Here is a 71775-nt window from a genome sequence, read left to right on the forward strand (position 1 = left end):
ATTAAAAAAATTTTTTTTTTTTTTTTTTTTTTTTTTTTAAGAGACAAGGTCTTGCTCTGTCACTCAGGCTCCAGGCTGGAGTTCAGTGGTGAAATCACAGCTCATTGCAACCTCAACCTTTCAGACTTAAGCAATCCTCCTGCCTCAGCCTTCCGAGGAGCTGGGATTTCAGGGACATGCACCACTATGCCTTGCTTTTTTTTTTTTTTTTTTTTGGTAGAGATGGGGTCTCACTATATTACCCAGGCTGGTCTCAAACTCTGGGCTCAAGCAATTCTCCCGCCATGCCCTCCCAAAGTGCTATGATTATGGGTGTGAGCCATCATGCCCGGCCTAAGTTGCCTTATAAAAAAATCTTATTTTTTATATACTTTAAGTTCTGGGATACATGTGCAGAATGTGCAGGTTTGTTACATAGTTATACACATGTCATGGTGGTTTGCTGCATCTAAGTTGCCTTTTTGAAGGGTCATTATATCAGCAAATGCTGTGGCCCCTTCCTGTGTGTTGACCCTTTCACACAGCCTACGACCATCTTTCAACAATGTCATAAAGAGAGGCAGACATGGCCAAGAGCTATGGCTCCTGCTCGTAATTCCGATACTTAGGGAAGCCAAGGCAAGAAGACAGCTTGAGCCCAGGAATTTGAGAACATCCTGGGCAATAGAGTGAGACCCCATTGCCCCTACAAAAAAAAATTTTTTTTTTGAGACAGAGTATCACACTGTTGCCCAGGCTGGAGTGTGGTGGCATGATCTCGGCTCACTGCAACCTCTGCCTCCCAGGTTCAAGAGATTCTCCTGCCTTGGCTTCCTGAGTAGCTGGGATTTTAGGCGTCTGCCACCACGTCCAGCTACTTTTTGTATTTTTAGTAGAGACGGGGTTTCACCATGTTGTCCAGGCTGGCCTCGAACTCCTGACCTCAGATGATCCACCCGCCTCAGCCTCCCAAAGTGTTGTGATTACAGGCGTGAGCTGCTGCACCCGGGCTACAAAAAATTTTTGTTGCCAGGCATAGTGATGCACTGTGGTCCCAGCTACAGAGAAGGCTGAGGCGGGAGGATTGCTTGAGCCCAGGAGGCAGAGGTTGCAGTGCACCATGATCATGCCATCACTGCACTCCAGCCTGGACAAAGCCCTGCCCCAAAAACAGAAACAAAAAGACTGTGGACAGAGCAGAGAGTATACTTGTGTGCATGTGAGCATGTGAGCTCAGCCGTGCCAGCATATGTGAGCAACAGGTCCCAAGCCACATCATCGTGAACCGGCAGTGAAGCTGGAGTTTTCAACGGGCCAAACTGCGTTCCTCATTTCTCTTCACATACCGAGCATGAATGGACTTCTTCAGGCCCCAACATTACCTGGTTAAAGAGGAGCCCCTTCTGAGCCTGGCTGAGGGCCGGGCTGGGGAGCCAAGGATTGTGGCTGCTCTGCTGCCATTCATGATCCACCCAGAATCTGGCTGGGGGAGGGAAGAAAAATGGCCCCAGTCAGACTGTCTAGAGGCCTGAGGCATCCTGGTGGCTCCTCTGAGCTAAAGTAGAGGCTTGGGGTAGGGACAAGAATCCCTCCCAAGATGCTGCTGTGCTCACCGTGTCTGCGTGAGGAACCCTTTCTTCCCGGAGACGCTCTGCCGTTTCCCTACCTTTACCTTCAAATATAGACCTCCCGACCACACCTTCCACGTGCCTCACAATTTCCCAACTTCTCACGTGGGATCTCCAGCCTCGTGGCTCGAAACGGACCCCAACCGCTCCTGCGCCACTGGTGGCTCCTGCAAGTGCAGAGAGTGCAGATGCCCCTCCTGCAAGAAGAGCTGCTGCTCCTGCTGCCCCGTGGACGGTGCCAGGTGTGCCCAGGGCTGCATCTGCAAAGGGGCGTTGGAGAAGTGCAGCTGCTGCGCCTGATGTGGGGACAGCCCTGCTCCCAGATGTAAATAGACCCACCTGCACAAACCCGGATTCTTTTTTAAATACAAACCTGAGACATTTGTGCATTTCCTTTTCTATTAAATATGTGAATGACGATAAAACAATTTTCTTAAAAACAAACACAAATATAGACCTCCCATGTGTGCCCAGCTCTTGAGGGACATTATGTTATTTACACAGGATAATGATTTGGAAAGGATAACTCTTTTTCTCCACGTTTTATAGATGGGTAAAGGGAGGCTCAGAAAGGTTAAGTAACCTGCACAAGATTACACAGTGACAAGCAGGGTCATGATTTGGTCCTAGGTCTGTCTGATTCCAGAGCTCTAGATCTTTCCAGAAAAGAATACACATCCAACAATGCATTTATTTTAACTCCAGAAGAAATGCTCAGGCTCATGGAATCACTTAGAGGCAGAAGTCAGTTGCTACAGGGAGGACTGGGAAAGCAGGAGACCTAAAAATGCTCATTTCATGCCAATCACTGAAATCACTTTCCTTGTTTGAAAAGGAGGTCCTGCCTTCGGGGCTGTGGTTTGGCTCTCCTGACGGCTGCAACTGGTGGAGTCTGTTCTTATAGGTCAGTTCCTTTGCCCCGTGGAGGTTAATTTTTTTTCCGAGATGAAGTTTTGCTTTGTGACCCAGGCTGGAATGCAGTGGCGTGATCTCACTGCAGCCTCTGCCTCCAGGATTCAAGTGATTCTCATGTCTCAGCCTCCTGAGTAGCTGTGATTACAGGCATGTGCCACCACGCCTGAATAATTTTTGTATTTTTAGTAGAGACAGGGATTCACCATGTTTGTCAGGCTGGTCATGAACTCCAGATCTCAGGTGATCCTCCTGCCTCAGCCTCCTAAAGTGCTGGGATTACAGGCGTGAGCCAGAGTGCCTGGCCTAAATATTTTATATATTGCTGCTAGTCTCACACCTACTCCTCTGGGATGTGGAGGTCAACTGAGACCCCAGCAAATGCTGAGGGAAACTCTATGCCAAGAGTAAGGAGAATCAGTATAGGCACCCAGGGTCAGCTTTGTGTACCTGCAACCAGTGCAATCACAGGGGGCTTGAGCTTGGTTTAGTTCTCTGCTGTCTCATCTTGTGATTCTTAATAATTGTTGGACAAGGAACCTCACGTTTTCATTTTGCACCAGGCTCCACAAATTATGTAGCATGTCCTGCAGGCTTAAAGGCAAATGCTTGACATAATTCAGAAAAATACCCTAATTCAATCAAATTCCAGGGGACTAAGAATGCACGACATATAATTTCTTTCTGTCTGAAGTCACTGGAGTGTTGACTCTCCTGTCTCCTGGTTATGGAAGGGAAGGCACAGTTCCTGAGGAGTGGCTCTATCCCGTGTAAGGCCAGTATGATGTATGAAGTACTCTGAGTGAAAAGGGCTAAGAAAGCCATCATTATCCTCAGCAAGAACATTTTCCCAGCATCTGCTCTAGTTGCTATGGGGAACACTTGAGGCCAGGAGTTTGAGACCAGCCTGGCCAACATGTTGAAACCCCATCTCTACTACTAAAAAAAAAAAAATTGCAAAAGGTATACAGGAGTGGTGGCACATACCTGTAACCCTCAGGAGGCTGAGGCATGAGAATCGCTTGAACATGGGAGACAGAGGCTACTGTGTACCGAGATTGTGCCACTGCACTCCAGGCTTAGTGATAGACCGAGACCCTGTCAAAAAAAAAAAAAAAAGAGAAACATCAAACTGTGAGGCAGGCTCAACAGTCTTGATCAGCTTGGTGGGAGTTCTGGAAGGAGAACTGCCTGTTAGAGTTGTTGCTCAATGGGCCAAAATGGCTGGGCCTTCACACTTCTCCATGCCTAGTCACTGGGTATAGATATGCCCTAGGAAGGGTGTGACCTCAAGTGAAACCACTCTGTGTGGTGAGGCAGAGCCTGAAGGGGCTGATGGCTTACTACTGCATGCCAACCATGCTTCCATGCTGGGAAGAGCATTGTTTCTTGAAGGGAGAGCTGGGTGGCTCATCTCTGTGTCCACCACAGGGTGGGTGGGGGAGGGTTAGCAGGTGGCAGTAGTAGGAAGTAGTCATAGTAGCAGTAGTAGTAGTAGTAGTAGTAGTAAGAAGTAGCAGTATTAGTAGGAAAGTAGTAATCACAGTAGTAGAAAGTAGTAGTAGGAAGAAATGTAGTAGGAAAGTAGCAGTAGTAGGAAGTAGTAGTACTAGTAATAGGAAGTAGTCGTAGGAAAGTAGTAGTAGCAGTAGGAAAATAGGAAAATAGTAGTAGGAAGTAGTAATGGCAGTAATAGGAAGTAGTAGTAGTAGGAAAGCAGTAATAGGAAGTAGTAGTAGTAATATATAGTAGTAGTAGTAGAAGGAAAGTAGAAGTAGTAGTAGGAAGTAGTAATGGTAGCAACAGGAAGTAGTAGTAGTAGTAGAAAGTAGTTGTAATAGGAAGTAGTAGTGGTAGTAATATATAGTAGTAGTAATAGGAAGTAGTAGTAGGAGGAGGAAAGTAGTATAAGTAGTAGTAGTAGGAAAATAGTAGGAAGTAGTAATGGTAGCAACAGGAAGTAGTAGTAGTAGTAGAAAGTAGTTGTAGTAATAGGAAGTAGTAGTGGTAGTAATATATAGTAGTAGTAATAGGAAGTAGTAGTAGTAGGAGGAAAGTAGTATAAGTAGTAGTAGTAGGAAAATAGTAGTAGGAAGTAGTAATGGTAGTAATAGGAAGTAGTAGTAGTAGTAGAAAGTAGTTGTAGAAGCAAAATAATAGTAGTGGTAATAGGAAGTAGTAGTAATAGGAAGTAGAAGTAGGAAAGTAGCAGTAGTAATATGAAGTAGTAGTAGTAGTAGGAAAAGAGTAGTAGTAGGAAAGGAATAGTAATTAGTAGTAGTAGTAGGAAGTAGTAGTAGTAGGAAAGTAGTAGTAGTAGTAGGAAAGTAGTAGTAGGAAGTAGTAGTAGGAGGAGGAGGAGGAAAGTAGTAGTAGGAAGGTAGTAGTAAGGAAATAGTAGTTTAGGAAGTAGTAGTAGTAGTAGTAGGAAAGTAGTAATAGGAAGAAGTAGTAGTAGCAATAGGAAGTAGTAGTATTAGTAGGAAAGTAGTAGTAGTAATAGGAAATAGTACTAGTAGGGAAATAGTAATAGTAGGAAAGTAGTAGCAGAAAGTCTTAGTAGTAGTAGCAGTATTCGCAGTAGGAAGGCAGCTGAGTGAGGCCTGTGGTCTTCAGGCATGTTGACAAGAACATCTGCTCTGTAGTGAAGGTGTATGAGAAAAGGGACTCTGTGACCTGCTGAAGCTAGGAAGAGCCACTCCTACGCATATGGAGGCCCTGCCTAACATCTGCCCTGCTTTCCTTAGCACGCAGCTTGTAGTAGGCCGTTTTGGTATTACTATAAAGGGATACCAGAGGCTGGGTAGTTGGTAGAAAAGAGCTTTATTTTGGCTTATGTTTCTGCAGGCAGTACAGGACGTGTGGGGCTGGCATCTGCTCCTGGTAAGGGCCTCAGGAAGCTTCCTACCATGGTGGAAGGCAAAGGGGGAGCCAGCTGTCACATGGTGAGAGCGGGAGTGAGAGAGAGAGGTGGGGGAGGGAGGTGCCACACTTTCATACAACCGGATCTTAAGTGAGCTCAGAGAGCACTCACTTATCACCTCGGGGAGGGCGCGGACCATTCAGGAGGCAACTGCTCCCATCACCCAGTCACCTCCCACCAGGTCCCACCTCCAATGTTGGGGATCACAGTTCAACATGAGATTTGGAGGGGACAAACATCCAAACTATATCACAGGTTACACTGTGGATGTGAACACAGCTGTACACATACACAGAATATTATTGTAATTTATACTAAAAACAAATCTCCCAACAGCTCCCCAGAAGAGAGCTCGCTGGTCTTCTTATTGGCTCCATCCTGGGACTCAGACGAGTGGGGCGCAAAGTCTCTTTCTGCTGATAGAGGTAGGTGCCAAGTCTGCATTTCCTGCCTGGACCCAGCATCGCCAGCGGCTTCAGGATGGTTTAGAAGGAACATTGCTCCGCGTCTCAGGCAACTAGTCTGGAGGAGAGAAGGGGGCAGGGCCAGTGCTCATCACCACAGGTAGACAGACGTGTGGTGGAGGTAGTTGAGGGTTACCTGGGACCACACGCTGGCCCATACGGGGCCAAAGTCACTCATTGTGTGGCGGCATTTTGCGGTGGAAACACACCCGGACGTAGGGAGAAGCGCTGGGACCTGGCTCAGGCATCAGAGAGTCTCTCTGGTAAGCCTTCTTCCTCCGGTGGACTGGAGGCTCTGGAGGCTGTGGCCTCTCCTGGTCTGTCGTCAGGGGGCCAGCTGTAGTCAGGCCAGCAGGAGAGGGACTGTGACCAGAAAGCAGCCATTTCAGAGTGTCTCAGGCAGCCCGAGCTTGCTGGCCAGTCCACAAGCTTGGCCAGTCACCTTCCCAATCGTGGTCGCCCTGGGACAGTGCCTGTAGCAGTCAAGAGAAAATCCAAAAGGCAACCAGGTACACCTCAAATTGAGGCTTTTCTGGGGTCCATTTTTGAGTGGGAGTGAAGGGACCAGAATTGGGTCGCACAGGTGAGAGTCAGAGGCTGAAGGTGGGGGTAACAGAAGCCTCCTAATAGCAGGGGTTCTGGAAATATCCCTGCAGATCACTTTTCCTTTCCGGGCCTCAGTTTCCTCATCTGGATAGTGAGGCCTGTTAAGCCAGGTATTCTGACTTTATTTTTATCTATCTATTTATTTATTTTGAGACTGAGTCTCACTCTGTTGCCCAGGCTGGAGTGCAGTGGCATGATCTTGGCTCACTGCAACCTTCGTCTTCCGGGTTCAAGTGATTCTCCTGCCTCAGCCTCCCGAGTAGCTGGGACTACAGATGCATGCCACCATACGTGGCTAATTTTAGTATTTTTTGTAGAGATGGGGTTTCACTATGTTGGCCAGGCTGGTCTCAAACTCCTGACGTCAAGTGATCTGCCTACCTAGGCCTCCCAAAGTGCTGGGATTACAGGTGTGAGCCACCGTGCCTGGCCTGTTCTGACTTTAAAGGTGGGGATTCAGAGGTAGAAAAGAGGAGGTACACTGAGAGGTTTCTGGGGTTAAGGGATGGCAGGGAGGCTGGGCAAAGGTGCAGAAGAGCCCCCGCTTACGTTTCAGGGGCCAAGGCAAGAGTGTACATGGAAGCCGACATGCCATGTAGCTAAATATTTAAAACACCAACGAACGAACTGTTGAATAAAAGTATGTTCTATTGGTTGACCTTGAAAAAAATGTATTTCTGCTGAGTGACCTGTAAGGCCAAAATTGAATGAAAATTCCCAGACTCAGAGTCCCAACTTGAAGCCTGTGGTGTGGACGGAGCTGGTTCAGGGCCTCAGCTGTGGCTACAAGAAGAATGTTCTTTCACTCAAGATCTCCTGCTCTAGGGAGCAGGGCTGACCAGGGGCCCCCACTGCTCTGCTCTGAAATCTATCTTTGTGGTGGGGCGGAGGCCACGCTTCCCACAGGCTGTATCCACCAACCACTTCGTGCAGCAGGGATGCTAAAGGGGTCTATTTGTGGGAGACATGGGGATCCTCTGATGGCCTTTGCCTTGAGAACACCCCTTGAGCGCCTTGCTGGATCTTTCTTCGATTTTGAGCTCAGCAAGCTTCTGCCGGACCTTCTCTCCTTTGCTGGGGCTCAGCTTGCAGCTCGACTTCATGCTCCTCCCAGTTTTCTCCGGCTCCCTCCTTTCCTTTCACACAAGCATTTCCCCTAACACATCTCCGTCCCGTTCAGTCTGTCTTGACACCTCTCTTGGAGGACTTGGGCTAACACATTGGCCCCCCGCTGGCTCCCCTTTCTCTTCTTACCTCGGGCTTCTTCCCACACCCGGAGAAGCTCCATGCGCAGGGGGATGAAGCCCCAGGTACCAGGCTCTAGGCAGTGGCAGGCGTGTCCCTTTGGCCCGCAGTCTCCTCATCCTGCAGTGGCGTTGGGAGTGTGGCAGGGCCATAGGGAGCAGGAAGGGGGCCCCTTTTGTCCGAGTCTAACGTGGTAGCAGCGGGAAGCCTGTCTTCCCCCGCCTTCCCTCCACTCCAGCCTCCTGACCTGCGCGGCTCTTCCCCGTGCTCCCTGCCTCTGTGCTTTTCCAGAACACACTTCATAACCGCTGGGATGGAGGTGGTGAGCACACGTCCCAAGCCCCACGCTTGGGACATACGCTCAATGGTGGCTCCATCTCTGTCTTCTTTCACCCTCCTGAGAGTCTGGTGGAGAAGAGAGGAAACTGATGCTCAAAGACACTGAGTGAGCGTCCATACCCAGGTCTTCTGATGCCCTCCCCCCACCCCTGGGATTTGCCAGGACGTACCAGCCAGCAGAGACAGACACATGGTATCTCACAACTTCCCTCTCAGTCCCTGAGAAATGCATGTGCCTTTGTCCTCATATTTTAAAAAGAGCGGCTTTTTTCAACCTTGCAGCAACCCGACTGGGGGAATGGAGAGCCCAGTGTGTCATCCCCGAGGCTAGTTAGACACCAGCCTTTCAGAACTTATCGTTATATTTGCAGTCTGGGTAACGGTAGGCAAATCTGGAGTCACAGGTTCTCAGGGGCCTCAAGATGTCTTTCAGTTGGCTGGCAGCCCCAAGGGCTTCTGGGTCTGGGCGGGTGGCGTCCCCACACTGAGCAAGAGCGGAGTTTATGTCGTCTTGCACGGGGGAGGGGAACCTCCCCTGGAGAAGTCGAGGCAGCAACTTCTGACACACCAGCACCAGGCTCTGCTTCTCAGAGATGCTGTCGCAGGAGGGCAGCTGGGCCTGGCAGCCGGAAACCAGGCAGCTAAAAATGTCTTTATTCTCTCCGGCCCCGGTGGCTTCTTGGCTGCCTAAAAGACAAATGGGAAGTATTAAACACCCTGACACCTGTGCTCACTGAGGAAGGGCACCGCTAATTAGAATTAATGGGTGAGGCTGGGGCGGTGGCTCACACCTGTAATCCCAGCTACTTGGGAGGCTGATGCAGGAGAATCGCTTAAACCTGGGAGGTGGAGGCTGCAGTTAGCTGAGATCGCGCCACTGCACTCCAGCCTGGGCGGCAGAGTAAGACAAGACTCCATCTCAAAAAAAAAAAAAAAAAAAAAAAAAAAAGAATTGCTGGGTGACACATAGGATAGTCTCCTAGCATTTCCCTGTCACCAGGAGATTTAGGACTCAGAGACACAGTGGTTCCTTTTGAGAACCACATGGAAGGAGTCCTCTGCTACAATAAGGTGAGGCCTGGGCATGGAAAACCCACTTACCTCACCAGAAGTTAGGCTGATAATTGCAGAGATCACATCCATATTGTTAGACTCTCATTATTACTAAATTAGGAAACTCAGAAAATTACTGAGACTGGTTTCATTTGTGCCTATAAAATGCAAAGTTAGGGCCAGGCCCGGTGGCTCATGCCTGTAATTCCAGCACTTCAGGAAGCTGAGGCGGGTGGATCACCTGAGGTCAGGAGTTTGAGACCAGCCTGGCCAACATGGTGAAACTCGGTCTCTACTAAAAATACAAAAATTAGCCAGGTGTGGTGGCACACATTTGTAATCCCAGCTAATTAGGAGGCTGAGGCAGGAGAATTGTTTGAACTCAGGAGGCGGAGGTTGCAGTGAACCGACATTGCACCACTGCACTCCAGCCTGGGCAACAGAGTGAGACTTTGTCTAAAAAAATAATAATAAAATAAAATAAAACAAAACAAAAATAATATGCAAAGTTAGGAGAAAAAACAAGTAATCCCAAATATGTATTCGATGAGTTGTACTATGTCTGACGTTTCATGATTTATATATCCAGAATATTCTGGAATCAGCCTCATTTCTTCTAATTTGATTCTTCTTAAAGGCAAATCAGGAAATAAATAAGTGTGGTTTAATTTGTCTATTTTTGTAGGCTTTTGCATACAAACAAAATCAGAAATTAGAAAATAAAACCCTTTGTCCTCTTATTGGGCTCAGCAAATTTGGTCAGCATTAGAGATTAGGGTGTTTGAAGGGTTCTAGAACCCTGAATGAGCCTTTACACATAGTGAGAAACACAATTCAGTCACCCACCTTGTTTGGTTCCATGTTTTTTCACTTTGAAAACTTTATAAAGAGCAATTGTGCCAAAACAGATTGCAAAATGTACCAGTGAATCAGCCTGATACTTAAGTTTCAGATAAAGGGTAAAGGCATCTGATGAGAAAGACTCTGAGCAGGAGATGGACCCAAAGGTGGGGTGTGTGTGTGTGTGTGTGAGAGAGAGAGAGAGAGAGAGAGAGAGAGAGAAAGAGAGAGCGAGAGCGCGAGGAGGGGCAAGGCAGAAATTCAAATAGGAGTATGGGACATTTTAGATGAAATCAAACATTCTTCAAACTTGAGTGGGTCTCACTGTGACATGCAGAGATGGAAAAGGCCCAGTAGTGTGACCCCTAGCCACCCCTCCCTAGCTCCAGTCACCCTGACTTCCCCTCCGACAGCTGCTCAGCCAGGCCCATGCTGAGTACCTTCCTGCTTGTCGATGACGCCCACTGCACTGGCATCTCGGATGAACAGATGCCCGTTGTTAAAGACACCGAACATGTCTGCATCAATATGGGTGAAGTAGAAGAAATAGTTCAAATCATTGCTCCTCAGAGACTCCAGGACACCCAGGAGCTGGTAGGCAAGGTCAGCCACCTGATCTGGGGGTGCATCATAGAATTCCTGCAGCGGTCTGGTGCTGGTGCTGACGATGAATCTGCCACAGGAGCCCAGGTACTTGGGCAGCGGCCATCCCTCGGCCCCAGGGAAGATCTGCCAAGCCAGAAGGAGGAGGATTAGAGAGAAAAATCTGGTGACAGTTATCATCTATCATCTATCTGTCTGTCTGCCTATCTCTGTCCCTCACGGCAAGCACAGAAAGACCAACATCTCAAAACACATCAGCGACGTGTCTTGCAACCTTTTTTATACGTCTTGGAACGTGCAATGCCTCTGTCCCTCCCCTTCCCCATTTTTAAATTCTATTACTGATGGGAAGATTCGGAAAAGGAGGCTGCTCTCATTTCTTTGTAGTAGACTGCACTTCAACAGAGTTCCTCCAAACAGGGTATGAGAATGTTAATGGACTTGCCACAATTTTAGATAGTATCCGGGATTCAGGGAAATATGTGTAAGAGTTGTATAGCTGAAAAAAATAGGACTATTTGAGATTTCACAGATATCACTGCTTAGGAAGAGGCTATGGGAAAAATAATGGAAGATCGACTTAAGGCTGATTTAAAGAAAAACTTTTTTTTTTTTCTTTCTTTCTTTCTTTTTTTTTTTTTAGAGATGAGGTTTTGCTTTGTTCTCCAAGCTGGAGTGCAGTGGTACAATCACAGTTCACTGCAGCCTCAAACTCCTAGGCTCAGGCAATTCTCTCACTCCAGTCTCCTGAGCAGCTAGGACTACAGGCAGGTGCCACCATGCCTGGCTACTAAAGAAAAACATTTTTAAAAATAACAGCAGCCAGGTGCTGTGGCTCATTCCTGTAATCCCAGCACTTTGGGAGGCCGAGGCAGGTGGATCGCTCGAGGACAAGAGTTTGAAGTCAGCTTGGCCAACACAGTGGAACCCTGTCTTCACTAGAAATTTTAAAATCAACCAGGAGTGGTGGCGCATGCCTGTAATCCCAGCTACTCTGGAGCCTGAGACAGGAGAATTGCTTGAACCCAAGAGGCAGAGGCTGCAGTGAGCCAAGATTGTACCACTGCACTCCAGACTGGGTGACAGAGCGAGACTCTGTAGGGACATGGATGAACCTGGAAACCATCATTCTCAGCAAACTGACACAAGAACAGAAAATCCAACACCACATGTTCTCACTCATAGGCGGGTGTTGAACAATGAGAACACACGGACACAGGGAGGGGAGCATCACACACTGGGGTTTGTTAGGGGGAAATACGGAAGGGACAGTGGAGGGTGGGGAGTTGGGGAGATATAGCATGGGGAGAAACGCCAGATATAGGTGAAGGGGAGGAAGGCAGCAAATCACACTGCCACGTGTGTACCTATGCAACAATCTTGCATGTTCTTCACATGTACCCCAAAACCTAAAATGTAATAAAAATTTTTTAAAAAGTATATATATATACACACACACATTATATTTATACGTATATATACATACACATACCATAATGTAAATATATGGAATTATGTAATTTAGATATAAACATAATTATATATGTTTATATATTATATTAATATGTTATACTATATATGTATATATACACACAAATATATATAAAATGCATATTTGTACACACACACACACACACACACACACACACACACATACACCAGTACAGGTACCTTGTTCTGGGACAGGGCTAAAATGAAGGTGTTCTGTGGGTGGCTGAAGTTTTGGGAACTACTATACTAGCTTTAAGCCCCTCTCCTGCCAGCCCTGGGTGAACGTGTCTGGCTGGGGTAGCTACATACACGGAACAGATGTTCCCCAACTAACTGGAACCTTCCAGACAGCCTAACAGTAGCCTATGGAAGCACGAAGCCCTCACCTGTCTCCTCTGCCTCCTTGTGAGAGTTCCGAACCTGTGGATTTGTGAGATGAAAAGTGGAGAGGTACCCTGGCTAACCTTTTATTGACTATTTCTTTGAAGCAGCTATATCTAGAATGGTAACCATCTAGATATATACTAGAGATATTTTTTGTATCTCTAGTAGAGATGAGGTTTCACCATGTTGGCCAGGCTGGTCTCAAACTCCTGACCTTGTGATCCACCCGCCTCAGCCTCCCAAAGTGCTGAGATTATAGGTGTGAGCCACTGCACCTGGCCTTTTTTTTTTTTTTTATTTTTATTTTTGTCTTGCATTAGAATAAATTTTTTTTTTTTTTTTTTTTTTTTTTTTTTATGAGACGGAGTTTCGCTCTTGTTACCCAGGCTGGAGTGCAATGGCGCAATCTCGGCTCACCGCAACCTCTGCCTCCTGGGTTCAAGCAATTCTCCTGCCTCAGCCTCCTGAGTAGCTGGGATTACAGGCACGTGCCACCATGCCCAGCTAATTTTTTGTATCTTTAGTAGAGACGGGGTTTCACCATGTTGACCAGGATGGTCTCGATCTCTTGACCTTGTGATCCACCCGCCTCAGCCTCCCAAAGTGCTGGGATTACAGGCTTGAGCCACCGCGCCCGGCAGAATAAATTTTTTTATTTTTTAGTAGAGACTGGGTTTCACCATGCTGGCCAGGCTGGTCTCGAACTCTTGACCTCAGTTGATGGGCCAGTTTTGGCCTCCCAAAGTGCTGGGATTAAACTATGGGGTAAATAACAGCAACTCAGCATTTTCTTCCTTGTTTTCCTTCTTTGAAAAACAAAGGCATCCCATCTCTGATGGTTTTCTGCAGTCCTCTGCCCATTTTATCCCACATACTGCATTGCAAAGAACCCATGCCCATTTGAGTTTCCCCTGCTCACAGGGACCTCTTTTTTTTTGAGACGGAGTTTCGCTCTTGTTACCCAGGCTAGAGTGCAGTGGCGCGATCTCGGCTCACCGCAACCTCCGCCTCCCAGGTTCAGGCAATTCTCCTGCCTCAGCCTCCTGAGTAGCTGGAATTACAGGCATGCCCCTCTGCGCCTGCCTATTTTTGTTTTGTTTTGTTTTTTTTGAGATGCAGTGTCGCCCTGTTGCCCAGGCTGGAGTGCAATGGCGCGATCTCAGCTCACTGCAACCTCCGGCTCCTGGGTTCAAGCGATTCTCCTGCCGTGCCTCCTGCACTGGGATTACAAGCGTGCGCCACTGCAGCCGGCTAATTTTTTGTATCTCTAGTAGAGATGGGGTTTCACCATGTTGGCCAGGCTGGTCTCGAACTCCTGACCTTGTGATTCACCCGCCTCAGCCTCCCAAAGTTCTGAGATTATAGGTGTGAGCCACTGCAGCTGGCCTTTTTTTTTTTTTTTAATTAAACTTATTTTTATTTTTATTTTTGTCTTGCATCAGAATAAAATTTTTTTATTTTTTAGTAGAGACTGGGTTTCACCATGCTGGCCAGGCTGGTCCTGAACTCTTGGCCTCAGTTGACGAGCCCGTTTTAGCGTCCCAAAGTTCTGGGATTACAGGCATGAGCCACCACGCCTGGCCCAGAGGGGACCTTTCTTACTAAGGTACCACGGAGGGAATTCCTGGGCCTACTGTGCTTGCCTGCACGGGTTCCATGCCATGCCTCTCCTGGGCAGGGCCCAGAGCTGAGTGGAGGGTCCCAGCCCCATGCTCTTAGCCCATGCCTCTCAGGAGCCAGGCCTGGAAGCAGCCAAGGTTTGGGAGAAAAGACCTGTGAGAGCACAGGACAACCTGCAATTCCTTTTCCTCCACCACTATTTCAAAGGCCAATGTCAGCAGGCAGGTTTTAGTGGGACGGCTCTGCGTTTGGGTTCTATTACTGACGCTGGCCAAAAGTGACTTGGGCTAAGTCATTTCACATCTCAGAACTCCACTGAACCTCATCTGGAAAGGGGACAATAATAATATTCTCGGGCGGAGGTTGTCAGCATTAAATGAGATAATGTCCCTGTAATCCCAGCACTTTGGGAGGCCGAGGCGGGCGGATCAAGAGGTCAAGAAATCGAGACCATCCTGGCCAACATGGTGAAACCCGATCTCTACTACAAATACAAAAATTAGCTGGGCATGGTGGCGCACGCCTGTAGTCCCAGGGAGGCTGAGGCAGGAGAAGTGCTTGAACCCGGGAGGCGGAGGTTGCAGTGAGCCAAGATCACGCCACTGCACTCCAGCCTGGCACCTGGCGATGGAGCAAGACTCTGTCTCAAAATAAGTAAATAAATAAATGAGATAATGTCAAACTTTCAGCCCAATGCCTGGCACATAGCAGGTACTCAGTAAATGATAGTTGTTACTATGTATTCCATCATCATCCCTTTGGCCAGTGTTTATTAACTGTCTTTGCTATGGCTTCCTTCTCCTCTACCTGTATCTTTTCCCCCTGTTCTTCCTTCTCTTCTCCTCCTACCTTTCCCTCTCCTCCCCTCCCTCCTTCCTTCCTCTTCCTTTTCTTAGTCCTCTTCCTCCTCCTCGTCTTCTGCTTCCTCTTCCGCCCTCTTTCTCTCTCTACCCCTCCTGCTTTTCCAATTCCTCTCTCCCACTTTCTAGTTCCCTTTGTCTCCATTATGCGACCCCTGTGTCCTTATCTTTGAGGTCAGGGGTCAGTCAGTGATTGGGCTCCACATATTTTATGGGTGTTTGTTTCCATGTTAAGTGTCTGTCTCTACCACTGGACTGGAAGCTGCGTGAAGGCAGGAGAGACCCTACTTGTCTTGTTGACCAGTTTATCACCAGGCCCTTAATGCATCTTCATTTATTCGACCATTTCCCTGTGTATGGACATTTAGGAGTTACTTTTTTTTTCTCTCTCTCTCCTTTCCAAGCATAACTGCAAGGTACATCTCTGGGTGGTTCATTCTTTGGCTATTTCTCCGCTTCTGAGCTCACTCTCATCTGACTGATCTTTGAGGCACAGGTCAAAGTTGGCCTCCTTTACACAGCCCTTCAGGGCTGCTCAGGCAGTGAAGGTGGCTACTCTTCCCTCCTATCCCCATCCTCCTCCCAGCTCTGGGCTCCCACCCCTGTTTCCTCTACAGCAGCCACAGCACTTTCACACTGTAGAAACTAGCAAATGCCAGAAAGGTCCTAACACGGGCGAGTGGCCCCAAGACATGCAATAAAAAGAGGGAGAGGGCTCAATCCAGGGCGGCTTCTGGGAGTCCAAGGCTGACCTCTAACCTAGAGGGCTTGCTCCCTGAGTACCTGTAGGAGGATGGGGTGTGAGTTGACAGCCAGCGTGTAGAGCAGGCGCAGCTTGTCCCGATCGGTGAAGTGGTCCATGAAGATGCTGCCAGCGTCGGCCACCTCTGCGTAGCGCCTGACCACACGATCCAGGAGTCGCTGCGAAGGGCAGCGCAGGAGGGGGCTGGCCAGGCCCTAGGAGCAGGTGGGAAAAAGGCGAGAGAAGACAGGGTGGGTGCCCAGCTCTTGTGAGGGGCTGGTGGGGGCCGGGGGGGAATGGGCAGATTCTGCTGTTAGAGGTGTGGGAGAGTTTGAGGTTATGGAGGCCAGGTAGGGGGGTTGGGGGGTGGAAGGTGCTGGGTGGCTCTGCCCAGGCGGAGGAGGGGGCAGACCCTTGTGGCTGGGAAGAGGGGCCAGAGCACTTTTGGGGGTGCGGGGTGGGAGGCCCTGTCGCCCACCGCAGGCTACACTGGGGGCGGGGCCACAGAGACCCAGGGAACAGAGAAGGGAATGAGCTCTCTTGGGGAGCACGGCAGGAGGGCACCGGGCAGGCGAGGGGAGGGCTGGGGAGAGGAGGAAGGGGAGGGAAGGTGGACCCTTCCTTCCCTTTCCCTACCCCTCAGCTGGCCATCTGAGTTTTGCATTTGCTGTGTCTCTACCCACCGTTGCACCCCGACCCTGCCCTTGGAAAGAAGGCTGATACCACGCTGAATTCATTCCCTGCCATGGGCTCTTTTGATTCCTTCTGCCATTTGACTTCGATATCACAACTATGAGGCGACAATGAGCGTCTTTATATGCACCACTGTGTTCTTGGGATAAAACTTGGAGATACAAACCTAGGCATTTTTTTTTTTTTCATGACTTACTAGCCATACCCTACACCTTTCTCCCCATGCCGAACAAAGACGAGGACGAACCTCCTGATGAAAAGAAATAGAGTTAAGAAAAAGGTCCTGGGGCCAGTTTGCCAGCATTTTACCCGCTTCCACAACTAACAGCTGTGTGACCTCAGGCAAGTTACTTAGGCTCTCCATACCTCCTGTTCCAGCTTAAATTGACGAGGGTCCTAACAGGTCATGAGGATCAGGTAAATTAATAGACGGTGGTAATTCACAATCGGTGCCTCGGAACCCTCCCAGACCCTCCAAGAGGTAGGTGCTATTACGAACCTCATTTTTCAGGAAGGAATTGAAATGCAGAGTGTAGGTAACGGTTGGAAAAGTTGGATTCAGGATTTGAACCCAGTGGGTTAGACCCTAATATTTGTGCCTTTTCCCAGTAATAGGCCCTGCCCTGCCCCCATCCCCATAAACCACCCAAGTGGAGGCCATAGAAAACGATTTGAGGCTATGGGATTGCCTCTTTGTCTCTGGTCATCTCCTACACAGCCTGAAATTCCACCATTAGAGGTGATCATTGGGGAGCAGGGGGTGGGGGTGGGGATGAGTAATTTCTTCTCTTCTCCAGGACCCAGTTCTTAAATGAACGGATTTCTGGGAGACATAGGACACTAATTGGCCATAGCAACAACAACAATAATACGTAATAATTATTGAGTGCTTACTACGCAACAGGAACTGCTCTAAGCCCTTCACAGGTGGTGTATTCTTTTATCTACCATACAAGAACTTACTATTGCTCCATTTTTCGGATGGCAATACTGAGATTTAGAGAGATGAAGTCAGCTGCTCCAAGCCACATATACCTAGCATTGAAACTAAGACAGTATGGGTGAGAGGTAGGTAAGGATAGATAAAGGTAGATAAAGGTAGATAATGGTAGGTAAAGATAAGGGAGCCAGGCAGGACCTGCACCCTTATCAAGGATCACATCATATAACCCTGCAGTTAGCTCCAGGCTGTATTCAGATTGCATTTGTGGAAACAAAGGGAGAAAAACAGGCCCCGCCCTCCAAGGTGCCTCTCAGCTGGGAGAGACCTTCAGGTGCCCGGCAGTTAAGATGTGGTGTAGGAAGAGCTAACACTGAAATGAGCTATTGGAGCCACAGGACAAGGGCCGCATTACAACTTTCACGGGCCCTTGGGACCCTTGCTTTCGCAGGCTCCTTCCTCCGTGAAAAATACTAAAAATTATATTGTACAGCTGCACTGGTACAAAGACATTAAAATTATACATTCAAACATGTTCTTGGACTGGAAAGTTTGCTTTTTTTCTTCTGATTTTAAAAGAAAGCAAAACATTTTTGTGGGACCCTGATACACTTTGGATCTGTGTCCCCGCCCGAATCTCATGTGGAATTGTAATCCCCGGTGTTGGAGGACGGGCCTGGTGGGAGGTGATTGGCATGGGGGTGGATTCCCCCTTGCGCTTCTCGTGATAAGGAGTAAGTTTTCATCCTTCCTCTTTGCCTTCTGCCATGATTGTAAGTTTCCTGAGGTCTCTCCAGCCATGATTCCTATACAGCCTGAAGAACTGTGAGCCAATTAAACCTCTGTTCTTTATAATTATCCAGTCCCAGGTAGTTTGTTTGTTTGTTTGTTTGTTTTGAGACAGAGTTTCACTCTTGTTGCCCAGGCTGGAGTGTAATGGTGTGATCTCAGCTCACTGCAACCTCAAGCTTCCAGGTTCAAGCATTTCTCTTGCCTCGGCCCCTCAAGTAGCTGGGTTTACAGACATCCACCACCACACCCGGCTAACTTTGTATTGTTAGTAGAGACTGGGTTTCAGCATGTTGGCCAGACTGGTTTTGAACTCCTGACCTCAGGTGAACCACCAGTCTCAGCCTCCCAAAGTGCTGGGATTACAGGTGTGTACCATGGTGCCCAGCCTCAGGTAGTTCTTTACAGCAGTGTGAGACTAGACTAACACAGATCCTAAAAGACTTCCTGAAAGATGGTGAAGTCTAAGCTGAAGCCTTAACTTGCAAAGAGGGTGGAAGAGGGAACAGTATATGCAAACATCTTGAGAGGAGAGAGAATGTGCTAGAAACTACAGCTTGGTTAGGGCTTTTTGAAGCTACAGTATCACTAGTGAGAGTGAACAGAGAGGAATCCCAGAATGGAAGAAAGATGAAATCATTTGAAGGAATTCTGGTTTTATGTAGAAGGGATAGGGGGCCACTGAAGGCTTTAGGCAGATACACATTTTATGCTCAGCTATATGTTTTAGGAAAGTGGTTCTGGGTTGTTACGTGGACAATAGATTCAGAGGAGTGTGGCCCAGATTGCTAGTCACTGGCCCCTACATTTTAGCTAGACATATGGCTACCCCAAATAAAGATTTCATTCCCAACTTCCTTTGCAGCTAGGGGTGATAACGTGACTAGGTGCCAGTCAATGAGTTATAAGTAAAAATTTCTGGGAAGAGTCCTTAAAGGGAGAGGATGTATCTTTCTTCACTCTTTTCTTTCTTTCTTTTTTTCTTTCTTTCTTTCTAGAGGATGTATCTTTCTTCACTATTTTCTTTTTTCTTTCTTTCTTTCTGCCTGCCTTCCCCCTCCCTCCCTCCCTCCTTCCTTCCTTCGTTTCTTCTTTCCTTCTTTCCTTTCTTTTGAGACGAAGTCTCACTTTGTTGCCCAGGCTGTAATGCAGTGGTGCAATCTTGGCTCACTGCAAACTTCGCCTCCCGGGTTCAAGCAATTCTCTTGCCTCAGCCTCCTGAGTAGCTGAGATTACAAGCACACACCACCACACCTGGTAAATTTTTGTATTTTTAGTGGAGACGGAGTTTCACCATGCTGGTCAAGCAGGTCTCAAACTCCTGACCTCGTGATCTGCCCACCTCAGCCTCCCAAAGGGGATTATAGGCATGAGCCACTGTGCCCAGCCTCTTCACTCTTTTCTTCCTGGCTGCAATGTGGAAGTGATGGGTGGTGCTCAAGCAGCCATTTTGGATCACGGCACACTAAGGGCTGTGTAGCAGCAGAATAAAGTAGCCTGGATGCCTGACAATCATGGAACCACTGCATTGGCCTTGGACAACTATGTATCAGTTTCTTTTACGTTTTTTAAAAAGTATATTTTGGCCAGGCATGGTTGCTCTTGCATGTAATACTAGCACTTTAGGAGATCAAGGTAGGCAGATCCCTTGAGTCTAGGAGTTTGAGACCAGCCTGGGTGAGATGGCAAAAGTCCGCCTCTACAAAAAATCCAAAAACTAGCCAGACATGGTGATGCATGCCTGTAGTCCCAGCTACTTAGGAGGCTGAGGCAGGAGAATCACTTGAGAACAGAAGGTGGAGGTTGCAGTGAGCTGTGATCGTGCCACTGTGGTCCATCCTGTGCAACAGAGTGAGACCCTATTGCTAAGAATAAAAGTGTATTTCGATTTTGTTTAAGCCACTGTCACTTGGATTTGTTGTCACATGCAACGGAACCTAATCTAAAATATCACAGGAGGAAAGCATGGAAGCAGGAAGGTCAGTTAGGAAGATGCATTGGTTGAGGTGTGACATGAGAGAATGCAAAGATTTGAAGATATTTGTTGGTACAGAATATACAAGTCTTGGTGATAAGCTGAATGGTTGGGGGCTGTTGGTGAGAAGAAAGGAGGTGTCAGAGATAGTACTCAATGGGAGAGTGGACAACAGGAATATTGTTTGCTGAGGTGACTTTAAAACATTGTTTGCAAACTCTTTGCCACTCCTCCAATCAAGGGATAGAGTCTCATTTCCCTCCCTGGAATATGGACTGGCTTTGATGACTCACTTTTGGTGGATAGGATGGTGTAGGAGTGATGACGCAAAACTTTGAGCCTCGGTCTTAAAAGGTGATACAGCTTCTACTTGGTTCTCTCTTTGGATGCTTCCTTTTGTACATAGCCATGCTGTAAGGAAGCCCAGGCCACATGGAGAGCCCTACGTGGAGAGAAAACCGAGATCCCCACTTCACCCCAGCTGGGCTCCTGACTGACAGCCAGCCCCAGCTTGCCAGCCATGTGATTGAACCATCTTGGAAGTAGAACCTCTATGCCCTATAGAACCACCCGAGCTGATGCCACATGGAGCTTCGTGAGCCTTTCCCACCATGCCCTGCTCAAGTTGCATATTCATGAGCAAAATAAATGATTATTGTTTTAAGCCACTATGTTTTGAAATGCACAACGATAAATAACTGCTATATTTGCTGAGAAGGTTCCGAGCCACCTCTAGAACTATAGCAGGAACAGGCTTACAAGACCATTTGTACTACCCTCTCCCTTTCTGGTGGAGGCAGCTCCTACCCAAGCTTCCACTTACAGAGTGAGAGCTTTGTCTACTTCTGTTTGGCATGTGCCGGCCGTGTGCAAACCCACAATTATATCGGCCAATGGCAAAACAGAATTGGGACACCAACCATTTCGAATAAAATAATGCTTCGTTTCAAACCAGATACACCCTTTTTGGGGATCACCAATTGCTCTGAAGTTTCTAAATCGCTTCTCCCATCTGCATACATGGGCAACAGGGCTAACTCACCACCTCCCAGTGAAAGATAAAAAGAGAACCAAACCCTAGACCTCTGTTGCCCCTCTGCCTCTGGTGCCTGCTTTCCTCATTTTTGCATTTTCTGTCTGGTGCTATTCCTTGGGAAGCCAGCCAACCAGTGAATGTTTCCATTGACTGGAATTTTGCTTGGCTATGTGGTTATTTGATAGGGGCCTTTGGTTCAGGGTGAAACTGAGAGCGGCCGTCACAGTTCTCTACCACAGTCTCTAACAGTCTGTAAGACAGTCGATAAAATTTAGCAGGCATGTTGCTGTGATGGTTAATTTTATGTGTCAACTTGGCTAGGCTGTATTTCCCAGTTATTCAGTCGAATGCTAATCTACGTGTTGCCGTGAAGGCATTTCGTAGATGTGATTAACACCTACAATCAGTTTACTTTAAGTAAAAGAGATTATCTAGATAATCTGGGTGGGCCTGATCCAATCATTCAAAGCCCTTAAGAACAAAACAGATTTTTTTTTTTTTTTTTTTTTTAAGGAACAAGGAATTCCATGTGCAAACTACAGCATCTGCCCAGGTTTCTAGATTGCTGGCCTACCATGTGGATTTTGGACTTGCCAATCCCTACAATCATGTAAATCAATTCTTTGAAGTAAATCTGGACATGTATGTGTATCTCCTACCGATTATGTTTCTCTGGTAGAACCCTGCCTGATACACTAGCTAAGGGAAAAACACTTGTTCATTACAAAAACGGACAGCAATTAAGACCAACATCTGGGTTTGCTTTCATCTTTGAACCTTTTAGTGAAATCTGAATACAGGAGAAGTAACTTCCCCAAAGAGTCATTTGACCTGCCACTGGCTTTCATCCATACCCACGAGTGTTTGCTCAAAAAACATCACCGCCAGGCGCGGTGGCTCCCGCCTGTAATCCCAGCACTTTGGGAGGCCAAGGCGGGTGGATCACGAGGTCAAGAGATCGAGACCATCCTGGTCAACATGGTGAAACCCTATCTCTACTAAAAATACAAAAAATTAGCTGGGCATGGTGGTGCGTGCCTATAATCCCAGCTACTCAGGAGGCTGAGGCAGGAGAATTGCTTGAACCCAGGAGGTGGAGGTTGCGGTGAGCCGAGATCGCGCCATTGCACTCCAGCCTGAGTAATAAGAGCGAAACTCCGTCTCAAAAAAAAAAAAAACAAACATCACCAGCAATCAGCAGTGTCCTCATTTAAAGGGTTCTTACCAGAATGGAAACATAAAAGGTAAATAGTCTTGACAGATGATTTCATGACCCTGATGGAGGTACTTAAAAAGTAAAAGAGGGATTCTTTTGTTTCCCTTTAGAAGCTAGAGATAAAAGAGTTCCTTCATCACTAGGGAAAGAGCAGGTTTTCCTTTAGACCAGGCCAAAACTTAGAAGTTATGTGGACCTTTGGTAATCTGGTTAGAATCGCCCTAGCTCTTTATCAGGTTCTATCTCATGGGGAAGACCTGTCCAGACTGAGAATCTCGCCAGAAGCAGATCACAGGGTGATCACATCTGGATTAGGGTGGGCTGAGCGATGGCCCCACCTAGCGGACCACAGTGTGGTGGAAAGAGCCCGGGCTTTGGAGTTGCCATTAGAGAATATTGTGCAAAGGTAGCCTACTGCTGGTGGGCCTGTGTGTTGGTGAATTCTGGAGGGTGGCATGGGAGCTGCATGTGAAGATTTGATGCAGAAGCCTCTTGAGTGATTACTGTTTGAAAACGTGGTTGGCATAACACAGTTGAAAGAAAACTAACTTTCTGGAAGTTCTAAGTGCTGGGCCCTATGCCAGGGTTTTTCACTGGTGTCATCTCAGCACACACAGGAACTTTAGTTCTCTCTGGCCCTGGTGACAGTCCTGGAAATTTCAAATCATTGATTGAAAAAAGGCTTCAAAAGATTTGTGGGAAATGTGTCTTAAAAGCTTCTGTGCCAAGTTCTGGGCCAAGGATGGCCTTACCACAAACACCTTTTCAAGACAGCGGGCTCCTGGAGTCTTTGCGCTTGGTCTCCAGGAGAGCCAGGCAACCCACCAACCCATAGAAATGGGGCTTTATTGAGGCACGAGGGAAGGGCAGGGGGTTAGGATTGGAAGTCCTGGACCTACTGAGACTCAATTTCTGTCTCTGTAAGAGGGACGATGACGGTGTCTTTTCACATATCTCATGGGAATGGCAGGGAAGGTAATGTGTGTGAATCTTGTTAAAGCATTCACCAGCCTGTGCTCTGGTTATCCTCAAGCCCATCTTCTATCTTTTGTTTTTTCTTTTTTATTCTTTCACTATTTCCAGTAATGGCTATAAGCAACCATCTTCCATCTTAATCGACAATTTCCAAAAGCAAATGTTTCTCAAAAGACAAAGATGCACCACTACTGAACGTATCTGAATATTTGCTTCAATAGAAATAAGTGTGTGAAAAAAAGGAACATAAACTGCTCTTAGAAAGAAAATCTAAGACCAGAAGTGTGGCTTTTCCAAGATGAAAAGTCAGCTTGTCTCAGTAAGGTTGTTCTTGTCAGCTGGATTTGGAAGGCTGAGGGAAATCTTGGAACAAATGAATTTTCACTTTGAGTGGACTTATTGTTCTCACGCTCACCCAGGGAGAAGAAGAGAACACGCTAATGCTAATAAACCTATGAATTTCCTTTCTGGTTACACACCTGAACACCTTTCACATAATTTAGTTGTTAAATATGCATGTGAAATGAGACTTAGGTTAATCATGCATCATAAGTTAATCAATGCTTTATAATTAAAACAATGTTGATTCAATAACTGTCTCAGCTGTGGATAATTAAACCAAAAGTTACTGAACGTTTCTCCACGCTGTATTGTATTCAAAATCATGAAAACTCTTTTTTGGTTTATGTTATTAAGAGAAACATCTTGGCTGGGTGTAGCGGCTCATGGCTGCATTCCCAGCACTTTGGGAGGCCAAGGTGGGGGGATTGCTTGAGCCCAGGAGTTCCAGACCAGTCTGAGCAACATAGGGAGACCCTGTCACTACAAAAAAAAAAAAGAAAGAAAGAAAAATTATCTGGGCATGGTGGTGCCCGTAGTCCCAGCTACTTGGGAGGCTGAGGTGAGAGGATCGCTTGAGCCTGGGAGTTTGAGGCTGAGCTGAGCTGTGATCATGCCAGGTATGGCACTCCAGCCTGGGCAACAGAACAAGACTGTCTTAAAAAAAAAAAAAAAAAAGAAAAGAAAAGAAACAGCTCACAATTCTTTTTCTACTACAGTAGATGGATTTTTTTTCTTGTACTAAAGTTCTTTCTGATTGTTTTTTCCACTGAAACCCAGACACAACAAAGATTTTTGGTGTGTTAACTTTGGATTCGACAAGTGTTTGGCCACCAGAGTTATTATTATTGTTATTTTTTGAGACGGAGTCTCTCTCAGTCACTGAGGCTGGAGTGCAGTGGCGTGATCTCGGCTCACTGCAACCTCCACCTCCTGGGTTCAAGGGATTCTCCTGCCTCAGCCTCCCACGGAGCTAGGATTACAGGTGTGCACCACCATACCTGGCTAATTTTTTGTATTTTTAGTAGAGACAGGATTTCACCACATTGGTCAGGCTGATCTCGAACTCCTGACCTCATGTGATCCACCCACCTTGGCCTCCCAATGTGCTGGGATTATAGGCGTGAGCCAGCGCGCCCGGGGCCAGAAAGATTATTTTTGAGAAACTACTTGGATGATTTAGAAAGTTGACACCTTGTAACTCTCAGTCATGTTTATAGGCAAAGCTTACCTCTTAGCTCACCGTCCCAGGAATTAAAGGCGGAAGGAAAATCTGTGAAGTAGATAGCTTCCAAATCGTTTCAATTTTGCTTTGAAATCCATAAGATATGGCAGGTTTATGATAGATCCCTTCCTCCTTTTAGGAAGTTCCTCTGTGTTACCATTGGCCTAGGCTGATCAATTTAGGTTCCCTGAAACTCAGCCACTGAAGGAAGAGTCAGGTGCAAAGGGTAGAAGCAGAGACAGGAATGAGCCAAGAGGGGGCGTAGGATTTGGAGTTTCCCTTGGATCATCTCAGAGTGAATAACATATCCAGGAGGGTTGAATAGATGTTTAAAACCCCATAAAACAGACTTGGTGGGGTGGGGTCAGGGATATGAAATATTTCTCCTTGCACCAGAAAACCTGTCTCATAGACCTATAGCTTCTATGTAAGACAGATCTCCTGGCAGGGCGCAGTGGCTCATGCTTGTGATCCCAGCAATTTGGGAGGCTGAGGCAGGCGAGGCCGAGGATCACCTGAGCTCAGGAGTTCGAGACCAGCCTGGCCAACATGGTGAAATCTCGTCTCTACTAAAAATATGAAAAATTAGCTGGGTGTGGTGGCGGGCGCCTGTAATCCCAGCTACTCAGGAGGCTGAGACAGGAGAATCGCTTGAACCCGGGAGGCAGAGGTTGCAGTAAGCCATCACGCCATTGCACTCCAGCTTGGGCTACAGAGCGGGACTCCATCTCAAAACAAACAAACAAACAAACAAACAAACAAAAAAACAAAAAAACACGACAGGTCTTCTAACTCCGGGAGACCTCCTTTCCTTGGGCAGAGTTTCTTTTTGTTTAGATTCTTGGTATTATACAGAGGTTCTGGGTTGAGCCCTGATGGGATGTTCTCTCAGGAGCAGAAGGCTTGAGAGAAGCTCTGTTTCATTCCCTGGGAAGGGTTTCCAGGAGAGGAGACCCATATGTGGCTTCATCCACTCTCCTGTGTACCAGCACCTCTCGGCATGTCTTCTCCGTGTCTCACCTCTTCAGGCCAATCGCCTGCATCCCTTCATTCTGTCTTGTATTCCCATCGGCCTGCGGAGGGGTCTCTGCTGGATGGGTGGACAGCCTTCACCCCAAACTTCAAAGGTGAAAAATGAGATTCAACACCTCCTTTGGGAAGCAGTACCATGAAGTAGTTACAACCATGCCATTTAAAGTCAAGCTGCTTGGGTTCAAATCTCAGCTCTGCCACTTAACAATTGCATGACTGGAGTCAAGTTCTTTCATTTAGCTATGCCTCAGTTTCCTCATGGATAGCTGCGGGATAATAATTAAGGGGACCCATAGGACTCATGTTCTGAGCCAGGATATTTTTGAGAGTGAATGGGGGTGGTTTTAAGAATTAAATCAGGACAGTGAGCATCCTGCGGGACTGTCTCAGGCAAATCTAAATGGCTGGTTATCCTAATAATTACAGTACCCACCTAATGAGGGCGCTGAGAGGGTCAAGGCTGTGAGGACAGTGTCTGGTACATGGGAAGGGCTCTAGAAGCATTTTCTATTATCATTTGTCCCAAACACAACACCCTTTTCTAATGTTTCCATTTCTGTAAGTGACCCCACCATTCTCCCAGTCTTCTGGGTTAGAATACCTGAAACTATTTTTGACTTCCTTATCTCATTGGCTGATCTCTCGGCTCTTTGGCTCCCCATATCAGTTTGCAATGTCACCATTGTGACTTGTAACATATGCATTGTGTCACGTCCACTTGTGACCTTAGTCACCTCTCCCCCAGCTGGCCCAGGCTGGTTCCTTCCCTTCCTGAGCCCTTGTTCCCTCATCTCTCAGGTGGGGAAAATGGTATTTGCCACCAAGGACACCCCCATTGCCAAGCTCTGGCGTGGTCTCTGGACATCACAGACACCTGTTACCTCCTTTCCAAATGCACGATAAACACGTCACTGTCCTTTACAGACTGTGGAGTGCTTTGTAAAAACAAGGTACTGTTGTAAGTTTGAAAGGTCAATGGTAGGAAAGTTGCTCTTGGAGTGCAAAACAAACAACATTTGACGTAGGACAGTCTTGAAATGTGGGAAAAATATTTGAGAAACCCTAGTCAGGAAATCATTTCCGGCAGAAGGGTTGGAGTGAGTGTTATCAACTTCTCAACCATTTGAAGAGGCCAAATGGTCACAAAACGCTAATCAGACTGGGCATTCAGACAGGAAAACCCAAGGGTCAGAAGTTGGCCTTGGGAGGCCAAGCATACTGGCTCACGCCTGTAATCTCAACACTTTGGGAGGCTGAGGCAGGTGGATCACTTGAGGTCAGGAGTTCGAAACCAGCCTGGCCAACATGGCGAAACCCCATCTCTACTAAAAATACAAAAATTAGCCGGGTATGGTGGTGGGTGCCTGTAATCCCAGCTGCTTGGGAGGCTGAGGCAGGAGAATCGCTTGAACCTGGAAGGCAGACGTTGCAGTGAGCCAAGGTCACACCACTGCACTCCAGCCTGGGTAACAGAGTGAGACTCTGTCTCAAAAAAAAAAAAAAAAAAAAAAAAAAAGAGAGAAGTTGGCCTTGGGATCAGGAAAGAGGATGCCCCAGCCCATGGCCTTCAGCACTGTGGCCTAGGGACAGCAGGCCAGGCCACTGGCAATCACCCACCAACTCCCATCTCAGATCAGCACCCACCAACCAGCCTTCTGTCTACTCAAAAGCTTGTCTTCGTGTAGACAGAGGTGTGTTCCACTCTGTGGTAGAGTGATGCTTTGTAAATACCATTCCAATCGCTGGCTCTGTGACTTGGTCAGTGTGAATTGGCTTCTTTTAGGGTGTGCTGGTAAGACCACCAAATGTGAGCTCCAAGAGAGCAGGGACTTGGTCTTACTCACCTCTGTGTCCCTAGCACCTTGTAGAAAGTTCATACTCAATACAGGGTTGTTAAATCAGAGGAGGAATTATTGAAACCCCAACTCTGGACTGTGGCGAATTTACCAGGGTAAATGCCAGCCTGAGACGCCCTTTGAGAGCCAACAGAAAGGGTGGCTTTTCTGGTGACACATCTATGCGTTACTGCATAGTACAACCTTTGACGCGACGACAATGAAAACCAATTGCTAACATTATTTATTGCATGCTTGCCTGCTGTGGTTCAGGCGTGGCGCTCTGCCTTGCATTGCTGCCTTGGTTAGTTCTCACACTTCCATGAGGGCAGGCACTGTGCTTGCCTGCCATGAGAATTGTGTGTGCCTGGAAGTTGAGCAACACACCCAGGGCTTTGTGCGTAGGTGTGGAGCCAGGATGTGAAACCAGGTCTGCCTGAGTCCCAGCCCAGGCCATACTGTCTTCTGGGGCATTGTACCTGCAGCCTCCTTGTCAGGTCTTCTCTCTCTGGCGCTGCCAGGTGGTCTGTGTGTCAAGCGCAGGAAGCGGATCTCTTGTGCTTTCATCTTTCCAGGAACCCTGGGCATCATCTGGCCTATGGCGGATGTCACGAGTCTTGGATGTACCTTCCCTTTCCCTCTTTCTCTGTTAGGCTGTGTGAGTTTGGCCCTGCCCTACTTTTGCTGTGAAGCCTCCCTGACCCCACTCTGAATCCTTGACTGTCCCTGTGTACTGCTTTTAGAACCATTTCTGAAAAGTCATTTTTCTCTCTCTTTTTTGAGGCACAGTCTTGCTCTGTCGCCCAGGCTGGAGTGCAGTGGCGCAGTCTCAGCTCACTGCAACCTCTGCCTCCCGGGTTCAAGGAATTCTCCTGCCTTAGCCTCCCAAGTAGCTGGGACTACAGGCACGTGCCACCACGCCCGGCTAATTTTTGTATTTTTAGTAGAGACGGGGTCTCACTATATTCGCCAAGCTGCTTTCAAACTCCTGACCTCATGATCCGCCTGCCTCGGCGTCTCAAAGTGCTGGGATTACAGGGGTGAGCCACCACCCCCATCCATCGTTTTTCTTTCTTTTTTTTTTTTTTAATTTTTTAAATTTAATTTAATTTAATTTTATTTTATTTTTTATTTATTTATTTATTTTTTTTTGAGACGGAGTTTCACTCTTGTTACCCAGGCTGGAGTGCAATGGCGCGATCTCGGCTCACCGCAACCTCCGCCTCCTGGGTTCAGGCAATTCTCCTGTCTCAGCCTCCTGAGTAGCTGGGATTACAGGCATGCACCACCATGCCCAGCTAATTTTTTGTATTTTTAGTAGAGACGAGGTTTCTCCTTGTTGACCAAGGTTGGTCTCGATCTTTTGACCTTGTGATCCACCCGCCTCGGCCTCCCAAAGTGCTGGGATTACAGGCTTGAGCCACTGCGCCCGGCCTTTTATTTTTTTTATTTTTATTTTTTGAACTGGTGAAGTTTTTATTAAATCCACAGAAGTAAAAACCATATCGTGAGGAACCGGGGGATGGGGCCACCGAGGAGTGGGAGTCAGGCCACCAGGGGAGTGGGGATGGGGTGACAGGACAGAGGAGAGAGCCAAGCTGGGCTGGCAATGGGGGCTGTAGCCTCAGGGGCCATCACCAGGGCCACCAGACAGCTCCTGGGAACTCAGGCCAGCACCAGGCAGATCATTTTTCTTTAGAAATGTAAGTTGTCAGACCATGGCCCAGACCTGCTGAATTCGAACCTCTAGGGCGCATATGCTAACAAGCCTTTCTGGGGATTCTGCTGCCTGCTCAAGTTTGAGAACCACCGTCCTATAGAATGATATTTACTTCCCCACCCCTAGCCCTCGCCCTGCCGTTACATCTACCCGCAGCTCTCTGATACTCTAATGTAGGGCTGTGACCCTTGCGCTACTTCCCACAATCACGCCTCTTTGCCCTGCCTGCGGAAGATCTGTCCTTGACATTTTCCCTGTCCCATCCTTCCTTTCCACACCTCCTCCAGGCAGCTTTCCTGGTCCTTCCAACCCTCGTTTTCTTCCTTCTTTTGCATTCTATGCTACACAGGCCTTGTTCTATGCACTTCAGGTCTCTCCTTAGCTGTTCAGTGCCTGGGCACAGGAACTTTGAATAATCATAACTTGGTAACTGACTCAGCCACTAGTAGTGGGTGGGTACCTAAGAGGTCCTTAATGAGCAAATCATGTCCACACACTGTGTGCTGCAGTGCACTTACTCGGGGTGTGTGCCCCAACCCACAATTCCTGAGAGGCTGACAGGCAGCTGGTGGTCAGTCCAGGAACAGTAGCATGAGGGAATGTTGGAGGAGCAGGAAGCATGATTAACACTGAGAGATCTAGTCTGCTGAGAGATAATGGAGCAAGACACCCAGAAAGGAGCAGAGATGAGAGGCAAGGCACGTCTGCAGCCAGATAGGAACTTACAATTTCTTTCTCACCAGGAGGGCTGGATGGATGTACTTCTGGCACAATAACCCCCCTTTTCACTTTAATTTCTGAGGTTCTGATCTTTACAACGCCTGGTCCCTGATTAAGATACAAGCAAATGGTTGCTTTGGGAGACGTGTTGTCATGGTTAAGTAGGTGACTGTTTTAGCTGAATACCACACAGCGGCATGCATGGTATGGACGCAGCGGTAGCCTCGGTCAACACTACTTCCTTTGCCTACCTGTGCCTCTTGCTGTCAAACCTTTGGCAGCCGCAGGCTCATTTGGTGGTGATGGTGGCGTCCTCTTCCACTGGATGGCGCACACCTTGGATGACCCCTCCGGTGGAGGCGGTAGCTAACTTTCCCTTCCTATTCAAGACTATTTCTTCTCACCTCCCACTTTGTCCACCATCTCCCTCCACTCCAGGGCCCCTGGAACCTTGCCACCGAAGCGTTTGTGGATTGCTCAAAGATTCTCACTGTGGCAGATGAAATAATCATTCTGGCAGGCAATTCAGCTAATAGTTGGGGCGAGCAGGGCTGCTGATGCAGAGTAAAACTCATTATTTCATGGTCTGTCATTTTGATTCAGGTGTGCTAAAGCACGTCATAATTCTCCACTGGGCCATTTCTTTTTATATGGGCTGTTGGTTTTCTTTTTTCTTCTTCTTTCTTAAATCAAAAGACAGGAAACCAAGTGCTTCTGACAAGTCATTGCTGCATCCACGCTTGCAGAGATATCCATAGAAGCTCAGTGGCTTCTGCTGTGCCAAGGTCCTGTGGCCCAGGAGGCTCGGACAGAATTCTGATTGTCAGGAAAACCCTCACACCCGCCTGAGAGCTCCCACCAGCCCTTCTGTTGAGATTGTACCACCTGTATGAGTCAGGGTTCAGTCAGAGGCAGAATCACCAGGAGATGGTTTTTGTTTTGCAGGGTTTGGACTTTGCACAGTCGTGGGAGCTGGCTAAGCAGTCTCTGCAGGCCCGTTGCTCCCATCTGATGTTGGAGCTTGAAGTCCACTGGGCGGAGAGTTGGGAAGGGAAGACAGATGCAAAGTATAGGAAGACCAAGGACAAGGTTGAACCCGTAAGCGCATGTCGGAGCCAGTGAGGATTGACTGAAACCGCGTCGGTTCTTGCTGCCTTGACTTGATGGTGTGGCCGCCTGCAGAGGCCAGAGTCCTGCAGCGTGGAGCTAAACCTGGCTCAGGAGTCAGAGAAACTAAAGAAGGAGACGGGGAAAGGTGGAGCAACTGCATCCCTGGCCTTGCTTTATACCAGCAAGGTGAGCCGCCAGGTAAGTGACAATGTGTGTGAGTTCCCAAAGGACCGCCATTTCACTTCCACCCTCCCAGACGCCCGACAGAATCTTCTGTGGCCCCCCTCATTGAAAGCATGTAGGGAAGGGAATTCTGGGAAACGTAGTTCAGCCTGGACAAGTTGACACATGACAAAGCTGTCACCTCACCTTTGGCTTTCTTTGCATATCCCGGGGTGACTTTCTCTTCAACTAGGCTGAGCTATCTCACTGCAGCCTACCTTCCCTGAGTCTGTTCGGGGCATGGAGGTTTACTGTCCTGAGGAAAGGCTGGTAGGCAGCTTCTGGGCCAGGGTTTTGTGTAAGGAGCTCTCCAGCAGATGGACATACTGTAGACAGAGCTCATGGGAGCTGCTGATGCATTCTCTGGGTACCTGAGAGAAGCTCCCGGTGCACTGAACATCTTTTTTTTTTTTTTTTTTTTTTTGAGACATGTTCTCATCATCCTGTCACGCAGGCTGGAGCACAGCGGTATGAACGTGGCTCCCTGCAGCCTCAATCTCCTGGGCTCAGGTGATGCTCTGCCTCAGCCTTCTCTAGATAGCTGGGACTAGAGGCATACACTACCACACCCAGCTACATTTTTTATTTTTTGTAGAGACAGAATATTGCTATGTTGCCCAGGCTAGTCTTGAACTCCTGAGTTTAAGCGATCCTCCTGCCTTGGCCTCCCAAAGTGCTGGGATAACAGGTGTGAGCCACTGTGCCCGGCCTGAACTTCCTTTCTCCCTCCCATCCCAATCCCTATTTCCCCTCTTCACTGCCCCCATTCCTCTGCACCCTGGGTGGCTTGATGTACTGTCTACCAGGTTCTTTCTGTGGTGGAAGGAAGATCCGGGGAGAAAGAAAAGCAGGCAGCTTCCTAGAGGCTGGATGTGAGAAAGTGGCCACAGAGGTGCTACAGAGAGAGGCTGCAAAGTCCGGAAAGGCCTGAGCTCTGAAGGAAGTACTGACAATTCTAACCCAGGTCTGTCACTAGGCTCAGTGGTCCTTTGGGACTGCATTGCAAGAAGACACAAAAAGAATTTGGGGACTCACCCCTCAACCCAAATATACTGCTGCAACCAGGCATGTGGGTTAGGAAACTTGCAACAGCTCCCGTCTGAGGTGTTGGGAGTCGCTTATTCAACAAAAGTTTATCAGTGCTCTACCTGGTATAAGGTATTGGGCCTCATATAAACTAGGAGCTACTAGGAACTGGTCCCCTTGTGAAGCAGAGTGACATATATACCACAAAGTTCAGTACAGGGCAGAATATGACAAATGCTATAAGAGATGTAAACAAGGTCCCATGGGAATACAGAAGAGAACGCAGTAGGGAAATCCAGGTAGGCTTCGCAGAAGAGGTGATATGAGCATGGCCTTGAAGAATGAGTAGGATTTTGGCAGCTAGAGATCTAATATCAATGCATTTCATAGGAAGGATCAGACTTGAACGAAGGCAAGGAGCGAAGTTAAAGGCCATGTCTGCCCATGTTTATGGGATACAAACATGAGTTCATTCATCAGGGGAGAAGATTGGAAAAGTAGGTTGAGAGAAAACTGTGGGGCTCCTGAATACCGGATGTGGGAATTTTCACTTTATTCTACAGATAATGTGCATAATGTTGTAGGCAAATATTATCGTTCATGAAGATGCCATGGGAACCCCACCCCCGAAACTGTTTAGAGGGAGTTAAATTCAGTTTGGCAATAGGTATTCAAAGATGTAAAAACATTCATACCCCTTGACCCAGTGGTTCCACTGCAGGGAAGCAGGGAAGCCATAAAGCATAGTATTTAAGAGTGTGACTTTTACAGTCAGGAGACAAACCTGTGTTCAAATCTCTCCAAATCTCTTCCAAAATTTACTAGCTGGGTGACCTCGGGCAAGGTATATAAATCTCTCTAAGCCTCAGATTCCCCAACTGTTAAATGGGAACAAGAATATCTTAGAGGGTTTGAAGATTAACTGTGACAAATGTATGTGAAGCATGCCTGTTCCATAGAAGGTAGCAGGTGGGCCAGGTGCGGTGGCTCATGCCTGTAATCCCAGCACTTTGGGAGGCCAAGGTGAGTGGATCATGAAGTCAAGAGATTGAGACCATCCTGGCCAACACGGTGAAAACCCGTCTCTACTAAAAATACAAAAATTAGCTGGGTGTGCTGGCGTGCGCCTGTAGTCCCAGCTACTCAGGAGGCTGAGGCAGGAGAATTGCTTGACTCCAGGAGGCGGAGGTTGCAGTGAGCTGAGATGGCGCCACTGCACTCCAGCCTGGTGCCTGGTGACAGAGCGAGACTCTGTCTCAAAAAGAAAAAAAAAGAAAGTAGCAGGTATGTGATAGTTTTTAAAAGGAAATTTGTCTCAAAGACCTAACATGAAATTCAGACAAAGACTTTGCAAAAAGATGTTCATCAAAGCATTATTTATAATAATAAAAATTTAAACAGTTAACAATAGTGAATAAAATTATGGTCCGTACATGGGAGGAAATGATGCTTGTGAACAGTTTTGATATGGAGGAAATTATGAGATATAATATTAAGCCATAGAGGAATATGCAATATTACATATACAACTTCTTTCTTTCTTTCTTTCTTTTTGATGGAGTCTCACTCTGGTCTGTCCCCCAGGCTGGAGTGCAGTGGCGTGATCTCAGCTCACTGCAACCTCCGCCTCCCGGGTTCAAGTGATTCTCCTGCCTCAGCCTCCTGAGTAGCTGGGATTACAGGTGTGCGCCACCACGTCCAGCGATTTTTTGTATTTTTAGTAGAGACGGGGTTTCATCATGTTGGTCAGGCCTCGTGATCTGCCTGCCATAGCCTCCCAAAGTGCTGGGATTACAGGCGTGAGCCACCACACCCAGCCTTATATACAACTTATTTTTAACTATGTTAAACATGACTAGAAAAAGACTAGAAGAATATACACCACTGTGTTAACAGTGGTTGCCTCTGTGGCAACCCAGTGCTGAGTGAAATGGGATTTTACCCCCTATTTTTTTGTGTTTAAATATATATACACACATACACACACACACACACACACACACACACACACACACATATACATGTATATATACATACACACATGTGTATACATACTTGATATATTTTTACAATGAGTATATATCAGTTTATTAATAACAAATAAAAGTAAAAATTGAAGCAAAGAAAGTTTTTGAACTGGAAAGGGAAAGGTCCATTTTTTAGGAGGGTACCGGGTGGCCAGGTTAAGCATGTGTTTTGAGAAAGGAAAGGTGAGAAGCAAGGAGATGGGTCACATTGCTCTCTGAAGCAGGCTGAAGCGGTGCTTTTCCACCTCACAATGAATGGGCTGATTCTGAGGGTGCAGTGGGGGAAGAGTTCTCTGTGCATAGCCAGGAGGTCTATGCAGAGGGAAGGAGGTCTGTTGTAGGGACCTCTCACAGGAAAATATGCTTAGACAATCTGATGGCCCCCTGAGCTATGAGAGATGGAAGTGTTAAGGTAAAACAGACAGCAAAAAGCGGGGGGAGGGGCATACATTTTTCACCACTGGGCCATGGACAGGATATCAGGTAGGCCAGAGAGGTCAGATGGATTCAAGAACAATGAACGTCAAGAATGAGGTGAGCCTCATGAGTTTCCACAGGTTACTGCAGCCCTCCTGGCCATATAGTGTTCTTTAGATCCAGAACCGTGAGGGAAAGACTATAGTTTTAGGATGAAAAGAAAGCATCAATCTCAAGATGCTAGAAGGTAGTTATATTTTTTGGTTAATTAAAGAGTTATTTATATTCTAGAGTCCCTTCCCCCACCCAGGCATATATAGTGTCCACTGTCTTGTCCCTAGAATTGGAAAGTGCCACAGATAAATGACGACCTGCTGAATCTAAAAACATGACGGTGTGCCAAAAGTCTCCACCACAGTTAGCACGTGTTGGGGCCCTAGATGCAGAATCAGCCTTCCCCGAATGTTATTGGTGGGGAGATGGTTTTGATCCTAGAGATACAATGATGGAAGGGAAATTGGGATTTGCCCCTTGCCTTTCCTTTTGGTGTCTTACCTTGTCTTTGAAGCACAATCCTCAGAAGGATTTGGGCCAGCTTACTAGGTAACCCCCCTGGAGAAATCACCCTTTGTCCCCCTGAGCAAGAGGCTCCCCATCAACTTTGTCTCCTGCCCTTGATCAAAATACCGCAATTGTCTCTTCTCCAAGATAACTATGGAGAGATCAATCTCTGAAGAATGCTGATGGATCACTGTGCCACCATCCCTCCGTGCTCAAATTGGGTAGACATTTCTGGAATCAGGAGTCATATTCCAAGGAATATGAACTGCGGGACTGGTATGGTTTAGATATCTGTCCCTCCAAATCTCATGTGGAAATGTGATCCCTGCCAGGTGCAGTGGTTCATGCCTGTAATCCCGGCATTTTGGGAGGCCCAGGTGAGAGGATTGCTTGAGCTCAAGAGTTTGAGATGAGCCTGGGCAACATGGCAAGACCCTGTCTCTACAAAAAATACAAAAATTAGCCAGGCATGGTGATGCACACCTGTAGTCCCAGCTACTTGGGAGGCTGAGGTGGGAGGATGGCTTGAGCCTAGCAGGTTGAGGCTTCAGTGAGCCATGACTGTGCCACTGCACTTCATCCTGGGTGACAGAGCAAGACTCTATCTCAAAAAAAAAAAAAAAAAAAAAAAAAAAAAAGGAAAGAAAAAGAACAAAAAAGAAATGTGATTCCCCCTGTTGGAGGCAGGGCCTAGTGGGAGGTGTTTGGGCCATGGAGGCGGATCCCTCATTAATAGATTAATAATGCTCTCCCTCAGTGGTGAGTGAGTTCTCACTCTATTAGTTCCAATGAGAGCTGGTTATTAAAAAGAGCCTGGCACCTCCTCCCTCCCTTTCTCTTGCTCCCTCTCTCACCGTGTGATCCCTGCTACTGCTTCCCCTTCCACCATGAGTGGAAGCTTCCTGAAGCCTCACCAGAAGCAGATGCTGGCACCATGCTTCTTGTACAGCCTGCAGAACTGTAAACCAAAAATAAACCTCTTTTCTTTATAAATTATTCAGCCTCAGGTAATTCTTTGTAGCAATGCAAGATGGACTAATACAGGGGTTTTCTTCTGGTTAATGCCTAAGATAAGTCAGTAAAAACTTCTCACTTGGGGAAAGACAAAAATTTCAGGGACTCTAAAATCAGAAGGTCTCCAGTGAAACTGTGTAGAGTTGGCTCTATCATGGTACTAAGATTTATTTGGAAATGCTAGAATCCCAATGCAATACTGAAGAAGGATAAATCAGAGAGCCTTACACTACAGGATATCAAGGCTTAGTATATGTCTACAGTAATTAATACACTTTCATATTGACACAGAGCTAGATAATACACCAATGGAATACAGCAGAGTTTTCAGAAACAGATTCACTCATATATGGTCATGTGATTTCTCACAAACACTCTACTGAAATTCAGTGAGGAAAGAATGGTTTTTCTAAGATATGATGCTTGGTCAATTGGATATTCGTATGGGGAAAAAACCCTTCACCCCTACTGTACATTGTTCATAAAAAATAATTTGGGATGTATTATAGACCTCTATAGGAGAGATAAAATGTTGAAGCTTCTAGAAGTAAACAAAAGAATATCTTCAAAACCAGGGGATAAACAGGCACTAAAAGTGCTAACCATAAAATAAAATATTAAAAAACTAGACTTCATTAAAATTAAGAATTCCAATTCATCAAAAGAAACAATTATGGCAGCCCAGACAACACGATGAGACCCTGTCTCTACAAAAAAATAAAATTGGCTGAGCATAGTGGTGTGTACCTGCAGTCCCAGCTACTTGGGAGGCCGAGGCAGGAGGATCACTTGACCCCAGGAGTTTGAGGTTATAGTGAGCTATGATCATGCCACTGCACTCCAGCCTGATGACAGAGACACCTTGTCTCAAAAAAAAAAAAAAAAAATACCATTGAGAGGGTGAAAAGGCAAGCCATAACTGGATGAAGATATTTGCAATACATAGCTGACAAAGAGCTTGTATCCACAATATAAATATAACTTGTACTAATTAATAAGAAAGACAATCCAATAAAAATGAACAAATGAAACCTAGTGCTTTACCAAAGATGAGATCAAAGAAGCCAGTACATAAATGAAAAAGGATTCTACATCATTAGTTATCAGAAAAACGCAAATTCAAAACATACAATGATATACTGCCAGACTCCCACCAAAATAACTAAAATTAAAAACTAACAATGAAAGTGTTGATGAAGATATGGAACATTGGAACGCTTTCTCCCAATGCTAATAGGAGGAAATCACAACTGCTTTGGAAAACTGCTTAGCAGTATCAACTAAATCTGTCCATATGTACATGCTATGACCCAACAATTCTACTTCTGTGTGCTTATGTTCACAAATAGATAAGTACAATAATGTCTGTAGCAACTTTAATTCACAACAGTGCAAACTAAATACAGCCCAAATGTTCAACAGTAGACTGTACACAGTGTGAAACCAGCACATGGTGGAATATTATACTGCAATGAAAAAGAAAACCACCCACTGATTCATGCAACAACATAAATAGCACGATGTGTTGTGTACATATTGTATGATTCCATTTAAATAGAGTTCAAAAACAGATAAAACGAATCCATGGTGATTTAGGTTAAACTAGCGGCTACCTTTGGGAAGGGGCACAGTAACCAACTGTTTAGGTTGTCCTGAGACTGAGTGGTTTCAGTGTGAAAATCAGGATAGTCCCAAGCAAACTAGGATGGCTGGTCACCCTAGGATGTGGTCTTTTTTGGGGAGGCACATGAAGGAGCCTTCTGAGGGGCCAGAAATGTTCAGTATCTCAGTATGGGTGGTGGTCACGAGTGAATACATGAGTGAAAATTTATCCAGCTATGCACTTAAGATTTATGTGCTTATGTATGCAGTTTATACTTTAATTGAAAATCTTTAAAAATAGCTGTATGTTACAAAGCACAGAGCACGAAGAAAGCAAAGACAATAGGGCCATTAGGAGAATTTTGGTGGAGAAGAAAATGAAGGCCCGATTTTCATTTCTAATGTTTGCTTGTTTTCTTTTTCAGGTGTTGGGGCTTTGATGTGACAAAGGCGAAGCAAAATGTGGGAAACAGGAATGAAAAGCCAGAATGCATAAAGGAAGCCTTCATTGTTCTGAGTGAGTTTTCCAGCCTGGGAGAGTCACAGAGACCTGGCACATGATATTGCTGAACCATGGGCAGTGAATGCAGAGAATAGAAAAGGCAGGAAAATCCATTTTGATGTTCAAAAAAAAGCAAGAGGCTAGATTTCACAACTTAGTGATTAGTGGGCTGATCCTGGATCACAGGAAATATTCAAAAACAGGTTATTAATAGGACAATTTGTGAGCCTCCAGAAGGGGAAATGATGATCTTAAGGAGTCACTGACGATTCTTGTAATCAAATCATTCCAGACTAACAATTTTTCTTTTCTTTGACCTGGTTACTTGATTTTTAATCAGAGAAATGCAATAGACTTAGAATATATGAACCTTAGTGATGCATTCAACAGTGATTGTCATGAGAACTCTATAAAAGAAAAGGGGAAACAAGATTTGGGCTGCATAGAAAAATTAAGATGATTAGTAATTGGTTAGTTGAGTCTACCTAACAACTAACAGACTAACCCCTATAGAGAAAGAAAGCTTTTTATTTGGCCCTGTTCTATTTAACTTTTTTTTTTTTTTTTTTTTTTTTTTGAGACAGAGTTTCACTTTTGTTGCCCAGGCTGGAGTGCAATGGCACGATCTCGGCTCACTGCAACCTCTACCTCCTGGGTTCAAGCGATTCTCCTGCCTCAGCCTGAGTAGCGGGGATTACAGGTGCCCACCACCACTCCCAACTAATTTTCTTTTTTTTTTTGAGACGGAGTTTCGCTCTTGTTACCCAGGCTGGAGTGCAATGGCGCGATCTCGGCTCACCGCAACCTCTGTCTCCTGGGTTCAAGCAATTCTCCTGCCTCAGCCTCCCGAGTAGCTGGGACTACAGGCACGCACCACCATGCCCAGCTAATTTTTGCATTTTTAGTAGAGACGGGGTTTCACCATGTTGACCAGGATGGTCTCGATCTCCTGACTTTGTGATCCACCTGCCTCGGCCTCCCAAAGTGCTGGGATTACAGGCGTGAGCCACCGCGCCTGGCAATTTTTGTATTTTTAGTAGAGACGGGTTTCTCCATGTTGGCCAGACTTGTCTCAAACTCCTGACCTCAGGTGATCCGCCTGCCTCGGCCTCCCAAAGAGCTGAGATTACAGACATGAGCCACCACGCCCGGCCCTGTTTAAATTTTTATTGAGGACATAGATTAAAAATTGTTTTCATCAAAACTGAGAATAATATGTACTCGGGGTGACAGTGGGTATGGTAAGCATCAGAATCAAGTTGACAGGCTAGAATAATGGATTTAATATAAGAAGATCATATATAACAGGATAAACAAAAGGTTCTGTCCTTGTAAATGAAAATCTAGCTACAGAAGGGGTTTTAGTTGACATAACATTTAAGAAGCTTCAATATGAGGGGAATGCCAAGATGGGAAAGAGAATTGGGGATGTTTACAAAGGGGAAGCCAGGATTTAGGGCTGCTTATATGGGAGGGCATATGTCATGTATAATCTGTCTGACTCCAAGGCATAGAAAGAATTTACACAAGCGAGAGCTACACAAAGACAGATTTGAGATGAACTTTCCAAGTATCTGTTCTGTCAAAGAAGGCATAAGCTGTTTCTGAAGGTAGTGCGTTTCCTGTCGCTGTATGATAGGATAGCTGACCCTTTGCCTTACAGAAAGGATGCAAAAATGTTAGAGTTCAAATTGCTGAGCTTTCAAATTTATTTCAACCCCAAGAATCTATGACATACATGTAATTCAGTAAGTAGAAATAGATTTCGATCTTTAACAAATTGATACATTGCTCTGTGGTTTGCTCTCATATATAAACCAGGAATAAATATATACTTATTCCCTGCTTAACCCCCACAAAAGGTTTACAAATCATGCCTTCCATAGACCTCTTGATAATCCTGAGAAGAGCTGACACAATTATAAAAATTATTACTGCCATAAGTGCCCTTGAATTAGGAACAAATTAATACGCATTTTTAATATCTTTTTGTATTATTTCTCCACATTAATAATCAAACTTGTGTCGACAGCAGCCTAACAGAATCCTGGGTTGATTTTCAATTTTCCTCTGAGCAGTGATTTGGCAAAGGCTAAATCATAGATTGGGGAAATAAAGAGTTTTAATCATTGTTATTATCCTGATATTATTACAATTTCAATTATTTGCTCTGTGGCTTAAAAGGTAATGTTTTTACATTTCTAGTTTGGCAGGTTTTTTCCCTTTTTATTGTTAATGCCTGATGTTATTCTCTTTTGATTAGATAAAATGATATTTCACATTTCTACTTTAATAAATGTATTGAGGGGTTTTGTGGCTTAATAAACAGAACACAATCGCGATATCACAAGCAATTGATATAGTGATTATGTGCTGTTTTTTAGGCCGCCACTACTGTGTTAGAACACAATCACTGTATCAATTGACTGATGTCTTCCAAGTGACTTGCTTTATAGATATATACTATATATTATATAGTTTAACCTTTGCTTACTTCACAGCATGTGAACATGCACAGAGGAACAGCCAATCCAGAGGTCTCTGGGCCAAATCACACTTAATGGCTAAAGCATTTGTTTCTGAGTACATCAGAATGGGGATAATGAGATATCAAAGGAATTGTGTAGAACAAAGGATGCCTTGATTTTTTGAAAAAGGGGCTTGATTAGTAACATCTAAGTTTAGGGAAAGCCTAAAGCCCTGTAAAGGCAAAGCTTGCTTTGTATGATCTGTTCTGATGATTGTTCAGGCTTCGGTTATGTTTTGGCTGGGGGCTGCCTGTATTCTGTATTTGAGCATCATCTGGAAGGAGCCACTCGTGACTTGTGTCATGTCTATCTTTCCCCTAGTCTTCTCTTGCCTCCTTTTTCTTTCTCAACTCATCTGTGTCAGGACTGGGGAAGCTTTTTACTGTCTCATTTTCTTTCATGAGATCCATCAAGAATAATTGAAAGGTCATTTGAGCGGGCACACTGGGTGATTGTTAGTCTCTTTTTTATGACTCTATGACATAATGGAAGTTTGGAAATGAGTAGGTTAGTCTCTGACCCATTCCAAACAACCCCTTTGCCACAAATGTTGAGATGGCAAAGTCTTAATGGTTGTAATCTTAAATAAGTTAGATGATTCAAAATCTTAGTTCTTTCAGCTCTGAACATTTCAAATTCCATGAATGGAAGGAGAAAATGGGCTGAGAGGGAACTTGTATCTTTTCCATAATATCTCTCCAGTTGGTTCCCAAAACTCCCATGGGCGACAAACACAGCTCTCTGAATACCTCCCAAGGGACACAGGTACGGGGTCTCATGATTTCACAGTGATAATGTACCTCTGAAGGGCCTCTGTTTCTCCAAGACCATTCAGCCAGAAGTTGTGCCCTGATGTCCGGGGAATATTGCCCTGTGCAGTACTGAGGAGGCATTCTTAGTTGATTACATTTCCTTTGCCACTAACAGTCATTTCATCTTTGACTCCAATGGTAGATGTGTGTGAAAATAATACAGCCACCAGTCAGCCTATTTTTTCTTTTTCAGCACCAATATAGTCGTGTTCTTAAAAAAAAAAAAAAAAAAAGGAACTTTTTTGAAGCATCCTTGACCTAGTAGCCTGTGACAAATTAAAATGTTTATAGTCTGAAAACTAGCTGTGAATCCAATATAAAATTTTCATCGTCATTAAAACAGTTTATCACAATGTGTCTTGTACTGGAACAAATCAAGTAGGGTCTGGCTCCCTCCCTGGGCTGTCATCTCCCAGAGTATAAGGACTTTGTCTTGATACCCTTATGCCCTCCTAGTGTCCAGCATACGTCCTATCAATACCCCTTACATGTTTTGGAGTCACATTTAGACAAAAGGGAATTTCACTTGTTTATTAGTTACATCTAAACCCACGTTTAGATTATATAATGAACATGCATTTTGGTTGATTTGCTGATTTCCCTTATTCTATCTATTTTAAAAAAGAATGGAGACATAGGAAGTAAAATAGCCAACCGTCCTTGTTTAAACAAAGCTGGCAGAACACTCTGTACTGCCATCTAGTGGGAGAAAAGGCTCTGCGGCCATCTAGTGTATTGCCATTTGGAGGGAGTAATGTGTTGAGAACAATGTCAGATCGGATCGCAGTTGAGGGGACAGGAGCAGGACATGGTGGGACAGGGTGGAGGATATGTGTTTTCCCCTGATTAGCCACGTGCTGCCTAGAGTGGTTGCCTCTTTGCCCTTGGCATAAGAGCAGAGGAAGCCTTCTTTGTGTTTTTGTGAACAAGCACCTCACGATAAACTCTGAGCGGTGTTCTTGGCTGTGGTTCTATTTGTGGGCTAGTAATTGAGGCTGTGGGATGTTCCCTTCAGAACAATGCTTTTAGAGGAGAAAAGTCACGATGTTATTAGCCTAAGTGCTACACACACACACACTTCATTGTTTCACCTTCTTTCTAATTCTTGGTCCTGTCGTCCTTAGCAGCCCTGCTACAGCTGTACCGCATTGTGGCTCAAGACTCAGTGTCCTTAAATACAAAGCCGCATTTGGCCCGGCAGGAGGGGAGCCGGGGACTCCCTGGCTCAGCCTCTGATGATTACTACTGGGGCTTTTCATCCAAGTTGACTTTATTTATTCATAAGCAGGGCTGACAGTCAAAGTTCTGAGGCCCCTGAACTGGCCAGATCCCTCCTCCCTTTCGTTTACTTTTATGTCTTTGATTTTTTTTCTCCTCTCATCTCTGTCTTGTCAGTTCTCTGAGCAGAGCCTGTGAGCTCCTTGTGGCCTCTTTTTCTTCCCCTAAACACACAGCAACACACACACAAGCAGATACGCACAATGGAAGGCTCCGGCTTAGATCCCAGTTGGAAAATGGTTCTTGAGGAAATCAGAGAAAACCCACTTAAGTCACACACACAGAGAATCCCAGGGGGCTGGCCTGACAGGTAGGCTGAGCCGACACTGGGCCATTAGGTGTGAGTTGAAGGAAGAGGCAAGTCTCCCAACCATGCAACCTATCATAGCTCCCCAGCTGGCTCCTGAAACTCCCATATAAATACAGAAAGGTCATAATTTCCAAACAAGAAATTAGGACTCATATCTGATAGGTTACCGTCAGAAAAACAGGACAGAGCTGTTTGGCCAAATCTGGGATGAATGGTCACTCAGAGATTTCATCCCTTATTCCAGTTGAGATCAAAGACAGAGGCTGCTAGCTTAGAACACTACTGAGAAGAATTCTGGGGCCACATCTGGGTTTCGTAGTGGAAGAATGCAGGAATATATTAGGAAGGCCTGAGATAGTCATGCATGAACTAGTGAAAGCATCGCGATATTGGCTTCACATACAAATGGCTTCTTAGAGGGCTAACAGTGAAATGTCATTTGCTGTTAACTTCCTGGCACAAATTAAATTATTACATTAGCCGCCCATCACAAGGCTCTAAGTGAATGGGTCACAGCATAGGTGAATTTGTTTCTATGGCTTATTTTTCCCTTTTAGAATTGAGTTAAAATTCACATAACAGAAAATTCACCATTTAAACCATTTAAAATTATATAATTCAGTGGCTTTTAATACATTCAGAAGACTGTGCAACCATCACCATTATCTAATTCCAGAATCATTTCATCACTCCAGAAAGAAACCCATTAAACAGTTATTCCCAATTCTCCCCTCCCCTCAGCCCTTGGTAACTGCTGATTTGCTCTCTGTCTATGGATTTGCCTATTCTGGACATTGGCAATAAACTGAATCATAAAATATGCGGCTTTTTGGTGTGGTGGCTCACGCCTGTAATCCCAGCACTTTGGGAGGCCGAGGTGGGTGATTCATGAGGTCAGGAGATCGAGACCATCCTGGTCAACATGGTGAAACCCCGTCTGTACTAAAAGTACAAAAATTAGCTGGGTGTGGTGGCGCGTGCCTGTAATCCCAGCTGCTCGGGAGATTGAGACACGAGAATCGCTTGAACCCGGGAGGCGGAAGTTGCAGTGAGCTGAGATCGTGCCAATGCACTCAAGCCTGGCAACAGAGAGTGATTCCATCTCAAAAAAAAAAAAAAAAGAAAAAAGAAAGAAAGAAAGAAAGTGGGAAAGAGTGTTGCAGCAGCACACCTTGGGTCCGCTGTGGAATCATAAGGGCAAAGGGTCTCTAGACTTCTTGGTAAGGAGAGAGAGAGAAGATGGGGCCACAATAGGATAGTAATGACCTTGGGCTTAACTGATAGAAGAAGAATGGGTTTGTGCAGAATTTATACAATGGCTGCTAATACTGCTAATATTTCTCTCTCTCTTTTTTTTCAATAAGAAAGAGAAAAATCTATGGTGGAGATGAAAAGATGGGTTACGGGAGGGCCAAAGTAAAGTGAAAATTGTACTGGTTTTGGCCGTGTCTTACCAGCATGTTGTTAATAGATGCTGTTTTAGCAGAAAGAAGAAAAGCGTGTTTAGCTGCATGTAATGCAAGATGACAAAATTGGTAGAGGAAATTTTAGCACAACAAATTGAAGAAAGAGATTCACTTATTACAAGAATACTGCTGTGCATTTCCATAGTGATGGGCTTCTAAAGCATATTCTTGTCTGTAAGCTCATTAGGATAAATGAATCAGACAGAGCAGGTACTATTTTCCGTCATTTGTGAAATAAGAAAATCAAGGCACCCAGCATAGTTCCTGGTGATTAGTAGGTATTCAATCAGTATTTGCTAAATAAATGAAGCAGAGTCACATTGTCAAAGAATATCAGTGCTTAGAGGACCTTTGAGATCATCCAGAACCCCTTCTCCCACTTCATTTTTGGAGGAGGCACATCAGAGCAGATTGGGGAAATTTGGGACTTAAATCCAAGGTCAATTGGTCAGGGAGTGAAGGACCCAAGTCAGTAGTGTGTCCTTTGTCTCAGTACAGAGTGGCGGCATGACAATTACATGGCTTTGTGATGATGTGTGCCCTTTCCTATCTCTACCACTGAGCCATATGCTTCTGGGGGTGGAGCTTGCGTCTGATTCGTCTTTGAGTACCCAGGATGTCGTACACAGTTGATGAAACGTATTGGATGGATTAACAGGAATGGAAGCTCTGTGTTCTTACTGGGTCTCTGCTCCTTCTTCTCATTTTGCCATAGCTTTTAGTGGCAGATACAAAACTCAACCAGAGTTTCCAGGCCCCGAGGAACTTTTCCCTCTACCCCAGTGTCTACATTCATCAAGGTAGGTGACACAAGATGTACTCACAGAGTGCAGACCGCAAAAGTTGTACCTGGCAGGTTACTTTGGACTTGTTAGGCTCCTTGGGATAATCTCTACTGTACTGTTATTATGGAAGTATCTGGAAGGTGAGAGAAAGAGGACCTTTTCCTTAATTCAAAGCCTAATGTTAGTCCAGCTACCTTAAGTAGAATCCCAAGTGTATCTTGCACACCAGAAAGTTCCTTCCTGGCCGGGCATGGTGGCTCACATCTATAATCGCAGCACTTTGGGAGGCTGAGATGGGTGGATCACTTGAGGTCAGGAGTTCGTGACCAGCCTGGCCAACATGGTGAAATCCTGTCTTTACAAAAAATACAAAAATTAGTCAAGTGTGGTGGCATGCACCTGTATTCCCAGCTACTCAGGAGGCTGAGGCAGGAGAACTGCTTGAACCCAGAAGGCGGAGGTTGCAGTGAGTCGAGATTGCACTACTGCACTCCAGCCTGGGGGATGGAGCGAGACTCCATTTCAAAAAAAAAAAAAAGAAAAGGAAAAGAAAGTACCTTCCTTTGGTATGCTGTACAGGTCCCAGATGGAGGCAGGCTTGCCTTGGAGAAATTATGCTCTTCAGAATGGAACTCGACAACGATGGAGGCAGTAAGAGGTGACAGGGTCTTCAAGGGGTTCTGAAACAATTCCTTGTCTACCCTGTTTTGCTCTTCTGGGGGACTTCTGTTTGTTCCTGAGCACATATTTGAGGCAAAATGGAGGACGTCTTATAGTGGTCTTTTCCATGCCTCAGTACTAGTTATGGTCAGCCTGTGAATGGCATATGGTGGGTACCAAAGCTCACGCATGAAGGGTCTGTGTGCAGGGCAGAAAGAGAGGCACAGGGGACTGCACATTGACCATGCTTTGAGCTTTGGTATCTGACCTCTGTCTTCTGTTTCTGTCCCGTGTTGAGTAGCCACCATGGGGTTCTTCTACATAAGCCTCCACTTCATGTCTCCTGCACCAACTCCAAGACCCGTATGTTGGATCTTGCCAATACCTCTCCAGCCTGGGACACCTTGACTTCCTCTGGTTTGTTCCCTTCCCACTCAATGCCAAGAAATTCACAGAGTGCAGACTGCAAAAGCGCCACATTGGAAAGCCCAGGTGTATTCAATGCTCTAGGATGGCCCTGTTACCAGCGACCTGATTCCTCCTGACTTCAAAGCAGTTTCCACATGTATTAGTCAGGGTTCTCCAGATAAACAGAACTAGTAGGATGTATAGATAGATAGATGGAGAGAGATTTATTATAAGAAATTGGCTCATGTGACCATAAAGACTGACAATCCTAAGAGCTGCAGTTGGCAAGCTGGAGACTCAGGAGGGCCAATGCATAGTTCTAGTCTAAAGGCTGGCAGTGAGACCCAAGAAGAGCTGATGTTTCAGTTTGAGTCTGAAGGCAGGAAAAAAGCCAATGTCCCTGCTCAAATGCAGACAGTCAGGCAGGAGGCGTTCCCTGTTATTTGGGAGCAGGTCAGCTTTTTATTCTATTCAGGCCTTCAGCCGACTGGCTGAGACCCGCACACATTAGAATGGGAAATCTGCTTTACTCAGTCTGCTGATCTCAATGTTAACCTCATCCAAAGACATCTTCACAGAAACAGTCAGAATAATGTCTGACCAGCTAGCTGGGCATCCCATGGCCCAATCAAGTTGACACATAAAATTAACCATCACACCACACAACCTCCGATGGTCTTGTTACATGGATGGAATATCCAGGGACCAATGATTCTTCTTTACTCCATGTCTCTCATCTTGCAGAGACCAACAGAGGGTTTGTTAGTGCTCAGAATTCACTCAGGCAGCCTGAGGTACCCATGTAAAGGACCTAGTGGTCCCGGGAGTGTGAGAAGCAGCCTCAGCATCCCCATGAGAAGGCTGGTCCAATTCCCCCCTCCTTGTCATGGCAGGGAGGTTGGGGTGAGCCTCTCTTTTCTCATCTTTGCCCAGGTGGCATCTTCTGCACCAACGGGCTCAGCTAGATGTGTGTGGAGGACCATGGCTGTGCTGGCTTAAATGAAGAAGGATGGTAGTTGAGATGATAGTGTAGGAGGGACCCAGTGCCGAATATGACAGCACCAGCAAAGTGCTGAAGTTCCCAGGGCAGCATGCTCATGGGAGTGGGTGGGAGGCTCTCAGGTGGGAAGAGGATGCCGTATTATTTAGGTTGGCTTCTGTAATGACTGAGGTTTGGTTATTCTTTACAGTGGGAGATAGAAGAGGAACCAGGCTTTCAAAGCGGTCTCTCTCTATTGTGAAACAGGATATATACGGGAGCTTCTAAGAGAGGACATTTGGCTAGCCTGGGGGCTGGCAAAGGGCTGTCAGACAGGGATACAGGCGAGTTAAGCCCTGCCAGAAGGATGGGCTGGCAAGGGTCATCCTGTCAGATCTTCAGGCCAGAGGTCGCAGCTAGGAACTGTTTCTCAAATGGTCACTGAGGATCGCATCAGAGAGAATGTGGGATGACGATGGGATGGAACCTTACAAGTAAACCTTGTTTAGTTACTGTTTTACCATAAGCCGCTCTGTTTTATGACAGTGTTTTGTCACACTTTAGACAGACCACAGCTTCTCCTTTTCCTCAAACTGAGCTATGAGATGGGAATGAATCTCTCGTCTCTCTCTCTCTTATCCTCCCCTTCACTCCCCCTTCCCACGGCCTTCACACTCACCTGCACCAGGTCTGGCGTGAGGCGCTTGGCCTGCAGCCATTTCTGGAACCTCTCCGTTTTCCGCAGGACACGCTCGATGCTACAGGTCTTTGGGGCTGAGGCAGATGCACAGATCCTCCTGTCTGAGACCTCGTTTTGATATTTGCTGACCAGCCTAAGGATCTCCACAGGGCGCCAGATTTTGGAATCATCTGAGTAATTTGCAGGATAAGAAAGCAAGAAGTCGGGAGGCAGTCCAAGGTGGGAAGCCAGCCGGTTGTCAGACCTGCCGGAAGAATAGCTCTTTGAGGACTGGCCTGTGAGCAGGAGGCTCGCAGAGCCCAGGGACAGGGAGACAGGGGACAAGAGCCCAACTGATCCATTTCTCCTACTTAGACTGAGGTGTTCGAAATTCTTTTTGTGAGACGACTATTTTTGTTTCTTCAAACTTAGGGCAGTGTATATATCATAGCAGAAAAGGCGAGGGAGCGATGAGTCACACACAGACACGATCCTCTTCATGCAACTGGCACAGAAAGACTAGCTATGGCTCTCTGAACTTTTCCTCCCTGTAAAGATAGCAGCTTTATATACACTGCCATTTTAGATTCCCCTAATACCCAATTTCCACTGTACAGGGGTAGAAACCCAGGCTTATAGAGCTTAAGTGTCTTGGCCAAGGTCAGACAATGCGTTGCCAGTCAGAGGTGCGGACCGCGGGCTGTCTGTCAGCAAACCCCAGCATCTTTCCCTTTCCCTACACTGGTTCCCCAAACTGCTCACCCTCTGACCAGTGGCTGGGTCTTGGAACCACAGAGGTTATTGAAGAAGCTCTTGGACCTACACTAAGGAGATCACTGTACCTCCATACCATACCCCAAGCAGCCCCATTAATTTTGTTTTCAGTCTAAAAATTTAAATCGTCAGCACCAACAAAGTCTCAGGCAAGAGTGACTACTAAATTCTCACCAAATTGGAAGCTATCTGGGTTCCAGGAGGTGTGTGATTCTACATGATGGCCTGGTCAGTCCTTAATCCTCCTTAGGGGAGAGGTATTTGCCTTTTTTTTTTTTTTTTTGAGATGGAGTCTCACTCTGTCGCCCAGGCTGGAGTGCTATGGCTCAATCTTGGCTCACTGCAACCTCCATCTCTTGGATTCAAGCGATTCTCCTGCCTCAGCCTCCTGAGTAGCTGGGATTACAGGCACGCACTACCACGCCTGGCTAATTTTTGTATTTTTAGTAGAGACGCGGTTTCACCATGTTTGCCAGGCTGCTCTCAAACTCCTGACCTCAGGTGATCCGCCTATCTCGGCCTCCCAAAGTGCTGGGATTACAGGCATGAGCCACCACGCCTGGCCAGCATTGACCTATTATCATCTGCCAATTTCCTAGGCCCCACAGTTATGTTTTCTCCATAGTCATTTCTCCAGCTGTGTGCTGATATTTCCATTAGGGAAGAATGTTAAATCTCTTCTTGATTTACGTATGAAAAATTACTCGGAAAAAGTTTACCTTCCTTATTATTAAAAATTGAAGGTCATACTGCAAATGAAAATCAAGCAGCATAAGACATGTTACATATTGAATTTAAATAAGAATATTTAAATTCTTATTACTGGGCCACCCCATGATAATGAGTTTTGGATAATGAGTTTTGGAAGAATTAACATTTCGACTAGACCCAAACCCTAGATTGAGTTGTTTTTTTCTCTTACCCAACACAACTTTACCCTAAGAGACTGCAAGCTTTTCCCACTGTTCTGATGGCAAAGAAAGTCACACACAAAAATTACAAGGGCAAAGAGGTCAAGGGACTCAGCCAGGAAGCTGGAGAGCCCAGCCCCCTGAATCCTTGAGTTATGCGCTAGAGCTCCAGCCTCTCACATCTGGGAAGGTGCTCCAGTGGAAACTGCCAGTGAGTAACTTCTGCAACGCAGGACGATGCAAATTGCAACGGAAGTAGGCACAAAGGATTCTGTACAAGAACACTGCCATCGATGTATTTGAAAAGATGAAACAGTGTAAACTTGGAATGAGTCCATTTTACTAGAAGTTTCGGGACAACTATGGGAAATGATCCTCCCCTCTAGGTGGATAAGGGCCCAAGACCCAGAGACGGGCCTGTCTGCCTGTATCCTGCTTGCTCATGGAGTTTCAAACTCACCCCCACTCCCCACCCCCTAACCACCAAAGGGACGGGAGCAGGAAAGTTATCACTAGGTGGCTCTTTCAGATAATGATAATAGTAACAAATATTTGTGAAACACTTAAGTGTGCCAGTCACTTTACTTAAACACTTCATATGTACTGATTCATTTAATCTTTTCAATAAACCTATGAAGTTGATACTATTATTAATATACAGATGAGGAAACTGAGGCACGGAGTGATTATGTCATTTGCCCAAGGTCACATGACCAAAAATTGGAGGAAGTGGCATTCAAGGCTCCAGAGCTTGCAGTGGGGATACCACTGCACCTCCATGCCCAACACCAAAGAACCCCATTAATTTTTTTTTTTTTTTTTTTCTGAGACTGAGTCTCACTATGTCACTCAGGCTGGAGTGCAGTGGCACAATCTTGGTTCACCGCAACCTCCACCTCCTGGGTTCAAGTAATTCTCCTGCCTCAGCTGGGATTACAGGCAAGTGCCACCACGCCTGGCTAATTTTTGTATTTTTAGTAGAGACAGGGTTGCATCATGTTGGCCAGGCTGGTCTTGAACTCCTGACCTCAAGTGATCTTCCCCCCTCGGCCTCCCAAAGTGCTCGGATTACAGGCATGAGCCATGGTGCCTGGCCCCAGTAATTTTAATTTTGTTTCTTTGATCACTTTGTGGCTGCTTATTCTTCTATCACCCATTTTATGAATTAGCTCATAGAAACAGATTGGTAACGTTATTAGGAGTTATAGGTGGCAGGATCCTTGAAGATTATTTTGTCCCTGCTCCATTCTGCATCTTGTTTTGAGAATGAGAAAATTAAATGCAGAAGATACATATGACTTTTCTGAAGACTCACAGGCAATTAGTGGTAAAGGGGAGCAGGACTCAATGCTCCTGTTCTCCCAGCTGGTAGGGGTGGTGTGGGAAGAGATTCCCTACCCTTTGAGACAAGTTCATTGTCCTTTTTTTTTCTGTCCCCACCTCCTAAGGGGGCTCTTCTGAGATGACAGCACTGCCTTGGCAGATGACTAATAATGAGTGCCTGGGCAGGTTCCATGATGGCTTCTTCCATAAGGACTAATTGAGACAAATAAACAGGATTACAGGCTGTACTTCTCCCCTCATTCAAAACGGTAATACATTTATTGCACTGAATGGGAAAAATGTATATTCTTACAGCACTGACTGCCTACTTTATTGAATAGAAGAATGGCAGTGAGAAAATGTCAGTGGTTTTGATTCACTAAAATGTTCCTATCCTGGAATTTGGACAACCACAAAGCAGAGACAGCATTCTAATCCTCCTCCTAAATTGAGATCATGGGCTTGACTGGAGTGAGGCTGGCCAAGTTCCTCATTGTGTTGAAAGACGGACAAGCAAAATTATAGTTTCTCAGAGCTGGGAGAAAGCATCAAGGCCATGTGGTTCAATCCCCCTAAATCCCTCAACATGGGATGGGGGTGTAGGGGAGGGAGACAGCTTTGGAATTCAAATAAAATGCCCTCTTCCCATGCATTCTTCTGATGCTTGTGTCTGGTCAAACACAAAGTCTATCGATACGCCTTCCTAAATTTGTTTCTCCTCTCTTCCCTCTTCTTCATCCGCTAGCTCTGCACTGAAGCCTTAAACCATTCAGTGTCTTTCCAAAGCTCTCACGCTGCAGTTCATGCTCCTTAGTGCTTAGAGCTTAGTCCACAATGCTCGGCCTGCTGCATTGCCTTCTGCTCTTTTTACAAGTTTGCTTTGATCTCACCAAATATGGCTTATCCACTGACTATCCTTGGATAAGCCACATTCTTTCAGGCCTCCGAGGTTCCAGCCACCTGTCATATGCTGACACCTTTGTCTGAGATACTTTCTTTCTCTTCCTTGTCTGGAAAATCCCTACGTAGCCCTTTAAAACCCAGATGGGTACCACCTCTTTGGAACTCACTCCCTCACCCCCAGGTGGGACCTTCCCATACACTCCCATGATACCCTGTGTAAGACATTTAAAAATATTTACCATACTCTGTTTTAACCATTGATTTACTTATTGGTCTTCCTAATAGTAAACTCCTTCAGAGCAAAGATTTGACCTCTTTTAAATTTGTAACTCAGTGTTCAGCAGAGTACCAAGTTAGTGCTCAATACTTTACAGTTGGATGGATGGATGGATGGGTATTCAGATGTACAGATAGATATGTGAGTAGACAGAGCACGGAGGGCTGGATGGTGGGATGCACAGAGTGATGGTTGGGTGGAAGAATGCACGGAGGGCTACCTGGATGAATGGGTAGATGGATGGTGGATGAATGGGTGCATAGGTTCACATAAGGATGACTGAACATGTAGATGAATACTTTTGCCATAAGCTCTTGAGCCCTGTATTTCTCAAGGTTCCTGAGTTGATGTAAAGAAGTGAGCTAAGACAATAACTATTATCAACTTCTGAGGGCAAGGAGACAGATAAGAGGCAATGGAGAAGGGATGGCCAAATCAGGCCTGATGATTTAGTTATTTTACTGTGAGCCCTCCACGGCTCAGTTGGAAGTGTTTAAACATTTTTTTAAGACTTTGATATTGGAGGTGGTATAGAAGACCACGTGTGTATAGTAAGGAAGGTGAGATAAAGCATTAGCCCTGGTAAGAGCCTAGAACTCCTAGGGATTACTGTGATCAGATGTACTGCCGCTATTTACTTCCCGACCTCCATACCATGCATGCAAAATACTGACCAACCAGATCATGGGAGATCTTACCAATTGGTGTGACTTCTCAGGGTTTCATATATAGGTATATTGTCAGTAAGAAGAGTATGGCAATCAGGCTGACTTATTTTCCTAGCTTCCCTTAAATTTTTTCATTCAGGATTTAAAAGTCAACATGGAATGCATGGGAAGATTGGTAGTGTAAACATTCATAATTTTAAAGGTCAGTGGTCGAGTATGTGATTCATCCTTAGCACTCTTGCCAAAGGAAAGACAAGAGAAAAGAGGAAAGGTGACGTTTATCTGTTAGTCATGTGTCTTCAACATATCCAGCCATTCTGGGAAGCCCATCTATGATCTGCTGCTGAACAGATGCAAGCACTGTCCAATCCTTAGTGAGGACTAGGATCTGGCTATAGCATTTGAACCAAATAGCTGGCAGTTTTGGATGGGCTTTCTCCTAAGGTGTCATGGTAATCACTCTTTTAAAGTGGGAAAACATTTGGAAATCAAGAAGAACACAATGAACAAATACACCATTAGAAAGAGAGGCAAAGGATGTGAATCCGTAGATGATTTAGCAAAGACGAAATACAAATGGTCAAGAAATCTGAAGAAAGGTTCAACTCAGAAGAAATACAACTAAAAAAAAGTATTAAATATTTGTAAGTGTGCAAGAAGTGAGCTTTACAATTAGAAGTCTTTATTTAGATATATATATATATCTCCTTCCATTTTGTCTTTTTGACCCAGAAATTTCACTTTTAGAAGTTTGTCATAAGGAATTTATCACTGATGTGCACAAAACATAGCTGCAGGAATGTTTAACATAGAACTGTTCATAATACCAAAAAGTGAAATTAAAAACCTCTGGTCTCGGCCGGGTGCGGTGGCTCACGCCTGTAATCCTAGCACTCTGGGAGGCCGAGGTGGGTGGACCACCTGAAGCCAGAAGTTCAAGACCAGCCTGGCCATCATGGTGAAAACCCATCTTTAAAAACTAAAAACAACAACAAACCCCACCTCCCCCCCATCTCACAATGGCGGTTTTAATAAATTATGGTTAAATAATTAAATAAGTTATGCTTAGTTAAATAAATTATGGTTGATTAATGCGATTGAATACCATGAAGCTGTTAAAAATCAAACTGTGCAGAAGATCATTCAGTAATATGGAAAGGTGTCCCTGATGTATTGTTAAATAATTGTTTCCAAAAAGTCTACATAGCATATTCACATTTTTGTAAAAAATTTTCTTAATTCACACTTAGAAAAAGGGTGGCAAGGATATGCAAGAAAATGTTCACGAAGGGGTGATCTCTTGGTGGAAGAATTATATGCGATTTTATTTTGTGCTTTCTTTAATCTTCCCTGAAAATACTAAAATAAACAGGCACAACTTTAAGAAAAAAAGTTATTTATAATGTAGAGAAAAGAACTCTAAACAGGACCACCTTCCCAGACCCACTGACTGCCTCTCTCTGCCTCTTTGTGCTGAGGATCATCAATCTGCCCTGCCTGGTGTTTTCCTGCTTGTATCAGCACACTTCCCTGTCACGGGCACATGGAAAATGAATTCTAAGGGAAATGAAGTAATATCCTGAACTCTAACGGAATACAAACCTATTTAGGGAAATGCTTTCTGAATTTGGCTAGCATCTGCCTGGAAAGAACAACTTCATTTATTGCCCTTTGGTGAATATGCAGTCATCCTAGAGCTCTTCCTCAGTTGAACCCTTAAATTTCTCTCCCTCCTATGTTAAAATGTATCTGTCTTCTCCTTGGCTCCTCTCTCCAAGGAATCAGCATCCCTTCCCCTGTGTTCTTGGTCCTGTTCATCTCATTTCCCAGGTGGAAAACCCTGAATTCACATTCAACATCTCCACATTGACTTTCTCTCACATGGTGTTGGTCAACAGAATGACTCTACAGCTGGACTGACTTGTATCCTTCATATTCTACTTTGTTCCCCATGACTCGTGTCCTGGACTATGGGAACTGCTCTCATTGCCCCTGCCAACACCACCAGTCCATCCTGTACACTTTCCGCGAGCTCTTCCCAAATCACACGTCTCACGTTGGCCCTCTCCAGCCTAACACTCTCACCATGGCCTGCAACAGAGATTCCTCAATGGGTGGTCTTTCAAAAATGCCTTTAGAAAGGTTTAATGTGCCTTTAGAAAGGCTGAATAGGAAAAGTCCACAGCAACTCCATAAAATGCCTCACAGAAGACGTTTAAGATTTTTGATTGGTATTTTCTATTATTTCTATTTAGTAATTTAGTTGAGTAGGCAAAAATGTCTGATTAATACAGATTGCAAATAAAATCATTTAAATGCCTTTTGTTTGGTCACCAAATCTTACAAGCATAAGTCAGGTCCTTTGAGGAAGATAGAGGAGAAAGGGCATGTGACAAAGGGTCTTTGGTACTGAAAAGACTGGAAACCACTGGTCCACAGGATTAAGGCCCCAATTCCTTGGCATGGCAATTAAAGACCCCCTGCCTCACATATCCCTGCAATCTCCTCCGCTGTCATGCGGCCACATACATTCCACGCTCTAGCTGCTAAACACCTTTTCCGTCTTCCCACACCTTTGCTTAAGATGTTACTTCCACCTTAAAAGCCCTTCACCTCCCATGGCATTTCAGCTCATCCTTTAAAAGGCCTTGCTCAGAATACCTCCTCGTGGGGAAGCCCTTCCCCAGTTCCCATTTGGAATTAATGGCGCTCCGGGAGGTCCTTTACACTGTCCTGCATCAGACCAAGCCTTAATACTATCACTTTAAACATGACTCCCTCGGGCCTGACTCCCTAGAAAGTGATGACCGGAGTTGTAGTTGCTGTCACCGCAGTCCCTGCTAGATTTTGGCCATGGTAAAGGCTCATCAACTGTGTGTTGATAGCCTTGAATTCCAGAGCGTGACCCCATTCTTTGCTGAGAGCCATGTGCATGCAATTTACTAAACTCCGGTTTTCCTCTGATCAAGGCAATCTCTCACAACAGAAAGGTGGCTCAGAAACTTGGGAGCAAACTGTCCTGGTTTGAATCCCAGATCTGCCGCTTATTAGGTGGTAACCTTGTGCAAGTTACTTAATCTTTTTTAAAAAATAAATTTTATTGTGTGGATTTCAAGTATACAACATGATGTTATAAGATGCATATACATAGCGAAACGGGTCCCATCATCTCACAGAGTTATCCATTTCCCCCTCTGAAGTCACTTTATCTTGCTATGCCTCAGCTTTCCACCTCAATAATGGGTGCACATCATTAAGTCTCACGATGGTTTAAAATATCTATCACATTGCAGGCTTTCTGCAAATTTTATATCTCGCCGACCATGAGAAATGAACTTGGTAAACTCAACCATCCCAGGCTACTCTGTTCATAGGAAAGAAAACTTGAAGCTTTCACTTCAAAAGGAAATGTTGGGTTTAACATTTAGGGCTGGAATTTGGCTTTACATCTTATCCTCCTACCCACCCCAGCTTCAGACCATTACTGCTCTGATTAAAAGGATTTGTTTCAGCTCCCACCCATATATTACATCCTGATTCCTTTTCAACAAATTCCTGGACATCTTCACAAGAAGGGAACAGAATTTAGTGACTCAGAGTTATTTGATTGATATTCTGACCTTATTTCTTCTTTAAAGAACTTCTTGCAAATAGATGTCCCGATGCAGGCATTGCATTTATCAAGACCGAGGAAAGTCCTTCCAAAATTGTAGCTGGTTCTGACTTGGGGCACCAGAGAAGGAGGGGAAGAAGCTGGCAAGGAGAAAGAACAGCTCAGAACTGAGACCCACAGCAGCAGGGCCGGCCAGCCGTGGCGGAGGGCGGCAGCCTCAGGCCCCAAATGGGGCTCCATCTTGGGCTCTGGGCTCCAGCTGCAGCCTCTGGCTGCCCACTCGGGGTTGCACAGAGGCAGGGCTTGGCCAAAAAGGAAGCTGTCAGAGGGGGCTGGCTTCTGGGTGCTGATCCCATCCCAGCCTCCCAGGTTTCTTTGAGGATGATGGGGAGCTTCTGGCTAATGAGGCTGCGGAGGAGGTGAGGAAGTCAGTGGAGGATGCTGATAACGCTGTTTCCAGAGTTACTCTTCCTCTGCCAGGAGCGGCTGCTTCAGGCTGGGGAGGGGCTCACTGGCAGATTTTGGGAAGGACAATAGTCAGGGCTTCCCTGTGCGGTCCTTTTGACAAACACAGGATATCCCGGCAGGGCAGGAAAGGTCCGTGCAGGATGTGTGTCCAACCTGCATTCCACCTGGGAGTTTCAATGGCTCCTGAAAGCCTCCACCCTCCACTGTTTTAATTGTGTATATCTGTCCCTATGGATTTCACGTGCACACCAATTTTTGTCCCCTCTGTGCTAGGTCATCTGTCCTGCCCACTTTTGCCATATCTGGCTATGAAATAACTAGAGGTCAGTTCGCTTGCCATCAACTGGCACTTTTAGCACTTTTAGAACAGCAGAGGCTTTTTGCTGCTTAGGGAAGAGAAAACCTCAGGTTAGTCCATCTTCTCTTGCTGGTCTGAGAACAAGAGACGGGAAGGAACCTGGTGGCCTCTGTGGCATGATGAGGGGAGCGTCAGAAAGAGCCCTCTGACTGCACCCACCTGTGGCTATCCCTCTCCCACAGACCTGAAAGCTGGTCTTCCCTTACCAACTTGCTTCACTTCTCAGTGGCTTGGCCAGCTTTGGTACGATTTAACTGCACCAGGATTGCCTTCCTCTGGATACCAAGATAAAGTCCACAGCACGGAGTAGATGGGAGTGCTAATTTGGGAATAGACAGAACCTGTGAGAACCAAATCAGGGAAGTCAGGTTGCCTCACTTTCTGTGAGAGGGTACAGGTGCGGAGCAGGGCACAGTTTGAAAATAGGAGAAAGTACACGGGAAGACGGGTCTAGGGGAGGGGGAAAGGGAGGTAAGAGGGAGTGGGGATTGCCTCAGGACAATTGACAAGTTTTGCTAAACATTGATGGGAAGAGCAAATAAAGACAATTTTCTGCTGATGAAGCACGGGCTTACTTAGCGTCTGCGTAGCCTCCTCACTCAAATGTCTGCTCATGTTGGTTTTTTATTGGTGAGTTTTGACACTTGTTTTTGTATTTTAGATCCTAGTCCTCTGCTGGATAAGTGGCTTGCAAGTATTTTCTCCCGGGGGCTAACTTGCCTTTTATTCTTTTAACAGAGTCTTTCGCAGAGTGAAAGTTTTGATTTTGAAGTCCAACTTGTTAATTTTTTCTTTTTGAATCATGCTTTTGGTGTCAGGTGTGATAAAAGAAAAACGTAAGCACATTTACATTTTAAAGAGTTTACTTGTGTATTCAGCGATTCATGAATCAGGGCAGTATCAGACTGCAAACTTTCTGCTGGGAGGGGCAAGAAAGGAAACTTTTATAGCGTTTGCAGAAACAGGACAAAGAAAGCAATTTTTATTGGTTAGGGTCGAAAGTCCCTACTTAGAGATTAATTGATGATTTTTTTGATTGGTACATCTTCTAGTTGAAATTTACTATTTACATTGGGCTTTGGTTTGTTCACGTAGGAATTTAAAGTGCCAGAGCCACCTCAGTCTAATGGCCTCCCAATCAGAATTTTAAAAATTAATTCATCCCTTTTGATCAGCCTCTCATTTATGAGAGATTGACTAAAACTTGGGCATAAGCATCACTCTCTGCCGCCATCATGTCTAAGTTATCTTTGTCTCAGTGTGAAACTCGTAAGTCACAACATCAAAGCTCGTTGAGGAAAGATTCCTTTTGTTGTTCATCTCATTTTTGTTGTTCTAATTACAGTGAGACCATCTGGCATACTGTTGATGACTGTGAACACACATTTAAGACCCTCAAGTGAATATAGTTCACCGGGGGACGGTGATGACTACCAGGAGGGTGACATTGAGAGACTGCGGTATGTTTCTTAGACATGGTCCTCACAAACCAACCCAACTAACATCTCTAGAGAAACAAAAGACAACCAAAGGTCAATGACTAGAGCAAACTATAAACTCAGTCTGAGTCCAGAGGAAATTTAGTTTGGAGCTTGACAACATCTTTTTCTGGCTCGCAGTTTGAATGTCTCTGGTTATGGTACTGAGGGTTTCAATGATCTCCCTGAGTGATCCACATATCAGGCAGAAGGGTTGTCCTCTGAAGTCATATCAAGTTGTCTATATCTGTCTTGCCGGGTCTCAGGAACAGAGCACGTCTTGTTCTTAGTGATTCCAAGTCTGAAAAATGGGAAAAAAAATTGGCTTGGAGGAATCAAGATGAATTCAGAAATCAGTCCAGTCTACGGGTAGACAGTGATACTCAAAAACCGTAAATATGGCTACAATCTGCTATCAAAAATTCTGCACAGACCTCTTCAGACATTCCAGATGTCCTCTGGGATGTCTCAAAGTTAGTTCTAGGTCAAAAAGGGTTAATTTAGAAGTTTGTTTTGGGAAGTTTGTAAAAAATATCGAAAGGTCTAAAATACTTGATTAAACAGGATCTTTAGTCATTATGAAACTATGAGAGGCAAATACAGAAAGATCATATAGCTGTAAAACAGCTTAGCTCTTTTAATATTGAGAAGACTCAGTTTTTAAAAATATATAGAATCAAATACCAAGTAAAAGACAACATGAAACACAAGAAATTATCCTGATAAAACACAAATCCTTGTAAGGTAAATTACTTAAAAGAAAAAACTTTCAGCAAGAAAACTTTGTTCTGTCAACAGAAAAAAAAAAAGAAAAAAGCCAGTGTCTAGCTTTGTATCAATGTACTTTTGATATTAAAGCTAATTTTTAAAAACCCTTCTAATAAATGTATTGAATTTTAGCAAGCTTGACAACACATGAAATATATTTTTCAAATTTTAAACTATCAATCCCTTTCTTATATCAATTTACTTTGTCCTATACTATTCCTCGCTCCCACTGCGGACCAATTAATCACTCTAAGACAAAAATTACTCTTTTTTTCCCCCTTAACAAAAATACATCCTTATACTTACAACTTCCTTGATAAAACATGCCTTACTTCATTCACATGTACAGTTGTTGCCCTTATTATTTCTAGAAGTTTTAATTGCATACATTAATTAGAATTTTAAATTCTTAGTAACCTTAATTTCTAGTGAAAACTGGTAAGCATTATAAACAGTTTCATATCACCATTTTCTAAACAAACACCATGTCATATATAATAGTTCATGTTTATTAGCAGACCCAAATATAATTAGCTTCTCTATACTGTATAAAAACAAAATGCCAAAGTAGATATTCTTTAATCTTATGTTCAGCAATTAATGTTTTAACTTACTGAGAAATGGCCTCAATATTTAATGAATATTTATTACTTAACTGAACATAACATAACTTTAAGATTTCAAGTTACTGGCCAGGCATGGTGGCTCACGCCTGTAACCCCAGCACTTTGGGAGGCCAAAGTGGGTGGATCAACTGAGGTCAGGAGTTCAAGAAGCCTGACCAATTGGTGAAACCCCGTCTCTGCTAAAAATACAAAAATTAGCCAGGGCTGGTGGTATGCGTCCAGCTACTCAGGAGACTGAGACAGGAGAATTGCTTGAACCCTGGAGGTGGAGGTTGCAGTGAACTGAGATCGCACCACTGCACTCCAGCCTGGGTGACAGAGCAAGATTTTGTCTCAAAAAAAGAAAAACAAAAAGATTTCAAGTTACAAAAAAAATTTTTGAAACAATTTTAGGTAGACATATTTTATAAAACATAATTACTTTTGAAGTTTATAGACTTACTTCATTTACATTTACCCAATTCATTTGTTCTTTTTTTAATTTTTGTCTTTTGTGGGCACATAATAGGTATTTATATTTATGGGGTATATATGATATTTCATTACAGGCGTCTAATGTGTAATAATCATATAAGGGTAAATGGGGTATCAAAACCTTCAAACATGTATCCTTTGTGTTACAATCTAATTATACTTTTTCAGTTGTTAAAGAATGTGCAATTACATTATTATTGACTATAGTCACCCTGTCGTGCTACCAAATACTAGCTCTTATTCATTCTTTGTAACTATTTTTTGTACTATTAACCATCCCCACTTCTCCTCCCCTGACACCCTCACTACCCTTCCCATCCTCTGGTAACCATCCTTCTACTCTCTATCTCCATGAATTCAATTGATTTGATTTTTAGATTCCCACAAATAAGTGAGAATAAGTGAATTGTGTCTTTTTATGCCTGGTTTATTTCACTTAACATAATGATCTCCAGTTCCATCTGTGTTGTTGCAAATGACAGGATCTCCTTTTTAATGGCTGAATAGTACTCCATTGTTTGCATGTACCACATTTTCTTTATCCATTTGTTTATTGATGGACACTTACGTTGTTTCCAAATCTTAGCTATTTTGAATAGTGCTACAGTAAACATGAGCATACAGATCTCTTTGATATACTGATTTCCTTTCTTTTGAGTATATACTCTGTTAGGGTATATAGTGAGATTGCTGGACCACATGGTAGTTCAATTTTTAGTTTTTTGAGGAACCTCTGAACTGTTCTCCATAGTGGTTGCACTAATTTACATTCCGACCAACAGTGTATGAAGGTTCCCTTTACTCCACATTCTCTCTGGACCTCAGGTGATTAGCCCACCTCAACCTCCCAAAGTGCTGGGATTACAGGTGTGATCCACCACACCCAGACTAGGTCTTGTGCTTCTATTCATTTGTTATTACCTGACTCTTAGATAAAAGCCATTTTTTTTTCTTTTCTTTTTTTATTGCATTTTAGGTTTTGGGGTACATGTGATGAACATGCAAGATTGTTGCATAGGTACACATGGCAGTGTGCTTTGCTGCCTTCCGTCCCCTCACCTGTATCTGTCATTTCTCCCCATGCTATCTCTTCCATTTTAACTGGGGTGAGATAATGTCTCACAGCAGTTTTGATTTGCATTTCTCTGATGATCAGTGGTGTTGAGCACCTTTTCATAAACCTGTTTTCCATCTCTACATCTTTTTTCTAAGTCTGTTCAAATCTTTTGCCCATTTAAACAATCAGATTATTATAATTTTTTCCTGTAGAGTTGTTTGAACTCCTTACATACTCTGGTTATTAATTCCTTGTCAGATAGATAGTTTGCAAATATTTTCTCCCATTCTGTGGGTTGTCTCTTCACTTCGTTAATAGTTTCCTTTGCTGTGCAGAAGCTTTTTAACTTGCTGTGATCCCATTTGCCCATTTTGTGCTTCGGTTGTCTGTGCTTGTGGGATATTATGCAAGAAATCTTTGCCCAGTCCAATATCCTTGAGATTTCCCCCAAAGTTTTCTTGTAGTAGTTTCATGGTTTGAGGCTTTGGATTTAAGTCTTTAATCCATTTTGATTTGATTTTGGCATATGGCAAGAGATAGGAATCTAGTTTCATTCTTCTGCATATGGATATCCAATTTTCACAGCACCATTTATTGAAGAGACCATCCTTTCCCCAATGTATGTTTTTGGCACCTTTGTCTAAAGTGAGTTTGCTGTAGATGTATGGATTTGTTTCTGCGTTCTCTATTGTGTTCCATTGGTCTATGTGTCTATTTTTATGCCAGTACCATGCTGCTTTGGTTACTATAGCTCTGTAGTATAATTTGAAGTCAGATAATATGATTCCTCTGGTTTTATTCTTTTTGCCCAGGATACCTTCGGCTATTATTTGCTTTCTACATCTGGATGCTCTAGTGTTGGTTGCACATATATTTAAAATTGCTGAATTGACCCCTTTATGATCATATAATGACCTTCTTTGTCTTTTCTCATACTTTTTGTCTTGAAATCTACTTTATCTGATATAAGTATAGATACTCTTGCTCTTGTTTGTTTTCCATTTGCATGGAATATCTTTTTTTCATCCCTTTATTTTCAGTCTGTGTGCTTCTTTATGGGTGAAGTGTGTTTCTTGTGGGCAACAGATTATTGGGTCTTGTTTTTCTTTTTTCTTTTTGAGATGGAGTTTGCTCTTGTTGCCCAGGCTGGAGTGCAATGGAGTGCTCTCAGCTCACCACAACCTCCACCTCCCTGGTTCAAGCAATTCTCCTGCCTCAGGCTCCCGAGTAGCTGGAATTACAGGCATACGGCACCACACCTGGCTAATTTCTTGTATTTTTAGTAGAGACGGGGTTTCTCTATGTTGGTCAGTCTGGTCTTGAACTCCAGACCTCAGGTGATTAGCCCACCTCAGCCTCCCAAAGTGCTGGGATTACAGGTGTGATCCACTGCGCCCAGACTAGGTCTTGTTCTTCTATTCATTCAGCTGCTCTATAACTTTTGATAGGAGAGTTTACTCTATTTACATTAAATGTTGTTATTGATAAGTAAGGACCTACTCCTGTCATTTTATTATTTGTTTTCTGGTTGTTTTGTGGTCTTCTCTTCCTTCATCTTTTCCTCCCTGTCTTCCTTTTAGTGAAGATAATTTTCTGTGGTAGTATGTTTTTAATTCTTGCTTTTTATTTTTTTGTGTATTTTTTGTTTGTTTTTTGTTTTGGGGTTACCCTGAGGCTTGCAAATACTATCTCATAACCCATTATTTTAAACCAGTGACAACACTGATAGCGTAAACAAACAAAAACAAAACTAATGAAAACTCTATACAACTTTGTCTCCCTGCTTTTTAACTTTCTGTTGTTTCAATTTAGATCTTATTGTACTACATCTTGAAAAATGGTTATAGTTATTTTTGATCAGTTTATGTTTTTGCCTTTCTACTTAAAATATGAGTAGTTTTTATACACCATGATTACAATGTTATAATATTCTGTGTTTTTCTATGTACTTCTTATTACCAGTGAGTTTCATACCTTCAGATGATTTCTTATTTGACATTAATGTCCTTTTGTTTTGCTTGAAGAACTCCCTTTAGCATTTCTTATGGGACAGGCCTGGTGTTGATGAAACCTTTTAGCTTTTGTTTGTCTGGGAAAATCTTAATTTCTCCTTTATGTTTGAAGGATATTTTCACCAGATATTACTATTCTAGGGTAAAAGTTTTTTTCCTTCAGCACTTTAACTATGTCATGCCACTCTCTCCTGGCCTGCAAGGTTTCCACTGAAACGTCTGCTTCCAGATGTATTGGCATTCCACTGTATGTTATTTGTTGCTTTCCCCTTTCTGATTTTAGGATCATTTTTTTTTAATCCTTGACCTTTGAGAGTTCAATTATTGAATGCCTTGAGGTGGTCTTCTTTGTGTTAAAACTTCTTGGTGCTCTGTAAGCTTTTTGTAATTGAATATTGATGTATTTCTCTAGGTTTGGGAAGTTCTCCATTATTATCCATTTGAATAAACTTTCTATTATCATCTTTCTCTCAACTTCCCTTTTAAGGATGACATCTCTTAGATGTGCTCTTTTGAGGCTAATTTCTATATTTGTAGCCATGCTTTTTGAGGATTCTTTTTTTCTGTTGTTTCCTCTGACTGTGTATCTTCAAATAGCCTGTCTTCAGACTAATTCTTTGTTCTGCTTGATCAATTCTGCTACTGAGAGACTCTGATGCATTCTTCAGCATGTCAATTTCACTTTTCAACTCCAGAATATTTGCTCGATTCCTTTTAATTATTTCAGTTTGTTTATGGAATTTATCTGATAGGATTCTGATTTCCTTCTCTGTGTTACCTTGAATTCCTTTGAGTTTCCTCAACACAGTGATTTTGAATTCATTTGAAAGGTCACATATCTCTATCTCTCTCAAATTGGTCCCTGGAACCTAATTTAGTTCACTTGATGAGATCATGTTTTCCTGGATGGTGTTGGTGATTATAGATATTCTTTGGTATCTGGGCATTGAAGAGTTAGTTATTTATTGTAGTCTTCACAGTTTGGGCTTATTTTTACCTGAACTTCTTGGGAAGGCTTTCCAGGTTGTTGAAGGAACTTGGGTATTGTGATCTAAGTTTTTGGTCACTGCAGCCATATCTGCATTAGAGGGCACCCCAAGCCCAGTAATGCTGTAGTTCTTGTGGACTTATAAGAGCTTCTGCCTTGGTGGTCTTGGATAAGATCTGGATAAATTCTCTAGATTACCTGAGACTCTTGTTCTTTTTCCTTACTTTCTCCCAAACAGAGTTTCTGTCTGTGTGCTGAGCTGCCTGGAGCTGATGGATGTGTAAGACAAGCAACCTGGTGACTACACAACTGGGACTGTGCCGGGTCAGGCCTGAAGCCAGCTCAGCACTGGGTCTTGTCCAAGGCCGGTTATAACCACCACCTGGCTACTATCTATATTTGCTTAAGGTCCTAGGGCTCTATGATCAGCAGCTGGTGAAGCCATTCAGTCTTGTGTCCTTCCTTTCATGGTGGCAAGTTTCCCAGAGCCCTGGGAAGACCCAGAGATGCTGTCCATGAACAAGGTCCTGGAGTCAGGAACCTTAAAAATCTACCTGGTTGTCTACTACAGCTAAACTGGCGCCAAAAACCACAAGACGAAGTCCTTCCTACTCTTTCTTTCCATTTCCTAAGGCAGAGGAGCCTCTCCCTATGTCCACCACTATCACAGGCCCACAGAAAGTACTGCCAGGGTACCACTGATGTTCAGTTAAGGTCAAGGACTCTTCAGTCAGCTTGTGCTGAATGCTGTTTGGCCTGGGACTCACCGTTCAGGGCAGTGGTGAGTCCAGACATGCCATCTAAGAAGCAAGGTCTGGATTAGGGACCCTAAGAAGCCTGCTTGGTGCTCTAATTCTCTGTGGCTGAGCTGGTTCCTAAGATGCAAGACAAAGTCTCCTTTACTCTTCTCTCCACTTTTGTCAAACAGAAGGAGTTTTGCCCCATAACCACCTTGGCTGGGAATGTTCTCAGTCTCACCTGAAGCCAGCATGTCTCAGAGTCTCACCCAAGGGCCACGACATATACTACCTGGTTACCACTACTGATTATTTGGAGCCTAAGGGTTCTTTAGTCATAAGGTGATGAATCTTGCCTAGACTGGATTCTTCCTTTCAAGGCAGTGGGTTCCCTTCTGGCCCAGGGTGTGTCAAGAAAGATCTGGGAGCTAGAGTCTGGAATAAGTCTCACAACTCTGCTTGGTGCTCTATTCTACTGTGGCTGAGATGGTATCCAAGTTGCAAAGCAAAGTCCCATTTACTCTTCCCTATCCTCTCCTCAAGTGGAAAAAAAGAGTCTCTTTTGGAGCTACAAGCTACACTGCCTTCAGGTGGAGGGGAGTGATGCAAGCACTCCTTTAGCCACTTCAACCTGTGTCTCATTAGGTTGTATGCCTCCCACATCCACCGGCTTCGAGCCCAGCACAGCACTAAGATTTTCCCAGGAGATGCAGTTCCTGTGGCCTAGATAGCATTTCAAGTTTATTTAAGATCCCATAGCACTTTAGCCCATGGTGGTGAGGCTTGACAACATCATGTTTTGAACACTAGGCTGGGTGGTTCCCCTCTGGCTACAGCTGATCTAAATGTTTACTCCCTGGGCATTGGCTGAGTTCTGCCTGGTGTTGGTAACACTGAGTTCCAATGCAAAGTCCCACAATCACTGACTTTTCCCTCCCCGAAGCACACAGATTCTCCACACCATGTGGCTGCTGCCATGGGGATGGGGGTGGTGGTGTCAGCAATTCAAGACTGGTTTTCCTACCCCCTTCAGTGCCTCCTTCGGCAATATGAAGTTAAAAACAGGCACTCTGATCACACACCTGATTTTTGGTTCTTATGAAGTTACTTTTTTGTGTACGTAGTTGTCAGATTTGATGTTCCTGTGGGGAGGCTGATGGATGGAGGCTTCTATTTGGCCACCTTGCTCCACCTCCTCCTTATCACTTGCTCTGAACAATTATGCTTGAATTGCTCATGAAAAATTTCATGAGACATTAAACAAAGCTAGCCATTGAAGGACTTCAAGAAAGGCCACCTGAAACATGCCAATTTGATATATGATCACTTCAGGCTGAAGGTACTTAAAAAATAGCAAATGCAGGGAGAGCCTTTCTCTGGATTTCCCTTATCTGCCTAAACAGAGATCCACCAACCAGAGAAGTCCAACTCCTAACACAGGAGAGAAAACTAGAAGTCAACACTATATCCAGACAAACTATGGCAAACTATCATCTATTCCTCCTGGAGCCTACTTATCTTTCCCTCAAATCATTTGATCTCCCTAAATTGTCTACATTCTCCTTCCTCTCTTCCCTATGAAGAAAATGTGCAAGTTCCTAAATCTCACTGCGTATTGATGCGGGTGGGTGGATTCAGTTTCTTTCCTGTGATAACTCTCCTCAATAAATCTGTATACCCTTTCTTCTGTTAATTTGCCTGCTGTTAGTTATCAAAGTCTCAGAGGGAAAAGTCTTCTCTACACTGTCATCTTAATTATTTTATTTTTGTTGACAAATCAGGCAAGTATGAAAAACATCACAGAAGCAATGAATTTTTTTTTTTTTTTTTAAATCAGGTGAAAGCGCGAATGCAGTCTCCCACTACCACAAATTATGCAGTCGAGTTCTGCACATTTGGGGAAGTCGCAGGGTTCAGCACATCCGAAGTGCAATGGATAAGCCTCTCCCTGGAAAAACCACCTTTGTGATCACGGTATCTCCCCTGCCAGGTAAGTATGAGAAACTTAAAAAGTTAAACATCACTCTTCTCTCTTTTAAAAATTTTTTATACCTGTGATTGACATGCATTCACTTTTACTGCATGTTTTGCTTTTAGGTTGGATTTATGATTTTGTGGTCTTAAACATCTAGCAGACACAAACCTGTCTGACCAGCAACCCAGGAAAAACAAACAATTCTGAAAACATTCCTATTTTTATGTTATCAACAATTTTAAAGCAAGCTTTATTTACCAATGATCTACCTAAATTATGTGAACTTAGAAAAAAAATACATTTGTGTTAGTTTTATATTTCTGAGATTTTTGAAATAATTTACTTGAGCCCTTATTTATTCCTCAGCTAATTTGAATAGAACTTCCTTTAAAAATTTTATAAAATAGTTTAGTAATACCATAAAATAGTGCATATATGTAATGTACAAACATACAAACATTCATACAAAGACATATATAAACATATGAACAGAAGCAGGTAAGCAGTCGATTTAAAGATTGCTTATTGAAAGTCCAAAGGTCATTCTAGGATGCTGGTTGACCTGGAGTTGTTACTGTTACTGCAAGGCAATTAATTTGAAAGCTTTTTGTTTCATATCTTTTTCTTTGAAATGTTCAACTAATTTAGCTAAACCTGTAGCTTCCTTCTCTATCATTTGTTGTTTTTTTAGGCAAACATTTTCTATGTTGAACAGGGATACATTTCATTATTGTTCTGAGCTTAAGATTCTGTCCAATGCATACTAGTGGTCAAAAAGCATACCTGATTGTTCTAACTTTTGTAAATGCTTATCTAGTTTTTTTTTTTTTTTTTTTTTTTTTTTTTTAAAGGATGTGTAGTTAACCAAGTAAAAAAGTCAGAGTATTCAGAGTACACAGAGGAGAATAGAAAGAAAGATAGACACCTTAGAAGCCTCTATGTGCCAATTTAAAACACATCCAGCTGTTTCTGAGGTATTCAAGATCTCTCCCCCCTTTTTTTTATGCCCAGTAGATAAGCAATTTTGCTTAGGTTAAAACTTCCACACTGTACCCATCAAAATTCTAATTTTTTTTTTTTTTTTTTTTTTTTTTTTTTTTTTTTTGAGACAGAGTTTCGCTCTTGTTACCCAGGCTGGAGTGCAATGGCGCGATCTTGGCTCACCGCAACCTCTGCCTCCTGGGTTCAGGCAATTCTCCTGCCTCAGCCTCCTGAGTAGCTGGGATTACAGGTACGCACCACCATACCCAGCTAATTTTTTGTATTTTTAGTAGAGACGGGGTTTCACCATGTTGACCAGGATGGTCTCGATCTCTTGACCTCGTGATCCACCCACCTCGGCCTCCCAAAGTGCTGGGATTACAGGCATGAGCCACCGCGCCCGGCCCAAAATTCTAAATTATTTTTGGTAATATTCACCCATTTCTCTAGAAAGGCACAGGTTCTGAGATGAAGTCTCAGACTCTCTGTATTTAAATAAATTTATTATTTTCTGTCTCTTTGGAACCTTTCCTACCAGGGGTCCTTTACTAAACCCAATTCAGTTTCTCTTTCGCCCAATCAGACACCTGAAGCCTCTCTATAGGACTCAAGTCTAGTTTCTGTCATGACTTCTGAAACCAATCTAGATTTTTAAAATGCTCAAATAAACTCTGTGAACTTGACACAAGTTGTAGAGCTAGTGCATCTGAGAGATCTTACTGGTGATGATCTCCAAATGCAAAGCAAGAGGCAATGAGCACAAGGAATTCAGCGGGGTACCTATATCTGTTTGCTTGTTCCTCCCAGAGGTCATCAGGCTGTCTCCCTGGGATCCAACTTCTGGCACCAGATCTAATAAAAGAGAAACATTGGTACATTTCTATTTTAAAGAGTTTATTTGAGCATTCAGTGATTCATGAATTGGAGCAGCATCAGACTGCAAACAGCTAGCACTCTGCCAGGAGGAGCAAGAGGGGAAAATTCTATAAAGTTTAAGAATAGAGAGGAAGATAGATACCTTAGAAGCCTCTATTGGCACATAGGTTATACAGAATGAGAAAAGAAAGATGAATCTTTCTTTCTATTCCCTCTGTGTACTCTGAATCTCTGACTTTTTCACCTGCTTATTTGTAGAAGCAAGATAAACAATTTTGACTGGTTGGAATGAAAATCTCTAGATAGAGATTAGTTGGTGATTTCTGTTTGGTACAATTTCTAGTTTTAATTTACTGTTTACCTTGGACCTTGGTTTGTTCATGTACAAATTTAAAGTGCCAAAGCCACAATCTAACGATATTCTCATTAGACCCAGTCTAATGGTCTCCCAGTTAGAAATAGTTAACAAATGTAAGAACTCTTCACCTAATCCTAGTTCCAAAGATTTTCTCCTATGATTTCTTATGAAAGTTTTATAGTTTAAAGTTTTACATTTAAATCTATGATTCATTTTGGGTCAATTTTTGTATCAGGTATAAGGTTAAATCAAGGTTTATATATTTGCTGATAGATGTCTAATTGCTCCAGCACAATTTGTTGAAAAGGGTATTCATCTATTGAAATGCTTTGGAGCTTTGTCAAAAATTACTTATCTGTACTTGTATCTTGCTATGTCTGGGTTCTCTACTCTATTCCATTGATCTATGTGTCTACTCCTCTATCCATGCCACATAATCTTGATTACAGTAGCTACACAAAATCTTAAAATTGGGTAGGGTAATTTTGTTCACTTTCTTCTTTTTTAATATTATATTAGCTCTTCTAGTTTATTTGACTTTCCATATACATGTTTTAGAATAATCATATGTATATATATATATATATATATATATATATATATATATGTATATAAAATCTTCTGGAATCTTTATAGAAATTTAGATAAACCTGTGTATTGATCTGGGGAGAACTGACATCTTTATTATGTTGAGTCTTCAAATCCATGAACACCTTTTGTCTCTCATTTTAGATTTTCTTTTATTTTTTCCATCAGTTATTTGTAGCTTTCAGCATCCAAATCCTATAAATAATTGTACTGAAAACATGATTTGTTTGGACTGGCTACAAATCCAGGAGCTGTTTTGTTTCAGGAAAAAATCAGTAAAATAGACCAATAGCTAGACTAATAAAGAAGAAAAAAAGAGAAGACTCAAATAAATACAATCAGAAACAATATGGGAGAGTTCACCACTGACCCCACAGGAATACAAACAATCATCAGACAATACACTAAACATCTCTATGCACATAAACTAGAAAATCTAGAAGAAATGAATAGATTCCTGGACACATACACCCTCCCAAGACTGAACCAGGAAGAAATTCAGTCCCTGAACAGACCAATAGAGTCCTGAAATTGAAGCAATAACAAATAGCATACCAAGCAACAAAAGCTCAGGAACAGACAGATTCACAACTGAATTTTACCAGATGGGCATAGAAGAGTTGATACCATTTCTACTGAAACTATTCCAAAAAAATTGAAAAGGAGAGACTCCTTTCTAACTCATTCTATGAGGTCAGCATCATCCTGATATCAAAATCTGGCAGATATACAACAACTAAAGAAAACTTCAGACCAATATCCTTGATGAACATCGACACAAAAATCCTCAACAAAATACTGGCATACCAAATCCAGCAGCACATCAAAAAGCTTATCCACTACAATCAGGTAGGCTTCCTCCCCAGGATGCAAGTTTGGTTCAACATATGCAAATCGATAAATGTGATTCATCACATAAACAGAATGAAAGATAAAAACCACATGATTATCTCAATAGATGCAGAAAAGGCTTTCAATAAAATTCAACACCC

General features: G+C 44.3%; 1 protein-coding gene and 1 non-coding gene across 4 annotated transcripts; both read right to left on the reverse strand.

Moving 5' to 3' along the window:
- Nucleotides 1-5323: 5323 nt before the first annotated feature.
- DIPK2B (divergent protein kinase domain 2B) lies at nucleotides 5324-57412 on the reverse strand. 3 transcript variants are annotated; one of them, XR_012515566.1, is made up of 6 exons: nucleotides 57047-57412; nucleotides 48571-48835; nucleotides 15731-15904; nucleotides 10430-10718; nucleotides 8267-8783; nucleotides 5324-8162 (listed from the first exon to the last, which is right to left on the reverse strand). XR_012515566.1 is itself a non-coding variant. In XM_003939491.4 (5 exons), exons 1-5 carry the CDS (start codon nucleotides 57277-57279, stop codon nucleotides 8443-8445), a joined length of 1302 nt encoding a protein of 433 aa, XP_003939540.2. In that variant the 5' UTR covers nucleotides 57280-57412; the 3' UTR covers nucleotides 5324-8442. The 3 variants fall into 3 exon arrangements, 1 of the variants encoding a protein (XP_003939540.2); XR_005581216.2 differs by having other exon boundaries at nucleotides 5324-6379; nucleotides 7767-8783; XM_003939491.4 differs by having other exon boundaries at nucleotides 5324-8783.
- Nucleotides 57413-67839: 10427 nt separating this feature from the next.
- LOC120366719 (U1 spliceosomal RNA) lies at nucleotides 67840-68003 on the reverse strand. The gene has a single exon (XR_005581292.1). It is a non-coding gene; the product is annotated as a U1 spliceosomal RNA (small nuclear RNA).
- Nucleotides 68004-71775: the final 3772 nt, after the last annotated feature.

Source organism: Saimiri boliviensis, chromosome X (assembly GCF_048565385.1).
Source record: "Saimiri boliviensis isolate mSaiBol1 chromosome X, mSaiBol1.pri, whole genome shotgun sequence".
NCBI lineage: Eukaryota > Metazoa > Chordata > Mammalia > Primates > Cebidae > Saimiri > Saimiri boliviensis.

Bases quoted from the DNA above. Each gene is read 5' to 3' on its own strand.
- DIPK2B (XM_003939491.4), bottom strand. From the start codon at position 57,279: ATGGAGCCCCATTTGGGGCCTGAGGCTGCCGCCCTCCGCCACGGCTGG. The intron at 48,836-57,046 runs GTCAGAATATCA...TTCTTCCGGCAG, and splicing joins TTCTTTAAAGAAGAAATAAG to GTCTGACAACCGGCTGGCTT. The intron at 8,784-10,429 runs GTACTCAGCATG...TTTGTCTTTTAG, and splicing joins CGTCATCGACAAGCAGGAAG to GCAGCCAAGAAGCCACCGGG.